This window comes from Ischnura elegans, chromosome 2 (assembly GCF_921293095.1).
Source record: "Ischnura elegans chromosome 2, ioIscEleg1.1, whole genome shotgun sequence".
NCBI lineage: Eukaryota > Metazoa > Arthropoda > Insecta > Odonata > Coenagrionidae > Ischnura > Ischnura elegans.
Window position 1 is genome coordinate 21,975,072 of NC_060247.1, and position 72,089 is coordinate 22,047,160.

Genomic DNA, 72,089 nt, shown 5'->3' on the forward strand with positions numbered 1-72,089 from the left:
TCCAAACGTCTCGCGTCAGTACCTTACTTGAATTTTTGTAATTTACGAGTTGTTGATGTTATTTAATTACTCTGGATTTACAAGTATCTTCTGCTACCAATTGCAGTGAATGACTTCGTATTTCAATATTTAGTAAGTATATGAGAAAAAATACTGTTATTTTTTGGTAGAGATATTTCCATGGTTCCTACCAGCACTAATCCCCTCTACCTTAAAGTTCCCATAATAATTACGTCAAAAGTACTCCCACACACTCAGTCAAGAGTCCTCTGAGGCATCTCACATCCCATCAATGACAAAAAAACTCTAACAGAGCGAAGGATTCGTCAAAAACCCCATTTAACTCACCTTGCTTCCCCTCTCCTATTCCGTTAATGCTTCGTTTCATTTCCCTCACTACCTTTGTAGTATCAAGAGTTCGAGGCAATTAAAGTTGTTAGCTTATTTTTCCTCATTCACTCCCCATTCATAGAGGGTGCTCAAAATGCCTGCCTCCTCCGCACCCAGGAAAAAGGTTGCTAGGGCTCCAAGAGACGTAGTTTGGCAGGGTATAGGGAGGGGGCGCACATTGCCACGTGGATTCAGTCGGAGAGAGAAAACTAGGGGAAGGAGAAGCAGGAAAGAGTGAGGGGCACTCTTTCTGGGGAAGTTTGGCAAGTGAACGAACATCTCCACACCGACGCCGTTTCCCACGGCCTAAACCCACCGATTCCAAATCAACCCCTCTCTCTCTCTCTCTCGCTATGTAGCTCACTGAACCTACGCACTTCAATTCTCCTAAACGCGTCGTTTCCTCGATCCTCTTCCCAACGATACCAATCTCAACACAAACCATCAAGGATAACTTCATTCGAACTGCTATAGAATGTGCCTCGTGTCTTATATACACAAGAGCGTTCAAGGTCCCTACGCAGTAACCAAAAACTAAGGCTAAAATTGAAACCCCAGATACAATGTTATGAAAAATGGGTATGGAAAAACTTATCAAAGGAATAATGATTGAGTATATTTTACTATAATTATGTTACTTCTTTTAATGCGAGCATTAAATTTTGTGGAAATGAAAGCTAAAATCAAAAGACAAACCATGCATAAATATGCCATCGTTATAGTCAGCCAATAGGGCCGATTCTATCATTTCAATCTAGGTAGAATCTGCTCAACTCGAAAAACGCTCTTGTCCACATTTACTCACTTTCTATAGTGGCGTTGTGGTGTGCATGTCTTGTATGCTGCATGCTTATTATTGATCGCACTCATCCAAACATCCTAAACGTGGCTCTCTATATATTATATAGATTTAAATCTACTCTTGAATGAGAAATCCACGAACCAAGTTTACTGACAATGAAGCCGGTAATTGCAGAACCTGATGCCGGAAAGTCAATTTGCATAATTAGTGGAAAATTTTAATGAAAAAGAGATATGGTAATTGAGTAATGTACTACGCGTTTTGACCGTCAGGTCATTATCAAGTTCAATGTCCTCACGGTCAAAACGCGTCGTACATTGTTAAATAAATTTGTGGAAAATTGCTATTTCTCTGTTTCATTTAATCAGGATGCCATTCCATTACATCTAGCCTACCTCAGTTACTTTCATGAGGTAAATTCCTGAATTGCATGAAACTATGCGCAAATGAATCAACTCAAAGAGGCAAGACAGCGTCTTCTCAAATTCTACAATAATTGCTCGCCCAGATGAGAAAAAAATATCTATAGTGAAGATTTCGGGCCCTGGTTAACGCTGAGCAACATAAATTTAGTTATAACAATTAAAAGACCTCACTTAAAAACCCTCAACACCGAATTTCAAATGTTAACTGTAGCACCGAATATGAATTTCGGCGAATTTAGGGTCAGGTATCACATCAATAGCAAGTTGAATTTTTGGTAGGGGTCGGAATTGCATTTTTTTTGCGGATGCACTACATCATTCGGATTTCATTGTGATCATTTTCTACTTTGCTCACTCACGATAACGCATGACGAAAATTCTGTAAAAGTATTATTTCAATTCCACATTTTTTATTACAAAATCTGACCCAGGTTTTGGCAATATAGTGTGATTTTCAAGGCTATCCCAAGGCTTCAAACGTTTTCGTTCCATGGGCTTTCTTTTTAATTCTTAGACCATCGTGAAGTTACGAGAGTCGTTCAATGAGTCCATAGAATTTCAGAGACATAACACTCTTAATATGAAAAATTAATTTTTTTACAGGTCGCAGCACTTTTGACTAGTCAGTTGCTAGAATTTCATCTGTATTTATGCAATAGTTTCATTGCTGTTGTCGATTGTAGTAAACAACTTTCATTTTCCTCGAAAAATGGATAAAAATGAGTTTTGTGCAGTGATAAAACAGTTGTTTTTAAAAGGGTTAACGCCAAGAGAAATTAAAACTGAGCTGTATGAGGTTCATGTCACATCTGCTCTTGTTTTTGCAACTTTTTACAGTTGGGTAAATGAATTTAAACGCGGCCGTACAACCAAAAAATGAACATCGTTCCGGGCACCAAGTGGAAGTGTTTACCGCCGAAATGATTGACAAAATCCACAATATGGTTTTAAGTGACTGACAAATCAAATTACGCGATATAGTTGAGGCCACAGGAATATCGCAACGCACAACCGCTTCAAGCTTGCACGAAAAATTGGACGTGAAAAAATCTCGGCAACATGGCTGTCGCGTTTGCTCGCAGCGGAGAATAAACGAAATCGTGTGGTCAACTCCGAGGTTGGCGCCTTTGGCGCCTTTCCGCCACAATCCCGAGGATTTTCCACGTCAATACATAGCTGTTGATGAAATATGGATTCATCACTACACTACAGTCACAAAAACAGTCGAAACTATGGAATCCTGAAGGTGAACTGGCCCCAAAGATCGCGTAGATGGTGAAATGGGGCGGTCAGGTCATGGCGACGACATTTTCGGATGCATGCGAAATAATTTACATCGATTACTTAGAAAAGAAAAAAGCGATAACAGGATATCATAATGCCTCGTTATTGGACCGGTTGATGGTATAAATTAAGAAAAGCGTATTCATTTGAAAGAGAAAAAAGTTTCATCTTCAGCTAAACGATGCACAGTTGCACACCTACGCAGTTGTATTGGCCAGAATTACGGAAGTAATCGCTCAATTGTTACAAAACGTTCCGTATGCTCTATATTTGACCCTCGATGAACTTTTTTAATTTCCCAACCTCAATAAATCGCTCGGTGGATAAAGGTTTACGTCTAAGGAGTAGGCCATAGCAAAAAAAATTCCTATTTTGAGGAGATTCCGAAATTCTAATTTCTGGACAGCTTAAAATGCTTGGAAAAATAACAACAAAAATTAATAGAGCTGAAAGAAGAAAAAGTTGGACATTATATATAATTAACCCAAAATAAATTGTTTTTATAACTTTTTCTAAAGACTTATCGCACGACCCTTGTAATACCAGATTATGTTGATTGCCACACTGTTGAAACGGACTTTGTTTTCAGGACTATAGCTGCTGCAGTGAAATAGTTGTGGTACTGTTAATCACGCCCGATTACTGTATGTAAAAGTGATATACTTGGTGGTATCTTGTCCTTGCTATCTCCATTTTCGAAGCATTTCGAAGTTAATTATTACTAATTGAAAAATAGTTTCGTTAAAGTTTAAATATCAGTACGTCGAGTGCACACATAATTCATGCAAGATCTAGGATTCTGAATGAAAAAATTACTGCTGATGTCTAATAGCGAAACATATATTTGACTGTATGTAAATGAGTACGTCTTGAACGGCGTGAAAACAGTGCTGTCAATACTTATGCCCTGACTTAAAAATAGCAGCTCAATCCTGCTATTTAATTAATTAAAACCTGCATAAATTTATTACTAAATGAAATCTATAATGTGTGGTAGAATTCCATGTATTCCAATAAATATTTACAGTTGTAAAACGTGTTATACGACTGTCTTCAAATGCCTGATGCGTGATCTTTAGGTAAAGAACTCAGGCATGCAAAGGGCATCAACAAAATGAGGTGATTTCTCAGAGCATTTACAAGAGTAATCATTTTTTTAACACGTCTGACCTATTTGTCGACTTCATTTTTGATATGCACATCGGGATTTTTTTTCATAAAGATAATACCAAATTTTTGTCTCTGAAATGGAATTTCGCAGACTGAAATAATCGTGAAACCTTGCGTTCACCAATTGCACAGAATAGGGAGGTGAAATACTTATGTGGCGGAGATTATAAAAATGAGCGGCAGTTAGCTAAGACACCATTTTGTCAGATTTGCCAAAATATTGTGTTGAAGTATTACCAGTGTTTGTTTTATAATGAATGTACGACAATCCTTCCTCAATGCGACACTTCCCTTACGCTACACCTCTTTCGTATTTTAACTTCCCTTGCTCATGCATCTAAAGGCCGTAGGATTAACCGACGACAAAGCTATTCAACAGCTTTCGCTTTTCGTACAGCGGAGCTTGAGGCAGGGATCGCAGCACACGGATCCCATTCAGTCGCACCTGTATACTTTCCTCCGCGCTTCCCTGAACTGTCTTGCCTCGCCGTGGAGATTTGGAGTGGAAGAATGAGAAACATACTCTTCGGAGAAGTAGGGATTGAACGAAACGGAATGGATGGTTCGGGAAGAAGACGGAATGTCGGAAAAGTCGTTCACACAGAATAAAATTTATCTTATTGAGAGCAAAAATGAAGTCACTGCCTTAAAGGAACACGTCAAAACATATATTATTCCCAACAACCCCTCTCATGTACGCCTTCAACTTGAAATACGTCGCAAGATACTAAAAAAATCAATTTCCAAATTATAAATTCATACGTATAAATGCCAATACGGTGACGCGTTTCAAAACCCGCTCTTGCAGTGGAATTTTATCAGCTTCTGAAATGATCAATTGCGTCACGAGAGTTATAAATGAAACCCCTCTTCGTAGATCAGAGAATAGCGACAATTACGGATCTAATAATTCATATTCATAATATATTCATCGGAATGCTACTTTACACGGTTTTGCCAAACGGTAATATTTGTTCCTACATTATCCGAGAAATATTTCACCCATAACCTAATCCTCAATGAAATTAAAAGGAAATCCACAGATTTCTTTAATGTTTGTACTATCATAGCATAAGCATACTAATTTCTCTTTTACAATTTCTGCATGTCCATTTCAAGCGTAACGGAGAAAATCAACTAAATTCACCAATAACTGGTCCAAATAGAATTGAAATGGAGAGCAAATCGAAGGTTAATCATAAGATATTTCCTGAGGAGATGAATTTTATTTCTATGATAAAATAATATGAGTTATTGGAAATAAACGCCTCTTTAGAAGTTATCGCTATTTTTATTGCTACAAAATGATACCTCAAAATTCCAAACATGAACATTATTAGCTTTTAAAGATATCTCCGCACATTATAAAAGATCCGCAAACAAACTTTTGTCATTAAATTTCAAAGGGCACGGATAATGTTCACAGAGAGTTCGTATAATTGAACGAGTAATAAAGAAAGCCGGTTAACGGAATTAACCTACTACTCTCTTAAGAAGTGTAGCGATTTTTTAGTGCGAGGATAAGATATTCATTTACCCGCGGTCCTAAGAATTGAGGGAATTTATGGGTCAATGCTTCAGACTTCGATCTCAGGAGCTCGCCATCCTTACTGGCCTCCCAAACCTCAATTACGGAATGATATAATAAAATTCGTCATGTAAAGGTTCATGCACAACTAGTTCGGCGCAGCCCTACAGTGCAGCGATAATGGTTTTCAATGAAATCTTTCAAATGTATTCTTTGACGGCAAGTTAAAGAGAACCTTTATACTTCATATGCAAAGAAATGAAATCATTCTTAATTATTTGTATGTATTTCTCTATAAAACAGTCTTAAATTAGTATACTTTTAAAAAATCTTTGATAAAAAGCCATCCACAAAACTTTTTCCTAGCAAATGAATTTCTTTCGAGAACACGAGATAAAGAAATATACCGCCCCTCGTAGAGGAATATAAGAATGTTATACCTCTTAGCTAAAAATATTGATGGAGGAAAAAGTTAAGGATCATTCCAACAGAAACAAGTAAAGATTAAAATAATATACAAAGTGTCTGAGATCAATCATATAATCCAATCTATTCCTAAAACTTATTTCAAAAGTGATTGTTGGATCAAACGGGAGGAATACATCGAAGACTATTTTATGATGTCAAATATGTTGTTGACGTGAGGATAGAAAGTCTATAGTGTAAATAATTTAGACGTATTTGAGTTCGGTGTCTCTGGGTTTGCAAGAGATGTGAGAAAATTGCATTTAAAATAGGTACCCACTTTAATTAATGCCACCTGATATGCTCAAATGAATCTAGAGAGGCCTTACATGCATTGGGTTTGTTCACTAAGACCCAAAATCTTAAATCATTGAAAGAATTCGATGCATGGAAGGGAAAAATCAGTCACGAGGAAACATCGGTCTTACCAATTCAAGCCTAAAATAAGAAGACGCGATAGTTGCCACTCACTTTTTGTAAGCAGGCGACGTTATTATAGCTCCGTTCCATTTACTCGAGCAGTAATAACCATTCCATGGGGGAAGAAATCGCTCATTAGAGTTCCAATAAATGTTTGGCTGCATGTGACCCAAACATAAGACCGATGAGTAGAGAATAAACGGGGAAACTCTAGGTATGTGTACGCTTAGTGTTTATTTTTTTAAATGATCCGATTTAAAAATTCGTGATGCCGAAATGTGCGAAATGGTAAGAAAAATATTTTTTTAAGTTTCAGGTTCATGAGACGTCGGATAGGCGTGCCTGAAGCCCCTATAGGCGCCTATAGGGCCTTAATGAAGTTATTTTGAATTTTGTTGACCCGGATAAAATGTTTTCTTACGTAAGCATAATACTAAAGAGTCCTATGGGCAAATATTTCAACCGTTTTGTCGTATCTTGATTCCTTAATGCCCAAATGCTGCCTCAAATGTGCCTCCCGCACGCCCCTTGCCTCCCTGCCGCCAGGAGCGCCGCGCGTCTCATGACTCGCGGACATTACTTAGTCCCGTGGATCTTCCCTCCTTCTCGTGCTGGCAGAGTGGATGTAGATTGGGTGCTAATGACAAGCCGTGGGACATATCATTCATTAGTCGATGTCGATGATTCATTTGTCGATGCAATTTTATTAAAAGTACACGTTAACCGAAAAGAGGGAGGAAAACTAGGATTTTCACCAGGTAAATACGTTGAAACAACTATGTGAGATCTCGTTTCTAACAATCTAATTTTCATTTCTAACAATCAACGTTGACATTTTGCTGAGTGAACGGTTGAAATATTTGCCCAAAGGGCTCTAAAATATCATGTTTACCTAAGAAAACGTTTTATCTGGGCCGAAAAACTCAGCATCAAAAATAACTACATCAAGGCCCTATAATCGTCTTTAGGCGCCTCAGGCACGTCTATCCGACGTCGCACGAACCTGAAACTTTAAAAAAATCTCACCATTTCCCACATTTTGAGACCACGAATTTTTAAACCGACTCATTTCGAAAAAATAAGCGCCGATCGAATGTACGCTGCGTCATCAAATTCTATAAAAAAGTGTTAAAACCTCCGAAAAATTCAATTTCGTCGAAATTTTCATAGCAAATAAGGTGACAAATTGGAAAACGAAAAAATGTAGGGCCCCTATTTTTCAAACTGTATTACAATCGACAATAAAATATAATTGGTATTTGAACCCACTAACACAAGTACACGAACATTCAAAGACGTATCCGATGACAAAAATTTGCAGTTTCCACAAGGGGTTTCCAAAGGTGAACTATTAAAGCTTGACCACCGCATTCATAGAAAATATTGAGGCATTTGAATAGGTGAGTTGAAAGGTGGTCATACTCGTGCCAGAAAAATTTTCAGCCTACATCATAGTCTATCTTAACCTACAAACGTTAAGAACAGCTTCAGCGGATTTTCGGCAGGACACAACGCACTCATACTGGTGGAACACGAATTGTAGTTTAGTTCATCGATGGAAACAGATATCCAATATGAATTCAAAATTTAAAATATTAAGCCCGAGTTGCAACTCATACCCGAAAAAATGCGAGAGTTAGAAGAAAAGAGTTCAACATGTGCAAAGAGGCAAATGGTTTACTTACATTCTCCTTTAAAGGAAAGAGGAAAATGCATAAGTGCAAATCATGCTTCAGATTACCCGTAATTTCAGCACCTCAAATCTTTATAAACACCTGTAGGTATGATGTTCCAATCCTTTTATATGATGATGATAGCATATATTTTTTTATTAATTGAGTTACCACAATGCTCGCACATTTCATCTCCGTTCTTGAAATGACTCTCAACTAACTACGCATAATTTTCTTCTTGCGTAGCTTCATTAGAAGAAAATCCCTCAATTATTGCAGCTATGCGTTATTCATATCATCTTTCATATGATATACTCACGGAGCTAGAAGAATGTAGACGGGTCACCAAAGTTATGCATTATAAATAAATTAAAAATAAAGGGAAGAAGGAAATACGAGACGTGATAACTCATGTCAACGTCGCGTCGTGTCCGACAACCAAGCAGTCATCAGTCACAAGACAATGAAATTACTCATGAAGAAATAGGAATGCCATCATAGTCCTCTCCGACGTGGGAATAATAATAATCTCCGAAGCTGATGAGTGAATTAATGAAGCAAGGCAATCTGGTTAATTTTTATATTCACCGCAGGAATTCAGAGACCGAGCCGCTGGCGATGAGAAGGCTGGAATGGTTAAGCTGGATAGGCAACGAGGAAAAGGAAAACCAGCTGTTGAGAGAACGAGAAAATTCTTAAGATTAAAAACGTAGATTAAATGAAAAATACATTGGACCAATTTTGTTTTCGCTTCATGGAAATATTTTATATTTATTATGAGTAAATTAATTCGGTAACTTTACTACTTTCGCCCACTTTGTTAAATAATCTTTTACTTACAACGTAGGCATTGTACTTTTTAGTTTTTTATGGTGGAAAAGGAAAAGTTTACAAAGTGGACACCAATTCACAACAATATAGCAATATAACACAGTGAAATGAAGAGAAATATAATTAAGGAAACGAAAATTGGAAGAAGAAAAATGAAATGGTGTTGTGGTCATATTCGTGTGAAAAAGATGAGTGTATATAAGATATTGCTTCTCACACTATTGATGCATTTTCCTGCGAGCAATAAAGGCCTCAAATAAAAATTTGGCACCTATTAAATTAACTCCTGAGTACATCTTAATCCCTCATCTGGGCTAATTTATGGAACACGAACAGCCCCCGCCATGCGCCGACATAGAAGATTTCGGTTGGAATTTGTGGATTTTTAAAGATTTTTAGTTTTTGCCATACCATAACTAAATAAAGTATTTTTTTATTTACCCAAAACTGTCGATATAGTCTTAATGTATTTAAGTAATTACAAATAAAAAAGAGGGAAAAAACAAACATACATACTCCAATGGTAGCCTAATCGTTACGGCCATTTAAATATACTTTAATTTGTAACATTTGAGGCCCTACTGCTCACTTTCCAAAATTCAAGAACACAAAGCTTTTCTTTAATGAAAAAGGTGAAGACCAAAAAGAGTGAAAAAGAAAGAATGACAAGCAGGGGCGGGTAAGGTGCGTCGGGAGCCACATATTTCGGAGATGGAAAGTTAAAAGTGAGTGTGAAATGGACGTGGATGGAAGAGGATTGACACCTGGGATGGGCGCGGGACTCAAGGAGGAGGTGCGGGCCGACCGCCGCAGGCGTTTTCAGAAGAAGCGACGTGGCGCGGCGGCGGCGGCACGGTGGGTGGTTGAGTTGAGGCCATTTGTAACGGTCATCGGTCCCTCCGGCAACCCTATTACCGCGTCCGTAAACCGCGACTTTGAATCTCATCTCGTCCCTATCACCACAGCCATCATACCTTCCCGTCCGCTTCCCTTTGGCCATCCTTCTCTTTGCGCGGTCTCGTCAGTCCCCGCTTCATCGCTTCGGAAGGCCCCGGCTGTACTCACGCCAGACCGCTGGGGAGCGGTCGGGCGGTTTCGAGAGAGTGCAAATGAAAGGTTTTTGAATGGATTCCCCACGACAAAAGAGGCTCGACAACTGGACGAGTCCGAAATTGCTTTCGCCCCCAATCGAGCGGCAATTAAGGAATGTTGACGTGATGAGCAAGAGATTCACTGTGGGAGTGGAGTGGTCGTCTGAGGTGTGTACGCCCGTAGGTGAGAGGATTTAACGCGGGCGTTAGCATGCAGGGAAGCATTGTGTGAAACCACACACAAAGTCTCGACACCAGCGAACGAAATTCATTTCCTGACAATGATAAGTGCCACACAAGGCGGTATTGGAATTAGAAAAAAAACATTGGCTTTATTTCAGCATACTTTGTACCTGTAAGGACTGCAGTGAGAACACCATACTGATGAAATCTCAAAAAAAGATTGAGATGAAGGGAATGCATTTTAATTCCATCATCGCTTCCTTGATGCACTCGTTTCTATTTCAAAACAGGTATTTACATAAAATTTGATGCTTTCCCGGCGAATATATTCGAAAAAGGCTTTTCAGGCTTCCAGCCGGGTGGTCTCCCTCCATTCTGCCGACGTTTCGGAACACGAGTCGGGTTCCATCCTCAGAGCTCTACATTTCCATGCACAAGGTAAAAACTGGTGTTACCAACAGCCTAGAGGAATATGAGTATTTTCAAATTTAGAAAATTTCCAAAAAGTCAGCATGTTAAGTCAAACATTGTGAGCGATAATATAATAAGGCATATCGTTAAAATTTGTTAAAAATTAAATTATAAACGGTAAATCTTCTGTGTAGAGATCTGCAAAACGATGCGTTAAAATAATTTCTAGCAAGTCGTTCAAAGTTGTCATTTTTTTCTGATTTAGGCAGAGCTTGGTAATCTAACAACATCTATGACTTTTTCACTATACTAAAATACCTCGTGTAAAATTAAAATTAAAATAAAATAATGAATTATCCCCCTAGCAGCCAAGAGCATTCTTCAGTTAGGAGCGCTATTAAGAAAGGTCTTCAATCCTTTCTTTTAAGTATTGTGCCTGAAGTATACTTAATTCTTTTACATGGAAAAAGTAGTGAAGTGAGGATTCATTTATTTCCATGTGTCTTATGTAATTATTCACCGCTTTCAGTTAAAATGATCGGCACAGTAGGTGAGGGTTATGAGTGAGTAACAGCTTACATAACAAAATCACTCTCACTTCGTGCTCCGAATAGAAGTTGAGATAAATACTTTAGGAACTCACCCTCGACTTAGAATATGGCGAGTAAATGGTAAATTTCACTCAATACTGGAGAGCATATGGGTAGTTTCCCATTTCCTGGAATATCAGCTATATCATACGCCGATATACTGTATAGATTAGATCTTCGTCGAGAGTGTAGATACTGTAGACCACAAGAGACCCGATGGTCTACAGTGCAGCACTCTATAAAAGGTAATCTTATCCTTCAATGCTCAACATTATTTCACTTTGATTTACTTTTTGAACTTTCCTACTTGAGAATAGCATTCTCAATCGAAAGATATCTTAGATAGAGTCAATTAGGGAGAGATGCCGCACATTATTTCAAATAACTATATTTTGTCCAACATTGTATTTTCGGTTAAAATAGGTAGTAAATATGAACTCTAGTCTTATGAACTTAGTTATGATGAAATGCCACCTTAAATTTAAAAAGTTGAAGAAAGCCGTGAAAAACATATGGCAGGTTGAAAAATTGAGGGAGGTTCAGCATCAACTGGCTTTTAAAGAGGCTGTAGAAAATAAAATAGGGGAGGATACGACCAACAAACCAATGGAAGAGAGTTGGAAAACCATTAGAAGTGGTCTGTAGGCGGCAGCTGAGGAAGTTCTTGGTAAAAGAAGAGTCGTTATGAAAAAACTATGGATCACGCAGGAAGTATTAGATCTCATTGAAGAAAGAAGAAAATACAAGGCTGCGAAAACAGAGGAAGGACAGAATCGTTACAAGAGAATAAGGAACGAAATATGTCGTGAAGCGCGGAAGGCTAGAGAAACGTGGATGAAAAGCATTTGCGAAGACGTGCAAAACAATCTTAAACATGGAAAAGTAGAGGCCGCTTATAGGATATTGAGGAACCACTTTAAGGAAAGGGGCGTAAGATGTAACACCCTTAGGGACAAAAACGGAGAACTATTGATTGAAAACGAAGAAAAAGGGAAGAGATGGAAGGAATATCTGGAAGATTTGTACAAAGGAAGTCGCCTCAGAACGAATGCTATCGAAAACGAGAGGGAAGTGGATGCCGATGACATGGGAGCCCCAATTTTAAGATCGGAATTTGATGCGGCTGTAAAATTAAGGAGAGAAGACGTTGAACCAGCTATACAAAATCATTAGTGAAATGTATACGACAGGTGAGATACCAAAGGATTTCGAGAGGAACATTATAATCCCTATTCCTAAGAAGAAATGAGCGGAGAAGTGCGAAGATTTTAGGACCATAAGCCTTACTACACATGCGTCAAAGATACTGACAAGGATCATCTATAGAAGAATAGAACGAAGAGCAGAAGAGTACTTGGATGAGGACCAATTTGGATTCAGAAAAAAACTAAGGCACAAGGGAAGCAATATTGGCCCTAAGACCCTAATGGAAAAGAACAAGCCAACATTCGTTGCGTTTGTGGACTTAGAGAAAGCATTTCACAACGTGGATTGGAGCACAATGCTTGGAATCCTAAAGGAAATTGGGGTTCTTTATAATGACAGAAGAATCATCCACAGTTTATACAAAAACCAAGTAGCCGTGATAAAATCAGGGCACAGCTGTGAAGAAGCAAGAATTAAGAAAGGAGTGCGGCAAGGCTGTACATTAGGGCGGATCGCAAAAATCGATTTTTTTCAAATCCATCTGGCCCAATGAAAAAAAGTTGTGGGACCGATCAAAAAAAGGCCTGAAAAATTTGAGACCTGTACGTGAACCCCTGACCCTCGCTCAAATGCAATTTAGGGGGGGAGGGTCGAAATACGAAAAATATAATATTTTATGGTCATTCCCTATAGATTTTGCCGAGTTACTGTCCTTTAGGGCAAAAATTTCGTGAATTTTGACGTATCTGCCATCGTTTAGCCACAAAATGCCTAATTTGAGTCCGCGTCCGCGAAGAAAATATTCCAACGCCCACGCAGCGTCGCGGATACCAGAGCCGCAGGCCGATCCCTTCCCCTCCACGCTCACTTCTCCCCCTCCCACGCCTCTAATACAACAAAATTCATCCCGCGCATGCTGCTAGGAGGTCGTTCATCTTTGATAATATAAATCAGAAGATGGTAGAAGGTAAAAAACGATGCGTAGTGAGACGACTTGTCACTTATTTGGCGCCTCGTCGGCTTTAAACATATCGATGTTACCAACTTTTAGAGAAGTGATGAAATATTTTTAGGTCTGCGCACGCAGCAAAAGAGACTACGGTCTATGAAGACGCCTCTCGAGTGGCTATGAAGGTGTGCGAACTATGGTGACGCGCTTCTCTTCCATTATGAATTTGACTAAATGGATTTAGCGGTACCATAGGAAGTGCTAAAACTTACGGAAAATCGTAATAAGCCAAAAGTAGGGTTTTATTGAAGTATAAGACTCAAACAATTTCAAAGGAATATTTTAAACTACGCGATATTTTTCGTGTAAGTGCATGGAGGAGCATAAGGTTCCCCCAATGAAGAACTATTTTGAGAGACAATGTGACGAAAAGAAAGATGATGGTTGCTGGATTGAACCCTAAAGAAACTCGACAACTGAGGAAAAAAGGGAATCATCGGAGAGCGTTGAGTCGACATCGTCAATTTTTGTACGGGAAAATAGTATCAAAAATTTTCTTCATCAATTCATCCGAAGAAAATAAAACTTGCGAGAAATTAGCCGATTTGTATCTCTACTTTCCTCATGAAATGACAATTAAGGACTATAAACTCAAATTGGAACTTCTTCGGGGAAAATGGGTCTGCCAACTGTGATAGAGGTATATGTAAGAACCAAGCAACAGCAATGATCGTTCCCGCAACTTTAGCTGACGCAAAAGTCATAACTTCGTAACATACATTAAAGCTAGTGTACCAGAATTACTTAATTATACAGAAAAAGATGCTAATTACTGTGAATAAGAAAAGAGAGGTGCCATCAAAGGGCCTTATTTTATTGGAATGAAAGACTATACTCTTGTCTGATGAAAAAAGGGAAGAGGACTTGTCAATACAAGTTTAGAGGGGAATGTGTGGTGTTAGTTGAAGAAACAGGGTTCCACTTTTGGAGGTTTGCCTCCCCCGTCGGAGGATTAAAAAAGTTATAAAATCTACGATTATCGATTCCTTTCGTAGTGAAAAGTAGATACACAAAATTAAAAAGGATTTGATTATGATGGTACCAAACGGATACCGCCCAAAAAGGAGGCATCATCGCTTTGATATAAGCATAATTCCAACATCACTTGCAGTGTGGGTAAACTCTTCTCGGGATTTCCATCGGGTTAATTCTTCCATAATGGCCAACATTTCAAGCTCCAACTGGGGGCTCATCCTAAGGGATAAATTTTGTTGAACCCCGGAAAGAGTTTACCCACATCATTCGCCGGGAAAGCATCAAATCGTATTTCATCCCTTACAGTGGTCTATTTACTAATTGCACTTTGTTGACTTAGATTTGCGACATAAGCGTTGGGAGGGTGTTCTAGGGACCCAATTTGCGTTTCTGCAAGGATGCGTTTGGCGACCAATCCGAGATTTTTTTAATTGCTGCATTTAAATATCGACGTAAATGACTACCCGCTGATGATATATTGGAAAGAGACTCCGGTTCCTTCGGCTATATCTGAGCTTAGCGCTGTGGAATTTAAAAATCTATTGATGAAAGTTCAAATTTGAATTTCAATATTCCTTTTGCAATACGTACGGACGAGAGATTCGCGAAAGAATTCACCAAAACTTTGTTGACAGCAGCAAAAGACGAGGAATGACACTAACATAAGAAATACAGACTGGAAAGCAGGTAATTGAGTAATTCTTTCGTGATTGTTCCTCACTGGACGATGTTGATACATCAAATATTAGTAAGACTGACGAAGAAAGACGCCCCTGGTATGAATTTTGGTGCATTTGGGGCGTGGGAGAGGGGAGCGGGGAGAGTACGCCGGCGGCCTTCACCCTTATTCATCCATTTAGTCACAGCTGTCGAACAATTCCGGAATGGAAGTGCATAACCTAAGTTCCTAAACCTTCACAGCCACTCGAGAGGCGTCTTCATAGACCGTAGTCTCTTTTGCTGCGTGCGCAGATCTAAAAATATTTCATCACTTCTCTAAAAGTTGGTAACATCGATATGTTTAACGCCGACGAGGCGCCAAATAAGTGACAAGTCGTCTCACTACGCATCGTTTTTTACCTTCTACCATCTTCTGATTTATATTATCAAAGATGAACGACCTCCTAGCAGCATGCGCGGGATGAATTTTGTTGTATTAGAGGCGTGGGAGGGGGAGAAGTGAGCGTGGAGGGGAAGGGATCGGCCTGCGGCTCTGGTATCCGCGACGCTGCGTGGGCGTTGGAATATTTTCTTCGCGGACGCGGACTCAAATTAGGCATTTTGTGGCTAAACGATGGCAGATACGTCAAAATTCACGAAATTTTTGCCCTAAAGGACAGTAACTCGGCAAAATCTATAGGGAATGACCATAAAATATTATATTTTTCGTATTTCGACCCTCCCCCCCTAAATTGCATTTGAGCGAGGGTCAGGGGTTCACGTACAGGTCTCAAATTTTTCAGGCCTTTTTTTGATCGGTCCCACAACTTTTTTTCATTGGGCCAGATGGATTTGAAAAAAATCGATTTTTGCGATCCGCCCTACTGTACATTGTCACCCGTAATTTTCAACGTTTACATTGAGAAAGCCATTAATGAAATCAAAGAGAAGGCATTGGGAGTGAATATTCATGGAGAAAAAATTAGCATGCTAAGATTTGCCAATGACATAGCCGTTATAGCGGAAACAGAGAAGGATTTGAAAAATATTCTGGTTAATGTGTGTAGGGTAATGAGTAGATATCAACTGAAAATAAGCACGAAGAAAACCAAGATCTTAGTATGCAGCAGAAGAGAAGAAGTCAAGACCAACACTAAAATAGGGAGGCAAAAACTGATAGAGGTGGATGAATTATGTTATTTGGGAAGCAAGATAACTAGTGACGGGAGAAGCAAGAAAGAAATTATCAGCAGAATAGCCCAGGCGAAGAGAGCATTCCACCAAAAGAGAGACCTGCTTACAGCGGGAAACTTAAATATGGAAGTAAAGAAACAATTTATAAGAACCTACATCTGGAGTATGCTCCTATACGGAAGTGAGGCATGGACAATGACCGCAGCGGAGAAAGCAAGGATAGAGGCCTTTGAAATGTGGTGCTACATAAGAATGATGAAAATCAAATGGATCGACCAAGTTAGTTACGAGGAAGTCCTAAGAAGGGTAGGAGAGAAGAGAAGCCTCATGAAAACCTTAATAAGAAGACGGAACAACCTTATAGGCCACATCTTGAGACATGATGGCCTGATGAAGACAATCGTCGAAGGACAAGTGGAAGGCAAGAATGGAAAAGGAAGACCCCGAACAAAATATATGGAACAAGTAAAGAGAGATGTGAAAGAAAAGAAATACGTAGGTGTGAAAAGATTAGCTGATAGGAGAACTGAGTGGAGAGCTGCGTCAAACCAATCCTAGGATTGTTGACCAGTGATGATGAGTCTTGTTTCTGACGTGCACACGAAAACTTATGCCTTCATCATTCTTCTCTTTGCTGTAAGAATTATTTTTGTAAAATATTGCCTCGCGGTGTCTATACCGTGTATTGCGGGTGATCGCCTCATGCAATTAAAACAGACTAAAATTGATTTCTGTAGCTCCAAAAAAAATTGTCGCATTATTGAAGTTTTGAGGAAAATTAAATATGCAAATACTTTTTACATATTTTTCTAATTAATAGTACATGTTTAAGATTCTAATGCAGCTGAAGTGCAGGTTGTAAAACTAGAGCTATGCTTATGTCATTACATTATAGACATATACATGTAAAAACCAAGAACTTTAATTTTTATGGACTATATTCATCAATTTTGTTTTGAAAAACACAAGTTGAGCCTAAGAATTTCGGTTAGCGGAGACTTAATTTAGGAGTTTTTTTTAGAATTCCAAAATTCCAGTTGAAAAATTCACTAAGGCAATTAATTTTAGTTATACCTTGCTTGAGTCAAAACTTGCTGTTACCAACAAACTTAGCAGACTAATGTCCAACATATGCGAGGAAATAATTAAATACTGCACAATATAAAAGAAAATTTTTTGTTTTAGTATACTCACTAAAACAGTTAAAACGTTGCCAAAATCGTGTTATACTTCATTTGAAATCATTTCTCATTCCGTGCAGCGTATATCCCACATGAGAGTAATGCAGCATGTGTACCGAAGTTCAGTGCGGCGTCTCTCCCTTTCTCTACGGATGAGACGCCGTACCTCGTGACTCTATAGCCTTCAAGGCCACTATGGCGTGACTAGACTGAAAAATATTCCGATCAGAACTCACCATTGCTGCAAATCTCAAACAATCGAAATATAGCAGTTGTTCGACGTCCGATACGAATTTAGTGCAAGGCGAGGGAAAAGGTTAATATAAAATACCAGACTTATCTCAGTATTTGCGCTTTAAAACCTGTAAAACCAATGAAAAGCAAACGGGATATCCTCACTTATTCCCCGTTATCTATTTTGCCCCTGCATTGTGCATCTATCCGCACACCGAAACTAGCGGGGGTGCGCAGTCTATCCCGTATGCGACGTCTACCCCCGTAATGCCCTTATGTTCCACTTTGTTTACGTTTAAAGCAAACCTTTAGCTAGTGTTCCTTAAAGGTAAATAAATTGCAGTGAGTCAGAGAATCATTAATAAATAAAAATAAGGCATTTGTCAATTATCTAGGGATATACTGATTGAAGCATGTCGAGGAATATATAAGTAAAATCTAAACGTTAGACCAGTTTTACGGTCTACACGACCAACTCTGGGAAAAATGCCTTTACTCCAGCTCTAGAGTTACTTAAATATTTAGGCAAATTAGTCCCAGGAAAGAGAATATCTTGAAGCAACATGATATGATGGCGCGCTCGTACTGAAAAATGATGTTATAACGATACTCAGGCCCAGCCAACTTTGAGCTGCAGTGTGCACGATGTTTATATTTGAATATGTTGGGGCGCGTGTGTGCGACTGCGTCCTATCCCCCTAGTAAGGGAGCTAAACAAGCTAGTCCCGTACAATTTACCCGACATTACTTCCAAGCCTCGTCCCTTAGTCCTGCCATCCAACCCGCAGACGTCCACCCCACCAGCTTCCACGGGTAACTCAATTAAGGACGTGAAACACCCATGGCAAACCAGCGGGGACATCACAGAGATTCCTAATTATAACAAGGAGCTGGGATGCGATACCAAGCTAAAAATAAAATATCTCCGTCGGTCTATGCTAACCAAGCATGAAAGGTTAACAGGGGAAAAGTACGATCTCAAAGGAGAATTTGACTGATTTTATTCCCGTTCAATTTTGAGCTTAAGTCTTTAGCTGTTTTTCATTTAACCAGTCTCTAGCATAACACAACACAGTTTCTTGTATTTGAGATTTTTGTAGGTTTTTATCTAGTTCGAAACGGATGCCGAATATTAACATGACGGCAAAAATAAACAAAGAACTGAGGAGGAACAGCAGTGTGGATTAATATGGTTCAAAATCTACTGATGTTTATAAAACAAAAGAATGACTAATATTAGCCTGGTTATTAAAATCGACAGAAAAGACTATATCAAAAAGTTTATCTGATTTCGGATTAAAATTTGATAACTTACAAATTGAATTTATCCCCATGACTATCATCTAAAATTAAAACCTATATTAAACGACGGGTGAACTATTATTTTGAAGCATTTAAGTCATATACAACATTTATTAATCATAAACAATTGAAAAAACATTTTCCTTATATCAATAAGCATTTAATACTTACGACATGAATTTCCCCATACAGCTATCATCTAAACTTAAAATTTTATAAAATGACACGTGAACTATTGTTTTGGAGAATTTGAGTTACACACATCATTTTTTTACCATAAACAGTTGAAGAGAATTTTTATTCGTATAAAAGCGCGATGAACCATTAAAAAAAATCCACCATAAAATCCTGAAGAAGTACGAAAGATGCAAAGGAAAATTTAATTAAAGAATTTCTTGCACTTTTTTCTCAAAAGGGGACAGTTACAAAAACAAGAAAGTTGGAGGGGTAGGAAATGAAAGGATATAAAAGAGAGGTGAATTACGGCCGTTGGGAATAGTTCGGAGAAGATGCCGAGGGAAGAGGAGGGGATTTCACTTGAGACGGAATTATGAGCCAAGGTTCGTCCTCCTTGCTCAGATTTTGGCGTAGTCAGCAAGTCTTGCGCGATCATAAGGATTAAGTCTTCCCTAAATTAAGGTATTAGATGATTGGTGGCTGTCATAGTCGAAAGTTCTACGTCTTCAAAAACAAAAATTAAAGCATATGATTGAGAAACCGTACTTTATTCACTCTTATTCCGACTTCAGAAACGCAATGCATGATCAGTGAATATATCCAGGGTTTTATCATTTTTATTCAAGTTAAAATGGTTTTCTGAGTCAAAAATGAAAAAAAAACAAGCTTATATTATTTGCTTCAATTTCCAAAAGGTCACAAAAGACAAATAAACATGGAAAAATATCAAACATCCATTTAAAACTAAATGAAGCTACTTTTTTTGATCCACTCATGACATTTTTAGCTATCCTTGGTTTGTGTGAGGGCTTATATTTTCGATTATAAAAATAACAAAATTATCCTTGGTCGATACAATAGTGTTTTAATGGAAGTTTTGTCTTTCAATGGATCCATAGCTTTTTTATCTTTAATGAAAAAGATTGAAAAAGCAAACACAAAATAAAATGCTTATGGTATTTTCAGTGCAAGTAAAGCGGCTGCTACCAAGTGTAGAAATAGTGTTGACTGGTTGACTACAATACGAAGTTACTTTAAGAGAACGTGAGATAAATAGCGGCGGTCAGAGATACATGTGGCCAGTTTCATTTTCACATAAAATATTGCATTCAGCAACATGCAACTCTAGCATAGAGGCCAGTCACCCCTCAACTCGAGTGCAAAGGAAATAGCTGAGATGGAGAATAAAGAAATAACTGAGAAAATAACCTTTTGACTATATTCATACGGATTTTAAAAAAGGACTTTTTTGCCAAATAAAATAATTATTACATGCTGTTTTAATTTCTAATACGATATTTCATAAATGTTGATAAATTAAATTATGAATACAATAATTATCTTCGATACGGAAACTGTCGCTTTAACAGTACCTTAAAAACATGAAGATAAAATATAGTAAAAAATAAATCAAAATATAATACAAATAGATAAAATACTACGGAATTTAGGAACCGATGACGTATCGAAATATCGGATATGAATCAGATGGTATATCGTGATACTATACGAGTGGATAAAGAGTCTCGGCTTCCGGGCGTTCCCAGTGCGCCGTATTCTGATTCAAGATTTCCGCTGCCCACGATTGTACTACAGATTAAGATTTAAACATGGCGCTAATTCCTGAATGAAATCATCATAATTTGAGCTTATAGTAAAAAAAAAAACCTGCAGACAAGTTGGACTGATCAAAAAAGACGGAAGAACAGAAACGCAGGAAGATCATACACATATCATATCCTCAGGCCAGGGACATGATGGCTTATTACTACAGGGTGTTTCAGTAAATTATATGGTACTCAACTTTAGGTGATACAAAGATATGTATAAATATTTGCCGAAACACTCCAACCAAGCCAATTTTAAAATTTACCATAGAGATCGGAATAAACCCTATAGCGATGACTAATGAACGATATTTTCCTCTTTCTTAAAATCTCCGAGGGTGTATTTCACAAGAGTCTATACAAAATTGAACCTAAATTTCCACATTGGCCAATAAACGCATAGAATTCGGGGAGAAGTAATTTGGTTTACATTTCTAGACTAGAAAAGCGCCTTTTTTTATAAAATTCAAAAGTGGTTAATACCTATGTAATTGACTACTATTTGTCGACCAGATATGAATTAAATCCTCCATTGAAATGTGTGGTAAAACGAATAAGTTTAAGGAGACTCCATTTATTTTTTTCTTAATGTACGGTATCGAGGTTATTTTCAAGGCCAATATAAATATTGAATTAACGATAAGGTAGGAAAAAACAAAGTGCGAATTATTTACTGTCACCAAACAATATCAATTTAAATTAGTTGGGGGAAAACGGTGGGAATACGGGGAAAAATAGGGAAATACGGCGACGGCATTTAATTCCAATAATAACATTTTTCTGTGGTGATAGTGAAAAAATAAGTTTTTCACTATGTTTGAGGTTTGTTAACGCGATACAATTCATTCAGTATCCATTATACTGCTTAATCCTGGCGAATTCACTAACTTTGTGTCTCATTCCCTATTTTCTTAACTTTGATATTGCGAATAACAATAAGCGTGACTTCAGTTGTTATAGAGAGTAAATAAGATAAAATACAATAATTCGATTTGCAAAATCCTACAATACAAAAATTTTCTATTTAATAACTAATTTTAAATTAAAGAACCGACATAAAGAAGCACATTGAAAATAAGCTTGAAAAGTGAACACGCTAATTTGATGGGGCTCCGCGAATACAATAGACCATTTAGCATGAACACATTGATGTAGGGGAGACATTTTTTGGAAAGGAACTATTCATTTTAATATTTTGAATTCATCATATCACCAAGACAATATGGGAATGATTTATGCGGGGTATAATTATCTTGATCAAGGAAGCTATTTAGTGGAAAATAAAAAAGGAAATTCGACGAAGAGTTCGGGATGAAAATTAATGATGAGGGAAGTATTGGCTTTCTGACTGGGCCACAGTTACAGGGATCAGAAAGGCCTCGCGCAAAAATATCCCAAAGAATCTGAAAGAATTCTTTCAGCACACTGGCGATTGATTCGCAGTTCTGCGAGAAACTAAGGACATGGTTAATCTATTTCTGCAACCAATGCTATTCGTAAGTCTCCAATGGGTCTAAAATCACAGCAATAGGGTAGTTTCCTATTATTTTTTATTGCCTTAATCGAAAGATTATTACTCCTGGAGTACGTATTTCACGCTTTTAGATTTTTAAATGACAATATCTATTTTTCGCGATTAAATGAAAAGTGAAAAATTTCAAGCGCGCGAAAACGCGACGCTCAAGTATGAATGCCGGGAAATATCTCCGTACGTTGTATTTCTGGTTCCCCCTCCCGCGCGGTGAGGTGACCTTGAGGCGAGGCTTAGCGCTGATACGTCGCAGGCTGCCAGCGGGTAGCTGAGTACCTTGCTGAATGGTAGCGCTTGGCTTAAAAAAGGTTTATTAATACCTTATCAAACGAAGAAAACTTTCCGACCTTAGCCAGTTTTAGTAGGTGATTATTAAGACATGTTTCCCTGAGCTCTGTGCCTCATGCATGCATTGGTAACCTCAGACGATGTATAACTCCTATCCTCTCGTGTAGAAACTAGGTCCCTGTGACGTCACGTGGAGTGGAATCGCATGGGCGCCAATCTGGCCTTTTTCAAATGAGGATAAAATTTGACCCTTGCCATTCGTCTAAACCGGTATTTCAAAAACCAAATAATTTGTGTATTATGAATACACTAATGGTGGGTAACGAATCGCAATCAATGCCTTTCGTTTTCTTTGATGAAGGAAACTACCCTATTGAATTTCAAATACACACGAGAGACTACGAAGTCTTTGTGAGACTACGCCAATGTTTCCTTGACTTATCGGGTATGTTTTAATAAAATAGTTAAATCACCTTTTTAATTGTATACTAATGTCACAGCACGTACATAAAAGTACACATTACAAGAAAAAATTACTTTCTTGGATCTTTAAAAAAACTATGTTTCCTTTACAATCGTCTTTTCTTGCGTTTTCCTGCGTATAGTGCCTTGGAAAACTGCTCGGGTTTCCCACCTCAGGTTTCGGGAATGCATTTCAACTTACGGCTCTACTCTAAACTTACAAACCATCTAGTGAGAGCAAAATGTCCTTGTGAACGGGCGACTAGAGAGTCTACCGGATAATGTGTGAGCGTGGATAAATGTATGTGGGGGATACGGGAAGAATAATAATAAAAATAGATGTCTTTATTCGGGCGAGGTTGAGACTATTAAGGCCACTCTTCCACCTAAGCCCTCGTTCGCATGGGGGTTCAATGGAGGTTCAAGAACAATGAGGTTCAAGGAACATCAAAGGCACCTCAAACTTTGCCAACCCGAAAAAATGTTTCAAACGGTTTCATCTGCTAAGACATCACTAGAAACATTTAAATCAGCAATCAATTTCAATTTGTTGGAAAAGTATGGCGCGTGGAAAAGGCGATGAAATACAAGTGGAGAACTTCATACGGGTTTCAACGTATTTCGAAGGGAAGGGTACGTTCAAATTTGTTCTTCTCATTTTTTCACGAGTAAATTTTACTTTTATTTGGAACAGCACAATGGACTAGTACACTCAGATCCGAAATCGGGGTTCATTTAAATAATTGGGCACACGCAAGCGAAATATAAATTACTATGATTTAAAAAATCCTCTCCATTCATCCATTCTGACAGAAATTTAAAAGGAAACAACGCGAAAATTACCATCTACTCATTAACATTCGGAAATTTAATTAAAGTTCCAGTTCACTGACGATTTAAAGGGCGCTCATTGAGAAAAGAAATCGCTCACTTTAGTGTAGCGAACCATGCGAGGAAGTGAAGAGCAGCTTAGAAGCGGCGATCCGCTCGGCATGAACACGCAACATGACCAATTAATCCTCGAAAGTGTTAGGGTAGTCATTTTTCCTCCGCGAAAATTCGTAGAATTAGGCGGCAGATTGCACATAAAAAAGAAGGCTCCCACCTCATTTTTTTAAATCCATCACTATCAGCAGTAAAAAATTGCTATTCCGCTTTTTTACTATGATTTTATTATACCAGCTGTATTCCCCTGAAATTGACAAATTCCAGATGCAAATTTTTACTGTGAAACATTCAAAATGGCTGTTACTATAAATGGAATTTACAAGTCTTAATTAAAATTAGTATGAAGTCACGATAATATATTAATAAAAGAATTATATAAGACTTGTAGGGTGATTAATAAGGACGTCTTTTCACGGCTACGTGCATGCTAGGAAATAATTCTAAAGTTTTCTACTCACGGATCTACCTGAGCATGTATACATATTGAACTATCAAAGACACTGAGAAAATATCAAAAACTTAAATTTTCATATAAAATTTTACAACTTTCCAAAGACGCTTTTTTCTCAAGAAAAGATTTAACGGTTATTTTGATAATATTTACCGGCCTCGGTGGCGGCGGGGTAAAGTCCTCACCTGCCAAACCGAAGGTCGCGGGTTCGAGTCCCGCCTGGGTAAGTTACCATTATCCAGGGCGTGGGCGTGTGTGAACGTCCTTCATTGTCAATCGTTAATTCCCAATTGTAAAGGCCGTAAATGTGCTGTTTATGGGGTAATGGAAATAAATAAAAAATAAATAAATATTCATTGTAAAAATTCTTATGTTATAGGTAGTTACTGCACTTATTTTGTAGAAATATTTATGTTAGTTGCTGGTGGCTCAATTTTAGTATTATGACCACGGAGACCGCCCCCTCCAGTTTCTATAGTCAAAATTTTGGGAGTAAATAAATTATTATAATTCAATATATATAAGACATAAAACGATCCGCCCTTCATGGGATGATATTGGAACCGTTGAAAAAGTCGAAGAGGAAACGGTAGCCCATATCGTTCTTGTCCAATACATACGGCCGATTTTTCTATTGCCCAGCAGACCAGGCACCCAGCAAAGGAGGGGGGGTGTGCAAAAGCTTTGGCAGGCAAGGGTGAGGAAAAGCGAAAGCCGAGATATCTGGCATGAGGAAAACCCGTGCAGAAAAAATTATCCTCGATACGGGAGAAAAGGCTGTGGAAGACGGTAAGAGGCATCTTCCGTGAGAACACGAAAAGTTGGCCGTGGATATGAAAAGGAATGAAGGAAACGGAAAGCGAGGAAGAGTCGATGCGAGGAAAGAGGGAGGGAGTGTGTGCCCAAGGAGCTGAGTCGGTGAGACGCCGTGGAAATGAAATCGATTGTCATCCGGTTTCGCTCTAATTTATCTTCTCCGCTCACGAGCCCAGCCAACATACACACACATCCAAACCATTCGACCCCGATTCTCCATTCTACGCATCATCCCCCTTCCCTCGAAGCGGGCTTTTCACGACATTGAGACATACTTGGCATTGAACCCAATCCCTGGAGAACGTACCTACTGCGGACGACTGGAGGGAAAAAATGGCCGGACTCGTATACAAAGAAATACTTTTTCCAAACATCGCATCAATATCTCGAGCGAGAAAGCACAACTCCCAGGCAGTGTAAGGTCGTTCTTTTTTAAAGAACGGAAAATGACCTGATTTGCGGAGGGAGCAATTTTAAGATCGCACAAGTTTCACTACAGGATCATTTCCTTGCCAGAAAAAGAGTGCGTGGCAGAGGTGAAATTAAAACCTTATGAATTAAAGCCGGTTCTGATCTCCAATTACAGATTGCTGTCCTATAATGCCAACGCTCTGTAGCGTAATACGTAACAGAGTTTGTTCTGGAATAATGAATGCAGAAAAGAAAGTTTGATTCTCTTATGCTGAAAATATTTAAATTTCTTAGCCGTAAAGAAATATATGCTAAAGCTTCCTCATGCTGTGAAAAATATCATACTCCCTTTATATCTAATCCAGCACGATAATCATTGGAAAATATTCACGTTAAGGAAAATGACAACACGTTTTGTTGTAATTTATAGCCAACTTTTGTATTATATTACGAACAAATTAGGCTCTGGTTTAATAGAACCAATTAAATGATGCCAAAAAAATTCGCTTAGATATATAGTGCTTGAGCAGGGGTGTAGCCAGGACGATGTGTTGGTGGGGGGGGGGGGGGCACGACCTGGGGATCAGGTGGGTGGAACACCCTCTGGAGAAAATGTGAAAATTTTGACCTCTACAAATCACATTTTATGTATTTATTTATCTATTTTGGCACTTAATATTACACTGTTGAAAGGCCGCCGGCAAGCAATTTTGTTAAATATACTGATGGAGTACTAAAAATATATTTGATTTATAGGTAGATATTTTTCTGCAAAAATTAATTAGTTTTGGGAGGAACATGTTCCCAGTCCCTCCTGACTACGTCACTGTACTTGAGCGTCATGTGATATCTCTCCCGAATAATATTAACTAGGAACGCAAGTGGCCAGTTCGTAAATTTTGTTTTTCAGTTCTCTTCCTTGCCGCGGATTAAAAAAAATATCATCTAATTGTTAGTATATTGCTGGTATAATATATACCTTCCCTGCCTGCATAAAAACATCTGCAATCGTAATCAAATTTTGGCTCCAATTAGCCGGCTTGATTTTCTTTCCTGAATTCCAAACCAAGTCAAATTCACGCGGTAAGATAGAGTCCAGGCGTAGCCTTAGACGGACAGCATCATATGCTACCACACATGGAGAATCAATTGACCGATTTCAATAATTGCGGAGGCTGGAAAATGGACGTCCAATACCTGGCCAGTCGCCAAAATTCAATTTAATCCTGCGGATATTGAGGGCGACTCCCATGAGGCCAAAATTACCTACGCCACCCCCTCCCTCATTTTGGATTCTGACTCCGAGGTCCTCCACGGGATTTCGCAAAGCCATGCTGAGCTCAGATTGCGGGGTTGAAATTCTTTAATTAAATACCCCTTTCCTTAGGGAAGGTCTCCCTGGCTTTACATACAGGTAATAAGATGCAGGCATAACCAATCAACGAAAAATTAGTCACTTTCATGGAATGCATTATTAATGAACACCAAGACGCAAAGTAAACAAATTACAAAGCACCACCGATCTTGCCCATAAGTTTCTATTCCAAACTTTGATATCAAAGATAAAATTCTGATGTTCTTAATATATAATAAAATTTATTTGCAGATGATAATGATTTAAATGTTTTTTCATCATCAGCGTACTGTACAACAAGATAACGAAATTTCAAAAACATTCGATGCCTTATGTGTAAAATCAAATGTAAACTAACTGTAAAATTTTATATGGAATTAGCAAATGATGACAATCTGCGATTTGATTCATGGCTTGGAAGGGAGGGTTAATCATTTTATGGCACTTAATGAAGAATCGTTTGCTCCAAGATTTTTATGAAGAACTGTGAAAAAACTCAGCACCGAAAGACACCCACCGTACAACTTTTTGTTAAGACAAATTCATACAAAAAATAAAAATGATATACATCATAAATGGGTCATCCTGTAGCAGCATTTGATGAAATCAATGGAAATAATTCCCCACGGAAGCGATTCCATGTGCCAATAGGTATGAAATAACAGAATGGGAAATTTAGGTCATCGTTCAAATCAACCATGAAGTCTACTCAGCTCCACGAGGATTCAAATTGAGTGGCCGTAGTAAAATGAGAAAGCAATATGGACAGAACATATGGTGCTGTAAAAATTTGAAATTAGACCATCAGTTGGTATTCATTAATGGAAATTTACTAATGGGTCTAAAATCATCGTACAAAAGAGATTCATTAATTGGACCCCCGTGCTGAAATTTCGGTAGAATTAGGAAACTCCCATTCAATTTAGTATGAGCAAATACAATACCGCCTCCATGAATGATGCAAGCAATCGTTTTACTCAACTGCAAACAAAATGATGGAATAATTTAGCATATTAATTTTCTTTTGGGGGTACAACCCCTTGAACGACGAAATCCAAAGGTTCAGTCGTTCCAACATTTAGTAAACGTCTTCAGTTTTGAATATTCACTCAAAAAAAAAAATTATGTTTCAATTGATTCCTGCCTATATTTACTTGTATCATATACCAGAGCCACGAAATGCAATAGTAGTAAATGAAAAACATTTTCTAAGCAGCTATGCGGATTTCGTCATCGGAAGCTTACCGGTTAAGTTTATGCAATGAGTAATCCTAAATTTATCAGAGCAAAAATATAAATAGCGGTGAAACTTCAATATTTTATGCCCCAGTTTTCTATCTAATTGCCAGGAGCATTTTGTAATTTAAATGCAGCAGTAAACTCATTTCTTCCCGAATTAAGAACACAATGTCAAAGTTGCTAGGAAAAGCTAAGAAAAGCACCGAAAAGATAAAAGAGACAGGGCTAATTTACACAAAAAATGTCCAATTTAACGGCCACAGACGACGACGTTTCAAAACCTGATTCAAGGAACCTAGAAAGTGAGGTATTTTTCAAACCAGCCGCGTGAATGGCGATGAAATTCATAATGATTGCCTTGGAAAATTTTCACTGCACTGAACCCTAGGCATAAGGCTTCCCTGGCCTCAACGCATTCACGCTGATTATACTCCAAGATACTGATACTAATTTTCTAAGTAAATTGTGCCGAGGTTTACTTTTCTATTGACCATTGCGGTCAGTCAATAATGAAAACAACACTGCGAGTTCCAAATTTTCATGCTAATTTTCCGTTTATTCAAAATCTACAAAACCCCACGCAATTTTTTCTATGACAGCCGCCATTGACTTCTGGGTACTGCTAACGCCAATTGCTTCCTACGGATAATTTATCGCTGATTTTTCCAAACATCGGCCTTTACCCACCAAGAGTCACCAAAATAAGGATATCGTCCATGCGGGATCGGAGACAACGCTACCCCCTTCAAAACAAGAAGAAACTGCTACAAAATACTCTTGATTAGCCCTCACCTAACCGTTTTCCTTCATCCCTCGCTCGGTCCCCCAAACATTATTCATCTCCACCTTATATTTTCACCTGTTTCACCCCGTTCCCATTGCATGTATATACGAGGCTGACCCTACTAGGCTCGAAATTGATACATAATATCAAAGCTCTCATTACATTGCTCTCAAAAAATTTAAAAATGTAATTCATGGTAACAGTGCATTCTCCTCTCATTCTTAAGCACATATAAAAACACAAAATGTACAGATTGCAAGGGACGCGTACCATGAAATACATTCTGTCATTCAATTTTACCGAGAAAAGTTCGAGGACATAAAATATACAAAAATGATATCATAAATTTGAAAGAAATATATTAATAATAAAAATAAACTTCCATAACTGATTTATATTATTCCAATGAATCTAATTTCAATCTCCCACGTGTAGGCAGAGTTTTCCGTTAAGGTTTAAAAAATTGGATTTTTCCCGTAGGCAGAGTAATTCCGATTGGATTTCCGCTTCCTTTCTCCAAAGCCATGATGTAATTTTGAACTCTCAAATTTTTTTTCTTGACCAGATAAAGCCCGATTATTATCATCATAGAGTCGTTTAAATTGAGTTTCAAATATTGGAGAAAAATTCAACTGGAGTAGATATCACCTTACCCAGATAAGAGGAAAAATCCATTAGTCATGGTACTTATCATTGAGTAACTAATTACATCACCAAAAAAGTCTCAAGTTACTTGAAAATATTGCTGCAAATATATCATCATCGAAAATGACTTCATTCATTTCATCAGTTGATTTGATGAGAACCTCCGTTAATTAGTATTACTAATTAATAAATAATTACTGATGATAATACTGAGCAACAGGTGGAATGCACACGCACAAAATAACTAAATACATCTTTTTAATGTACCATCTGCCTAATTCACGGTACAAAGTCTGCCAAAAACATTTATACAATTCTTCTACTTGGCATAATGTTAATTCTGATTTTCTGTGACACCTATGTATCATGCAGTATTCCAACAATAAAGAAAACAATCTAAGGACACAATGATATGAGATAATGTAGTTGATAGATGTGCATGAGATATTATCGATGAAACTCTGATTAAATGAAGGGCAGTAATTACCAAAACCAAAGTCAATAAAGTCTAAAATACGTTTCACATGTGAAAATGACACGATTATAACCCACATAATGAAAATACTAGGTTGGCGATTTCGGTGAAAACGCTTCTTCATCAATAAGCATGGAAAAAGAACTCTTCTCGGCTGTCGATGCACTTACTTGGTCCCTCGATTTCCTCGATGGTCATGGAAATTCCATGATACGTGATTCAATGGTAATTTTAGTCGAAAATTTCCCTCAAACGCTCCCCAATTCTGTCCGATCACTGACTCGCTTCACCTTTACACTATCCCGCTAAGGCGTCCTTTACTCGAGGTTCGAATTACCTCCATTTATCCTAAGCATACAGCACCCATCCCCCTGCGAATTTCTGTGCTGCCTCGTCCTTTCAGCACAAGAGATGCCCCCGCCAGTTCATGGAGAGTAATAAGGGTGACTGGAGGGAATTTTACCATGATCAATTTCCCCCTATTGAAAAACGGAACCCTCAATCACGGGGGTGGTGCGTAAAGAGGAGGCAGCGATTAGGAGATTTGTTCCAAGAGCCTAGCAAAGATTCAAGATTCAATCAATGCATAAAAGTTACAGTTTATTTTTTGTAAGGGTGGTATGAATAAAATAATAATCAAAATATAAAAACTAAAATTTATATGACAGCAAGCAAGAAAATTCACGGGACAGAAGCATGATTAGGATTTCATATGGAGATGGCCAAAGAGAAGCTAATACATTTTCAAGGAATTTGGAAAGGAGGGACGTGCATAAGGGTATTCGCTGGATTCTATATACGATCAGAGTCATGTTATCACCGTAGCTAGTTCCGAAATACTGAAATTAGCACTAAGAGTTTTAGCAACCGGAGATGGGTGAGCGCTGTTGGCGATTTAAACGTTAATTTTTTGCCAAAAGGTCATATAACAACTTATTTGGTCTTCATAAATGATAAAAGACATACACAAGATAAGACCCCTGCTAACTTTACAAACATCCACTTCGAAGTAATCTTGAATTATAAGTCTTCAAACTTATTTTGATCAGTATTAAATCATTCCCATTCGTTCCACCTATCTAATTTAGCGAATTTTTAATTTGCTAATTTCCGAAATTAAAAGTATAAGTAACCAAAAGTACTACAATTTCTGCGATGCATGAAAATTATTTTTGGTTTTATGCATGTACCGGAATCTTCGGTATTTTAAAACAATCGATACCGCAATCTCATCCAACGTAACGTGCCGACTTCTTCTTATTATCTTTTTTAGTCGTCATCATCTTCGCTTTACACTTATGATTTTATAATTGGCATTCCTATGCTCCCACTGTGGATGCCCGTTTTACTCCATGTATGTACCACCGCATTTCAAAAAATTTCAACTCCGTAGCCTTTCATTCACCCTACCTTGACCTATTCACAACGACCTTTGTTTTCACATCCATATTGAGAATAATATCCCATTTTCTAGTCCAATCCCCATCCATAATGACTCGTGAATTTTTCCATTTTAGTGTTGTGATAAATATTTCATATTCAATTTTTTTTTCTGATTTAATTCTATTCACCACTACCAAAAATAAATTCTACAAAAATTATTCATGCATAAGTTTTCTAATTTTCATCCATTGCTATAAGCATCTGCGCCGTTTTTTATGTATTCGCAATTGCATTTATACTACTAATTCGAACTGCATTTTGCACTCTATTCGGTTTTGCAACCGGCTAGCTCTAGTATTTCTCCAGGTGTTTTTTGGTTCAAGTCAAATAAATATCATCACATCGTGCGCATAATACGCTATGAAAACTACAGATCACTTCAAACAAATACACCTTCATTTCATCAACTTTGCGAAAGCCTTAAAGGTACCCCATCTTAGCACCACGCTATCTAGGAAACGCTCTTCCTCATCTATCCACTCTTGCCATTCAACCCCAAATACGACGCGTCGGCCCATATCGACCTATCTTCTCCCCTTCTCCAAACATCAGATCCAACCACCATTATTTCATTTCCCTCTCTACTCCTCCTTCCGCCCCTCCTCAAAAATCCCGCAGTACCCAGCTTAGATCACCCATGAAAAGGAAAAGAGGAACGAACCAATTGTCCACCATGCTTCCTAATAAATGGCTAGTCATTCGGCTGGTTTTGGGGGAGTAGTGAGAGAACTTCGAAAGAGATATCAGGAGGTGGGATTGATTAATTGATTGATAGAGGGAGAGGGCAGGGGGAAGAGCCGCAGGGGAGGGAGAAGAGGTCTTTATTCCGTCGCGTAACGCACACACGGGGGCAAAGGGAATGACAGAGATTTAGAGGAAGGGGCGGAATACTTGGAATCCGACGGAGAAGGGGTCGAACTTTCAGCAGGTGAAAAAGATGTGGGAGTCAGGGTGGCCAACTATGCTCGCTTCTAAAGAATAATTCTAAGGCTATAATCCTATACCCAATTATAGATATTTTTTTTAATTATTTGATGTTAAAGCATAGTAAATTAACATAGATATTTTTATCCAAACAATTATTTCAAACATTTAACTAGGCATTGGTTTCCACTGCTACCAACTTCATATTGATTTAATAAATTAAAAATCAATTCTTTACTATTTAATTTAATACTTTGATATTTAAGAACGATCGAATTTCGTGACTCAGCTGAAGACACATGCATAAAATTTTTCCGTCATCAAATATGAAAAGGAAGCATTAATTACATCCATACCATGCCTTAAATTAAAATTCGTTGATATCGATATAATAAAATTCAAACATTTCATCAGATATTGGTTTTGAGTTACCAACTTGATAATGATTAAAACAAATGAAATAACATTTTTTGACCTTGAAAACTACTTAATTTCGTGACTCAGTTGGTAACATGTAAAAATAATTTCTTTGTCAAATATGGAAATATGCATTAATAATACCTATGGTATAGATGTAATTTAACTGTAAAGATGGGATGTAAAGATTTACTTTTAAATCTTCAATAGAATATTTTCCATTCAAATGGTCTTCAAATATTCATGGGATAAATAATCAGTGCTTTCGGCTAACTGTATTTGGAAATTGTGTTATCGAAAGTGTCAAATGAAAATTAATTTACAATGGGAGAAATGGGAAAAAATATATAAGCAAATTCACATTCGGGGAATTGTAAATTTTCACTTACATCTCATCCTAAGGAAAATTGACTGAAGCTGAACCGGTCATAATCGGGCAGTATTTCCATCTATGCCAATATTAATACAATCAAATTTATAGAAATAAACGCGTACGCAGACAGGATTTCAGTGTAACACTACCCCCTCCCCCTTATAGCCAAAATAAAAATTAGTACGAAGTTTTGCAAGAGCTGGTAGATCGTGGGATACATTTTAAAATAATATCATAAGGTTATTTAATATGATATACTTCTACTGGTGATCATATATGTGATGAATACGCCACCTAAGTTCTCAAATGTTCATGATAGGAAGGCCCTCTCGAAAATTCCCACCATACTCTCTAATTACGCAAGCAATAAATAAACTTATTTGACTTTTGAAAAGTTAAATATACTTAAGTTTGAGTTTTTGACTTTTAGTTCAATAATTCTATCGCTTATAGCCATTCACACACAAATACAATGAGCTAGTATTTCTTAAAGGACCGATTTCTATCTTTATCACTTTCAGGAACAAAGTGGCATTGCCTTTTTCTTTACCCTCCCACCCGTAGCCAAAATCAGACTAGGATCGATTTTAAATAATGAGGTTTGGTTACAAAAGAGACCAAATTATAAACAAATAACAGGTAAAAAGTTTAAAATGAAAATCTATTTCAAGATACTTACTTTAATAGGCCCAATGTAGAACTTGAAGTAGTAAATTCAAAAAATGTAGAAAAGGAGACCCGCCTAAACTTCTTATTCGGAGTCTTAAAGATTCCCAGTTTACTTTATAACTTACATTGAAATAATACTATGAAAAACATAGCAATTAATTGTACAGATAGCATTAATTCTTTGTGCATTTTTCGTGATTGAAGATCTCTTTCAAATATCTCTATCACAGTCCCTTTCTCAATACCTATTTAATGAATAAGTAAAGTAGGTTGGCATCCCTGTTAGGAACAGGAGCCACGAACGTTTTCACTAGGAAAGACGGTGGGGATGGATTAATATGTGTGAGAAGGGGCGGAGGAAGCGAGGATATTAACCCGCGAAAGAGATGGTGCAAGTCATGATGGAGAGGGTTGCAGGGGGTTAGCTCGGAAAGCGATTGAAAAGCAAAGGTTGGCGGCGGGGATGGTTGGGGCAATGAAAATAAAAGACCCCTGAAAGGGAATTTTGGGTCGCGGGACCGTAAATTATGACGACCATGGAGAAGCTTGGAAAATTATTGAACAAGAGTTTATGGATAGGGGAAGAGAATAAAATCTAGGGGGGGGGGGGAGGAAAACATTTGTAAGGAGGGGGAAATTAAATCAGGGTATTAAAGTAACTGGATTGGTGCCGTATTCTAAGGCTACTGAGAGAGAAATTTTTTATTATTGCCTAGCATCCAGAATAAAAATTATATCCCATTACCCATTAACTTAACTCACATTAACTTAACTTCACCACATTTTCAGTTATAGAGGATGGATCTGTTCTCCTTTTTTCTCGGTTCCGTTTCTGGTCCGGTTCCCGAGATCGAGTCATGGTCCCGGTTCTCGGTTCCCATTTCGATATCGATAATTTCATTTTCATGGCCTAGTAATCAAAACCTTTATAGATGTTGCTAATTATAATACAGGATGTCTGTTTGACTGTCCGCTATGCATTTCCATACGGCTGCACGAATTGCAACCGAAGTTAGAACATAGGTGCATATCATGCACCCAAATCCCATATGTTTTTTGGTATGCACAGGTACAGACACACATCGCGATTAATGTTGCAGAGCGGGGTATAAGCTGATCCCCTCCGTTTTCTCCATTTCTTGATGTTCAGCGTGCATAAAAATCCAGGTTTCAAGTTTTCCTCTTTTCTGGGCACTATCCTCCCCGAGCAACGTCGGGTGGCCTACAGGTGAATACTATTTCTACTTCAATAATTCCATTTTCATAGCATATTATTCAAGGATTATATAGACGTTTGCTATGCTATAATTAAAACTTTCAAAAACAATGCAAAAAGTTAACTCACATATGATTTTTTCCATAAAATTTCCCTATTTCAATCATGTAAAGAATATAATTCTCAAAGAAAGTTCTCTAAACACGGTTTCTTGTTTCGCTCCCGATTGATTTTGACTACGATTCTGATTCTAGTTCTAAGCTAAGGAATCGGTGAAATTGAATAACTAAAAGACCCTAACCTACACATAGCAAATAATAATACAGAATCACACAAAATAAATGAGCCAATAAAGGAAGTAATCATGAGATCATGCACTATGAAAATTCTCTTCTGCGTACACATAAATTATAAAATACCAATTCAATTTGTATCATAAATCAATACGGTATTGAACCACAAAATTTGAAAGTAATACTAAAAATTGTGCTTTATTTTCAAATTATTTGTAGAATACTGCTTTCTCTCAGCATAAAAAGGACAATTTCAAAACAAAAGCATAATACGTTTCTAGATGCAGGAAATATCTCCGAAGGAGGGCACTAGGAATTACAATTAATAATTGTCTTATTTATTTTCTGAAATTATCATTTCAATGACTATAGAATACAATACACTGAAACGCTATTAGAAACATTTGACACTTCGAAATGAACGCTTTCGCCGCTATTGGTAAGCCAAAGCAAACGTCTTCAGCTTTATTTCATTTCGCTTCTTTTAGATTTCCCAATCTTTTGACCGAGTTCTTGAAGTAAAAATCTGAAAAATTAATGATATGAAAAGCGTTTTCTTTCTTCCAGGGAAGATACCCGCACTATGTAACTGCTTTTAGAAATATCACACAACATTTTTACAGGTATTCCTGAGTAAAACTCAAGAAAACAAAATAAAATATCATTTTCCGATATAATTTAAAGTAGTTTCACAGTACGGGTATTTCTAGTGGTGTCTAGCATGTATACGAAGCAAAATATAACTGGACTGTTGTGATCCGATCTAAATATGCACAAAGGTTGTATATTGTCCAATAAATGTAAAAAATAACAGTAAAGTATTAAGAGAAAATATATTATAGCTCACAATGATTTGACTCCCATGAAAGTCCACCTTGACTAGTATATTATTATGAATCGAAAATTTTCCATAAAAATCTCATTAGTAGGGCAACCACTGAAGATCGTGAACGCTGTTATCCATAAATAAATAAGTGAAAAGCATGATTCGTTCCTAGTATTTCCCTAATAGAAACTTCGATTAAGTCGGAATTGTGCACAAAATCAAGCTTATTCCCTTTAAATTTTAAGGCACGTATTTTCATCTCGCATTAATTTTTTCATCCCCTCTTCCCTTTTATCTGGGTCACTTCGTTATGGTGCGACCCTGAAGGGATGAAGAGGAGGATTTCGTCGCAATGAACCGCTGACCTTCCCTCTTGACCCCTCGCTAATGCGGAGCAACACAGCGCCGACACCGCGAGGAACGTCGACGCGCGAGCCCATAATCACTTGCGAGGACGAAAAAATAATAATGAAAGAGGAGAACGCGGGACACCATTCTTGACTCGGGGAGCTGTCGCAACTTTTCCAAATACACAGTCGTCAAAAAAAATCTCGGGGGAGTTTAATGCAGAAGTTTCCAACAACGGGATTGTTAAAAAAAATAAATATGAAGCCATTGTAGGAATGCTTGGTGCAAGGCCCTGGCTAGGAAAGGTGTCGCATGGTAGGACGACCGTACACCGAGACGGAAACTAAGCGTTAGTGGACGTGTTGGCATGCCACCCCCGTATGGCCTCGCGTGGGCTGGGGCAAGTTGAAGAGTTGCAGCCGCTATGTTCTGAGTTGACAGCGCTGACAGAAATATTTCGCCATTCACAAGTGCATTTTGCGTACGGTGGCCGATAATTACTGCGAACGCAAATTGCTTAGAATGCATGAATTTTAATCCCAAAAAAATGTATATTTGGCACTGAAGCCCTTAACTTTCAATTCCGAACGCCGACCCCGCCGAAATGACCCAAACAGTTAAAACAGACAACATGGAATGAATAGAAGTGATGGCAAATGGATGTAAGAAGCTACACCGTCCCTACGCCTAGTACCAGATTAAAAAAGACATCGCAGAGGTCATAAGTTTCAATTCCATCGTTAGGGTATACCTATCCATCCAATTCAAAGAGTCTAAGGGTCGATGTATAATATTATAATAATTACGATATACATAATTCAAATGACAACCCACCTGGTAGCATTTAATAGTTAATGACTTCGACCTTAAAGACAAGTTCCAACGTGTACAAAGAGGTGCTTGGACGTGCTAACACTTAATACAACTGGAGTCGGGCTTTTGATATTAATGTATGAAATTCACCAATTAATCGTTTGCCTTTAAAACAACTTTTAAAAATGATGCTCATTTATTTTATTTTCTGTTTATAATGTTTTATCTCTTCACGAGGTGTGAAATTCACATTTAAAATTCATGTACTTACATGCTTACAGCTAAACATCAAAAAGCTCCTTGGAGGTAATATAGATGGGACAAACATGAGACTCATAAGTCCGCGTCAAGCCGCTCATGACAAGTTGCACTGGTCGCAAATAGTTACGGCCAACGTTGACAAATCGCGACAAAAGCCAAAAATCCATCTAAATAATGTGCGTCCACACAATGGATCTAAAACGTGGGTATATGGCAAGTGAATTGGTAGCTAACATTTTTAATGACCTAGATTTCCTTTAGAAAATGTAAAGAAACAAAACAACACTAGTGATGAAAGAAAATACACAAGACGGCCTAAAAAATATGAAATATGGAAGGAAGCGAACAGGCTTTTATTTTTCCGTTCATTGCTACAGAGAATTCAAGGTAAAATATTATTCTCGCGAGAAATAAATGAGCTATTTCCGATCATATAATTTCAGTTTACTGATAAAATCATCTGTAGCGCTGAAGTAAAGAAATAGAGAATTTCCTCCTTCTATTGAGAGAAGTTAATGATTCCGTTGAATTTCCCCGCCCCTTCACTCACAAGACCTCAAATATTTTAATGCAGTAAATTTAATGTGATAAGTTGTCACACGAAAAATGGCTGTGACTACTTTTCGAACTATGTCAAGGTCGAGAGTCCAGAAAAAATTCCACGCACGAGACCAATTATGCACGAACGCAAGTAGTAAAAGTAAGCGTGTAATCACATGCGTTTCATTAGCGTGGAGAAAATTATGATGGAGAAGTGTGAAATGGCCGCAACAGCATTCAGCCTAGAGAAAGGTAACAATAACAGTTTACTTTAGGAGTATGAAGTGATGTGGCGGAACGCTATCGACGCCACTAAGTAACCAGGCATCATAAACATCACTCAAAGGGTTCAACACTTGTGTAGCAGAAAAGGTCACGAAGCGCATAAAGGAATAAGAACGAAATAGCCCAGGTTGCGTTAATTTAGGAGGCAGCCACAGACTTTAAAATGCAAAATTAGGCGGCTATAATATTTACATACTACCCCGAAAGCCATTTCAGCAGGCATTATGCCATCAGGACACCAGCTGTTGACGAAAAAATTATCAGAAAAGGATGATGTTGGAGACACTCGAGTACATAGTCCCAACCAGTATTCCCTCAAGCCCGTTATCGCTCGGGGGAAAAAAGGATTCTAAAAACCGTTCGGCAAAATATTTCTTTTATTTTATCTTTTCCTTGATTTCCTTCAATTACCTTTCTTACCCTATTTATTTCCCAATTTTTCCAGATGAAATAATCCTTCTGCTCTTTTTCTAGTACTTTTTTCATTTCAGTAAGTTTTGGGATGATTTCATACTTTTTATAGTTAAATTTGAAAAATCCAGTCAGTTACGTTGGCATATGCAACTTTGCAGATTTATTTAACATAAGCAGGTCGTTAACAGGGTTATGAAGTGGATACATTGAATAATTTCAGTGATTTTTATGGGATTAACATAATTTATTTAAACATCATTTCCTCGCACTTATGTGACTTGGACACTTCTATTCGTAAGGAGAGATGATTGGGACACAATATGTCTCTCGAAGTAATCAAAGTTAAGCTCCCAATAGCATTAATTCTATCATGCATAGAATGTATGTACAGCTTTGATGATGAATTATGAATAATATTACTTCTTCAGTAAGTTTCCTTTGCCTACCGATTTGAAAACTGAAAGGTAACCCTTCTTCTGAATTTATGAGGCAGAGGTACAGAGAATTTTACGAATGAAAACACATCGTATTTTCTTACAGGAACAAGCCAGTCTGACGTTTCCACCACTCTCAGAGCGTATGTTATATTTTAGTATAGTATGCTCAGACGGTTAATATGACATTCCCATTGAACCACCTGTCATAGTTTTTGCAGAAATGAAGCTAGGTATACCAAAAATAAATTAATATGTTTTAAAAACTATTGAATATAATCTGCCGGTACCAGGGTCGGAATCAGGATTTTGTTCTGGGGGGCACGAGGATACCCCGTAATACAAAACGAACGCAACGATAACGGGAACGTATTAAAAATCTTGCATATTTTTTGAGAGTCTGGGGGGGGGGCTCGTGCCCCCGTCCCCCCCCCCCCCTAGATCCGCCTTTGGCCGGTACTGAAATTTGTAAATTTTCTTCATTGCTCAAGCAATACCATTGCTTGCTTCAGCTTGCAGCAATAGAAAACTCTCCAAGGGTTAAAAATTATATTTTAATTAAAAGCAATTGTATTTTTTTATCTATATTAATTTTATATTTTTTTTTTTTTTAGATCACGAGATGTGGGTCAATCTCTTCCTTGTATAATTCAAACTTTATGTTTCACGACCCCTTATTATATATATTTTTTTTTTTAGATCACGAGATGTGGGTCAACCCACATCTCGTGATCTAAAAAAAAAAAATATATATATAATAAGGGGTCGTGAAACATAAAGTTTGAATTATATTAATTTTCATTTTTCTAGTAATCCGTAATCTATTCCTGATAACAACACCTTTACATAGAAGAAAATTTTTATTTATCCACGCTAATATTGCTTTCGGTTCTTTTGGAATAAAAATGGCTCTTCCATTCATGAAGTAGTGCTCATATAACTCCCCCGTAAATCTGCTTGCAATCGCAATACTTTCCAGGGAAATGCACGTCTGCCCTTCCTATTTATTACTGCATGTCCACCCCTCACTCTTGGTCACATCCTAAAAGGCATAAAAAAGTAATAATTCCTAAATTTATCCACGCAGCTTGATGCGTTCCACGTCCGGCTTTCAACCCTCCTCGTATCGCCCACTACGATTAATTATTGCCCTTCACTTAAAACTTCAGCAACAGCTGGTGAAAGCAAAGGTCAACAATGGCGTAAGTTGATCTCTAAAATTTGGGTCTATGTTTCATGAACCAAGAGAGAAGTTCTCGGGCCAAGCGAGAATGAATTTACAAGCATTGATCACCCTTGCATCACACATTGGGAAGAGGAGCGAAGAAAGGAGTGCGATTGTAAATAAATGTTTACCCATTGCTATTCCGTATGCCAGACTTACTTTTTCAGCCGGATTCAGATTAGTGGAGAAAAGATTTTTTCATGAAATTTATAATTTTTTTACCACACCGAGTTCGATATAAATTGCGTTACGAGGATTAGATGCACACCCAGATATTCTATGCGACAGCGATTATTTTGAGCGATGGTCTTCGCAGAAAAAAATACAAACAAGCATCTTTACACTGGGTGGCAAAATTAAAGGAAATTCTAAATGCGTAAAAAGGGTAGTTCCTGGCTATAGCTTAACCTTGACATCACAATAATCACAATAGGTAATGCCGAATAATGACTATAAATGATAATATTGATAATAAATTAACAAACTTAAATAAAATATGCATCATTGATGGCATTTATAGAGTAGAATATGCAGAAATTCTCGAAAGTGTCCACTGTGGACAGGCTGGACGTAGGATGGACATGGACAAGCTTCGATTTGCCAAAATCGAATCACTCATGATGGTCACATATTCTTCTAGCAACCTTGTCAGTAGCACGTTTAGTACAGCTTATAAACTTAAAATCTACCATACCGTTACTATTCAAAATGTTGTCAAGATTTTTTTAGCATAATTAGTAAACTATATAACAATGCATGTAGACTCTTGATCTACCAAAAAAGCTTGATCTGTGTTTTAAAATATGGTAAAAAAAATAGTCGCAAGCAAATATCCCCGCGTACTTATCCATTAAAATAAGGATGGTAATGATAAATTTAGTATACTATTTGCAAGCTAGAATAACAATAGGTTAAATTTAATTGAGTTGTAAAATGAAAATAACGTTACATTAATGAGCCATATCCCAATCATCCCTACGCTGTATGAGTGAAATAGCCATTAATTTTTCATGTATATAACAAGAATAATTCTGATAGATTCACTTCTTTCTAGCACAAAACGACTTCTTAATTTATTCAAAAAGCCAGAGGTAGTAATATTTTTGCGACTACGACTTGTATGATGGAGTGATTATCATATAGATTTGAATGAAAATGCTAAGTTAACCTTACTCAATATAACTTATGACAGAATAATTTCCACAAAAATTGGGAACATGGCTTTGATTACCGAACAATCTAATGAACAGAATTTCCACGAATGCCTGTTTGCACAGAATCTCTCTCTCTCTCACAGAATGTTTCACTTCATATTCTTCCCGAGGGCAAAAATTGACGAAACAAACGGACAAGCTCCATTCGGTAATCCCATTTTACATAATGAAACACCCTCTATTCCGAGTATGAAGAAAGAATAAACCCAAGAGGATAAAAATAAAATCGAGAACGAAATCCATTATCAATCCAAGCTATCTCTCCTGCCAACGTAGCCACATTAATTGCATATTAAAAAAAGCATCATCTCCACCTCCAAGGTAAAGTTAGCGAGTCTATTTGAACCTTCTGAGGGGTCGCTCAGATTCTAATTCAAATTATAATGTCGAATACATCTGGTAGAAGGGAGGGAGGGGATACGGGCTAGAACATTAAATACGGCACAAAATGGACTGCCCACGCTTTCCGGCCTCTAGATTAACTCGTCTCCGCTTGCTTTGTAAAACTCTTCCTCTTCCCGCTCGAGAGGAACTCTTGCTTCGCAAAACCCGCTTTGGCGTGATGCGCCCCGAAATTCCGAAAGCATTTACCCACGTATACATACAAGGAGAGAGAGAGAGGGCCTTTCCTAGTTGACTCCTGACCTCCGCTTTAAAGTCCCGTCCCTTTACCCTCCGCCCGCCCTCGGACAACGAAGTCAGTTAAGCCAACCACGGCCCATCCCCCCAACCTCTCCCCGTTCCTAGCATGAGACAAAAGTGAGGAAACTGTCCTATTCGCGTATTAATGAGCCACGGTCCGCGAAAATTCGACGGACTGCAAAGATTCAACCGTCGTCGCTGCGTCTTCTCCCCCGCTCCAATTCCCACCCCAATCCCCTTTTCCCACTTAAGCATTCCCATTACGAGGGCATCCGCGTCCGACGACGACATAACGTCGTCCTGCGCCCTAACTCCTGCGAGCCCCCCCTTCCCGCGGTCTGCGCTCCTAATATATGTATCCTACCTTCTTCTTTCCTCTCTCTCTCTCTCTCTCTCCGTCTCTGCCGTGAATTCGTTATGCGAGTTATGTCCCGGCTGATTCCCGCAGATGACGCAATTATCTATCCGGAATGTGGACGCATGCTGGGAGGGAATCTCTCTGAAAAGAAACGCAGAGAGAGAGAGCGAGCGGGTATCCTTGACGGATTGCACGCTGATTAATCTCCTAGAGGCTCCAATTCCGGTAACTGGCTTAAATATATTCACGACCGCGTCAGGATCTCAGTGAGACGATAACTATGGGGTGAATGACATTGGACCGGAAACGAATTTGAGCACTGAAATAAAAATTAATAGACTCGAATTATTATACCGAGAGTTGGCCGAGTAGGCTAATGAGAGAAGCATTAGGCCTCAGATCAAAGGATTAAAATCCGAGGGAGGCATTTCCTCACTCCAAACTATAATGCTCGCAGTGCAAAGTGGCCTAAGGAAAGAAACAGCCATGGTTTTCACTAAATGGTTAGCAGGACGGTTCCCTTCCTGAGGAGGGCAAAGGAAAAAAGGCAAGAAAGCTGGCGAAATCAACACATTAGGTAAGATAGAAAGGGCAGAATATACAAAGCCGTGGTGAGACCAGTCCTAACACACGTAGAGGAGACGAGATTAGATTCTTCTATAACCAAAAGGTTACATGAAAACACGGTGATGAAAGTTCTGCAGAGGATTGCTGACAGAATATAATTAGATAAAGAAAGGAGAGAGAAGGAGACAAGAAGAAAGTGTGGCGTGGAAAAGAAGAGATAGTTAACAAAGGTAGAGGTGAAAGGTTAACTTGGATGCGGGATGAGGAAAATGTTAGGAAAAAAATAGATAAAGGCCGTAAAGCAAAGGTAAGAGAAGGATCTTCGCCAAAAATGAAGCCAAAAACTGCTTTTTGAGCCAATGTGAAACATGTACAAATTCAAAGTACTTAGTATAGGTACACCGCTCATCCGAGCAATTTCACTCACTATTAAAAATCAACTGAACTGCTGATTTGTAGTGTTGAGTGAAACACATGCACACATTGTGTATAGTTAAAGAAATAGGAAACAACAAGAATTTTATATTATATTAACACTCACGTGACATATTTACGATTCCCCTACCAACTTTTATACAAAATCATGAGTAGCCCGCGTGATTTCAACAAAAAACGTAAGAAGTTTAAAATAAACTATAATTCGTTTTTTATTCGAAACAGAAACGGGAAGCAAGATAAGAAGTATATGAATAGCTTGAATATCATATTATGACTTCGTTTCAGAGATAAAATACAGGGGCCCATGAAGATGTTTCAAATTCGTTATTGCCGCATTTTTTTATAATTTCGAACAATAATTCCTATCCAGGTTGTCATGATAAACAAGTATCATTATCACATTAATAACATTCCGCTGTATCGGAATTGTGGTAGGAAACCACAAAATTTAGAGTGAAAACATGCTAGTTGACATCTCATCAACGCTCTTTGACGATGGTTCTCCACTATAAATACGCCCGCTACCTTTGCTTATTTGTATATTAATTACATACTTTTTTATTAATTCCTGTAATGTAAATTAATTTTTAGTGTAACATTTTTCCCTGAAATGATTTCAATAAGATTTCCTTGGTGGTTTCAACAGCTAAAGAAATTTCAGGAAATATTTGACTGTTTTTACCAAGATAGCTGAGTTATCAAGACAATTATCATGAAGAAAGTATTTGAGGCCCACTTCAAAGACTGCAAAGCCAACTTAAATATCTATTAAAATATGGGTTTATAGTGTCTTAATTTTACAAATATTTTGAGTCTTGAGCCCTTGAAACCTACCCGCTATGGAAAATTAAAATAATGCAATATTTAAGTTCAGGGAGCACGACGTGGGTTTCATCTCCAATTGACTTCACCGCGATTGTATCCGTAATTATACAGAAATCTTGAGCAGAGGGAAAGGATTGTAAATGGCGAGAGTGAGATGAGGACAATGTGGGAGGGTGGTAGGGTCAGAGAAAATTCAGTCCAGAAAGAGAAAAGAAGGGTTGAATAGTCGAATTAAAATTAGAATAAATCTTCTTCCTATGTACATCAACTCTTCTTATTAAGAGTATACCACGTGTGATTGGATGCCAAATAGCAAAGGTAACTTTTTCCGGCATTAGGAGTTAGCAAGAAAATCATGCAAGAGTATGCTAATTCGTCAGGTAATTATCACAAAAAGTGAAGCAATCGCGGCGTCAATTCAGGTGCGTTAATAAGCAATTTTTATTTGCCTGATGGTCAATCGACAGAATTAAAATCGCAACTCATCGGCCGAAAAGCAACGTAAATGGTAATTTTGATTCATACACCCAAAATTCGCAATTACCAAAAAAACCTTCGATTGTGCGGAAGCATTTTTGTCCTCAGCCTCCCGAGCCTTGTTTTTTTGGGATTCCAAATTCTGTCCACAGTGCGCATTAAATCTGGACAAATCCCGTGTTAATTTTCTCCACCTCCTCCTCTCATACATCTGTGGCCTTTGAGGCTGGACATCCTCCCTTCACAACCCTTTCCACATTCTCCTGTGCGTCCCCCGACTCCTGCCCGGACTGCCCCCGAGCAAACTCTGCTCCCGACACACTGAGCCCGTCCCCTCCTGCTTTTTCGGCTCCACAACCTAGCACGAAATCGCCTCGCCTCTCTCTCCACCCTTCCCAGCTCCCCATCACTTTCTGAATTCCCCGCCCCGAATCCCAGGGGGTCAGAAAACTGCGGCTCTTCGGGTTAAAAAAAGTGTATGCCAGGGAGGTGAAATTTTAAGTGAAAACAAAGCTATCGTTGCTCAGTAAAAATACTTGCGATATGTATGAGTACGAATGACATATTCCGTGCACATAACTTTTAAATGAGAAACACTCATTACTAGGAGAAATCTATGAAATAAATAAATACATTATTTGTTTAAAAATTTCTAATTATATATAATCAGTGTGGCCACTAAGATGAAATATTTGGCACAGCATATTTTAATATATTTCATTTTCCATTTATTTTTGTTATTTTGAAACTTTACAGCTTTTGTGATATTGCTACTTTTAACTTGAGAAGGTAAAATTTGATTTTTTACATATTTTTTCCCATTGAGATACATGAGTCTGTGATTTAAAAACGGGATTTCTTCCCATTTAGGTAGGTACCTCATTACAGGATATAATGAATTAAAACCAGCATTATCAAATGAATTCTTGCATATATTTATATTAAATTATTTTATTACTTACAGGTATATTACAGGTATTACTTACCTGTATATAATCAACGGCATCTCTGATATGTTCGAAGGATATTATTAGCTTAATTTAATTTACTAGCCAATAGATTTTTAATAATAAATACAGTATTTTTTATTTACAATTGAGTGTCCCTAACATAAAATGATAGATTTTCATAAAATTACAGCCAAACAGAGCAAGTTAATCTATTAAACTTAACAGTGGATTGTTAAAATTTAAAAGTGAGAGCAGTCCTCACATAGTGGATACACTGGAGCATACGAATTCCATTTCCTCCTCGTTAAACCGAATGTGGTCAGCGGTGTTCGGCTCAACGGGCTTGTATAGCAAGTAGCCTTGAGGTTAATTTTTTAAATAAAAACATTTTTTCTCAATACAAACACAAGCTACTTGTATCATTACGAATGACTTGTTTTCTGGACTAAATGTTCCAAAGAAAAATCATTTACATGAGAGACATTCCATGGCATTTGCCTCACATGTGTTCGAAATGCTTTGCCTCCACTATTCTAATCCCTCAAGGATTTATTCCAGCTTTTCAGTTATGACCGCAACTCATATTTATAAGAGATTATAGGACTATATTAAAACGGTGAATGACCTTAAAATCACAGTTGTACATCACTAAAGTACTAGATTTTATTGCATTTAAGTCATACCTAGTAGTAATAATGTCTCCTAACCAAACGACCACACGAGTATAATAAATTAAGTCTTCCTTCTGTTCACCAACTCCCAACTGGTGAGCTCACGGTGGCATCTTTATTTAGAGAATAGTCCGATAATAAGGTGACTCTATTAGTAGAAACAAAACTATCGAGGCTCAACTAAAATGCAGGTCAGTTGTAGGAATAATTATGACTGCTTTATTGGCCTTTGTGCTCCCTTACAACAAAGGATAACATTGATATCATCATAACCACATGCTGTAATTATCACTCGTTTATATTCTCGTGTTAAAATTTTGTTACTTTAAAATAACGGCAACCCGTGCCCCAAGGGCCCTAAGTACTTAGGACCCTTAATTGAGTTTTTTGGAGTCGAAAAAGTGCTATTTCTATGTAAAACGTAAATGTAAAGGCCTTTAGGACCAATTTTCTGTTTGTTTTTTCCTATCTCTAAGCATTTAGGGGATATCGTCCGTCGTAATGCAGTCCCCCCCAGGGCGCCTCCCCGCAACGCGGCGCCGGCCGCTGAGGTACGGCCCGCACCACTTACTACAGACTTACCCTCAATCCCCTCCCCTCCCTCGGCAAAGGCTTTGCTCGCACTGGCAAGATCTAGCCTCTGAAGAAATGTGCTTACCTTAGAAAGAATTTTGTTGCCATAACAATACTTCCAATCCAAGAGACCAATTTATTTTCACTCTGTCCATGAATTTCGGTACATTAACCAAAATAAAATACATTGTCATTGTATTTCTAATTTTTCACTGACATCCCATGTTTGGCCATTAATTTGCCTCTCCGCACGTAAGGGTTGTATTGCGATGAAAAGTCACACTTAGTAATAAATTTTGAAAGCCCTCTTCCTTCAACGTGGCTGCCTAAAAATCTTGAATTAGTTTCACCCCTCTCGCTGCGCTATCATTTTCCACTTAATGACCCCGAATAATTTGCAAATCGTTCTTGTATGTTCATCCCATTCTCGCATGTGCTCATCAAAAAATGCAATGCATATTTACAATGCATTAAATAGCTTTCTCGAATTAGTAGTGACAAAATTTGGTATGGATACCTTAGTCATGTCTTTATGTTTGTAGAATGCCTTCTTTGGCGGATCATATTTTCCTTTACATGACCACACACGGCGTATCACGTTTTTCTTTTCACACCTAGAAATGGAGCCGTCAAAAAATGACAGGCCTACCAACTCCTCACTCATGTACCACAAGTGGTTTGAAAACCTCCTTTGTGTTGCTTTCGCTATATCCAGGCTAACACTTTCGTAATTAACAAGTCTTTTTATGAACTGCGGGTCACTGTTGGAAGCTAATGCAGCACAAGGAGCGGAGAACCACATCTTTTCCTTCCTTCTTGAATATATATGGAAATCTATTCCACCTAACTGCATTTCGTTCTCCTCTTTATGTGCGTAAGAACTTAATTTCTTCAGCCCAAGCACATTTATTCGTGAGGTTAACTGCACTTATATGAAATTTTTACACTCAACGGATGCATGATATAAATATTAAGGAATGATGCTGAATGAAGGATGCTCATTCAGTGTTCAAATAACGGTAGTTTCAGAAAAAAAATCACCACTTCAAATATTCAAGAAGTATTACTAATACATACATTTAGTATTGTATCGAATCTAAATATAATGAAAGGAATCCTTGGCATGACAATTATAACTCTCAAAGAGGTATATTCACTACATTACTTCGTGTCCAGTTTGGCATATCGGTAAAATAATTTTATCATAAGTTAAAGTTACATAAACATATCACCACTCATAATTGCCAAAAATTATTAATTATATGTATAGTAATTAAATAACACTGTGTCGAGTCTAAATATGTATGAAAATAATACTTGGTATGACAATAATAATTCTCAAAGAGGTTTATTCACAGCATTACTTCGTATCAAGCTAGGTATCACGGTAAAATCATTAAATTTTAGGAGAAAATTTGCATCAGGATTATATTATAAACGAATTGCATTAATATTTCCAGGACTCCAGAAATTTTATTTTGGTCGTTGCTGGGGACGTGTCCGCCTCTTCCGTCTCAAAACTTTGCTCACCCCCAGCCAAAGCAGAATGCTCCGGCTGGCTTCCCCACACTCCGCATGCTTTCCCCGGGGGCCTCATCTGCTTCCGGAGACCTCGCTTGCTTTAGACACGGGCGGGCACAGGACAATCCTGTTACTCCCACAAACCCTTCCTCTCCCTCCACCGCCTCCCCTGTGTACGATGTCGCAGATAACCTTTCCAACCCCTTCTCCAAAGCACCCCACACTCCGTCCCCCAGCTCTTTATTCCTCCCCAAATTTGTCGTCTTGCGCTTTTACACAACAAAAAAAACGCCTTTCTTTGTCTCGTCCCATCATCACCACTTGTTCCTGTATCCCCCATCCTCCATCTGAATTTGTTTAATCTCCCACGGTGACCATTAATTCCCCCCACCCCTTCTATCTAACTACCCTACATGTCCACTGCTTTCTTGCTATTGCCGCGGGAGAGATTCCTCTTAACAGGCCTCTTTAATGCTTCTCCCGAATGCGGCGTGTCCCAACCCGAAGATAGCGGGTTCCTGATCCCCCCTAAATAAGAATGGTTTACCCGCAATACATTCCCCACCCCTAGCTCCCTCATGCTGTCGCGCAAGAAGACCTCAACTTCCCAATAGGAACCTTAAAAATCTTTACGTCTCCCTTTCCTTTGCGGCCCGTGTGCCTCTTTCTTCTGCTTCCTTAATTTTTCCATGACCCACTTCGAGAGCGTCATCCGAACGGACCTCTTTCTTTATCTCGTGTCAGCATTTGTCCGGGAACTTTACGGCGGAACTTTTTTAATGAACGCCCACATTACGAGTTCCAACACAAGAGCTGCCGTACGGCCCGGCGAAACGACTTCTGGCCTTCCTTACGATTCATTTCAACGTCCAACACAGAGGAGGTGGCTATGTAGTTCTCTCCTAACATTTTCCTAGTGTTTACTTATCGTGATTCTACTCAGATTAAACTCACTCATCGAATTACGGCTTCCCAACAGCTTCTGTAATTGCATCTTATGTTTCTTACGACCGCGTTTCCTCCACCACTATAGAAATAAAAAATAAAGTAATAAATAAATAGGGTGTAAGTTCCTACAAAGTATGCTCCGTACTATTTCACCTGAACTAAAGATTACATTAGCTGCCTTAAATAGAGGGATTTCATATGAATAAGTTCAGGAAGTCCTATATATTTACTAGTTTATGAAAATATTACGAAATCACACAAAATTATCAATTTGTGCTTGTGGGTTTACTGCAGACAACCATATTTTTTAAGAAATCTTCTATTTTTGATTTTTTATTCAACATTCAATGAATGGAAATATACCAATATTCCAGCATTAATATGACATCAAAATGAGAAAAGTATTATCAGAGGACAAAATTACGCGACATTTTTAGATTTTCTTTCTGAAGACTAAATACTGTCATTACCGAACGGCATTTTTTGTAAAGGAGCAAAAGCAAACAAACTCTCCGCTAAAATTAACTTTTACTTCTACACAGAATAACAGAAACGCATAATACGGATATCTTCTATTCGATAACTACACTAGTGGAAGATACTTAGAACTGTTGTGGCAAAAAAAAATGGCAACAAACTGTTATAAGGTATGCCATAAGTTAAACCTCCACCATTGCAATCAAATTTAGACTACATTTTATTTTCTGCGTACCTCTCTGATTATCAAAAATTGCATCAATTAACAGGATAGACCAAATGAGACAGACCATCGCCACATAAGAAAGTACGTTTGGACCAACTAACGAATTTCCCTTTGTTTCTGCTTGAAAGTCAGTGATTACCACAAAATGACTATTAATCCCAACAATTATGCCATTGGTTGATTTTAATTCTAATAGAAATTGTGTTCATGAGTGATAAGATCTCAATAGAAAGTTAAAGGACACCCATTCGAAGATCATTCCTTCAGAAATGTATATTCAAATTTTATATAAATAATAAAAAATTTTGATTTTTTGCAGGGAGAATTGTAGGCTTCAAAGCTAAAAATATTCCCCCCCTTCAATCTAAGCATAACGGCATTCAAAGAAAATGGGAATTTTATGAGCATAAAATCTCGCTGTTTTATGAAAATGGAAAAATAATATCACGCCATCAGGAATTACATTACAGCTGGTTAGTCGATCAAAATTCTATTTACACAATGGTCAGGTTACAAATGCACGACGTTCCAAGATTATGTAAGAAGCATTACGAGGGTAGCTGTAGCATGAAAATAATTGGAACTCCATCTTCATTTCGCTTAATAGAAATTCATTGCTGCAATCGGTAATACCTCCTGCAAGTCCAAGGTATTTCATTCGCAAAAACAAGAAAATTCAAATGCAACAGTTTTTAAGATGGGGTTAGCATTAATGATCAACATGCTAAGCACGGTAGGTACATCCAGAAGCCAATTTATGCACACAAAAAAAGGACTGCATAAAGTGGCGTTTCATCCACCCTTCACTCTCCATTGAGGTGAAGTATCCTTGAGCTGAATAACCTCATATATAACCAGACCCTTAAGCGAGGTCTTCGACAAATCCTTAAGTGCTTTCTGTATTGACTTTTAATCACTCGATTCTCCGTAGATTAAAGTCGCCCGCAAAAAGAAAGATATTTAGTATACCTACACCCAGCTTCCACCAACCCCCGGCTGCTAAAATTCCTTCTAGAGAGTTCTTAAGAAGATCAATAGCCAAGTTTAATTGGATGGGCAGCCTGCCCAGTTACATGGCCGGCCGTAACTGCCGTTTCTACAAGAGGCGTCGGCTTTATCGCGCCCTCCCGCGGTCGCTCCCTTTACGAGAGATCCAAGTGCTTCCCTCACCCTCCCTCTCCACTCATCCCTTTCACCCCCGGACCATGATGGGGGCACGCTACCACGGCGGAAAGGGTAACGCTCGAAAAATCATAGCAGCGATTGACCCACCATTTATGCATGAATGTATGCATGAAACCTTAGCTACGCTGTATTTACAAGCATGTTAAATGTGCAATATAAAATATACTACCTAATGCTATATAATTTGAGTTGTAGCGGTGAAGCTCATCATTTAAAAATTATATGCATTTCAAATAATGCATCTTTTTTTTCTTCTTAAATGAATTAATGTATGCTTTTTACATTCGACGACGATATATGTTTATATTCGCAGCTATTACCGGATTTTTTCATTTTCGGGGTTGAAAATGCAATTCAATTTTTTGTAAAGCCGGGGCGAAAATTGCTTTTAATTGTTACTTTTAAGTCTATTTTTCCTCAACTTCGACATAAAAATGAGCAAATCCGAGTATGATTAAATGAGTATCCGCTGCACAAATTCATTCTTACCTAAGAATCTGGAGAAAACTTAAACTGCGTCACACCCAAGCTTAAGTAACTACCTACATGAAAACTCGTGATGGTTTGTAACGGCGTATTCCACCTAAGAAGTGGGCCCCCTTAACCTGCGCCACCACTTTGCTGACTAGCCACACCAAGGTGCTTATTTCAATACCTACCATTAGTCGTAGCCTTGACCTCATTGTTTAATGTTAATTCCGTGTCTTGGAGAAATTATATCCAAGACCATGAATCAACATTAGCAGCAGCTAACTCAAGTTAGTGGCTAAATTAGCGACTCTCTTCGATGATTTTATTTTCCATTCATAGTTAGGTAGTTGCTAAAAGTAGTTAGCAGTTAACGACTAGAGAACAGCAGTAAACAGCCCAGTGGATCCTATTGCGTGCAAATTGGGTATGTAGCAGTAGCAACTGTTTCCACTACCATCACTTGGTGAAACGGTGTTAATCTGTACCCTCGTCATACAGCTATATGATGGTTGTAGGAAAGGATCATTTCTCATGAAAAATTGACTATGAATGACCTGTGACCCGCCTCCACTTCCCTATCCCCCATTTTCAATCTTGGCACTCAATGGATATTCTCGTTCATCAACACCACCCCCTGAAAAATCACCTTACCACCGCATCCGTTGACCTATGAGCTGTTCTACATTTACCCTCTTTCATTTAGCTCCCGCCCCTTGTAAATTTGGAAAAATGTGACACCGACTCTGAAAAACTTTGGAGTGGACCTTGAGAATGACTTAGCAAGTGTTGGAACCGGTTCGATTGAATGAAAGTTGTGTAGGAAATTACTGTCTTTGCTACACCAATCATCACTACAAAATTCTACATAGTGATACAGCAATCACTGAATCATCAAAAACAATCCGTTTCAGGTATAATCTGCAGAGACGTCAACTTTAAAAATGCCATTGCCTTCGTAAAAAGCTTTCCTTCCAAATGAGGATGGTGGTATTTGCACTCCATTCAATCCCCAATTTTCAATTATTAATCAGAGAAATAAGGCAATTAAATGATTCTTAATTCTGTAACCCGTTATAAATGATTGAAGTCTACGCTTGAGCCGATATATTCTACCATGCTTCACCCAACAATAGGGGCTAAGATTGTCAAATGACGAGTTCAAACCTTGAGCGCGTTCGAATACCGGCGGCGGCTGAGATAATTCAAAGGCTGTCAGTTCCCTTTTTGGATACCTTTTGGAGGGAACTTCAAGAGCAGCACATCATCCGTTGGATGAGACGCTAAGACGTAGTTCCCTTCTTCCTTCCTTTAAGTAGATGGTAAAGCCGACGTTAGGTTTCTCTCCACCCTTCCATGGGTCGCAAAATTCCCTATGCTGTCGATTGTCTCCGCCAGATATCTACTTATCCTGCAAAATTATTTTCACAAATAAAAGTATTTCCAGTTCCATAATAACCCTATTTTTCGCACTTTACTAAATAGCCTCCTTTTTCGAACAATTTTACATTTTTCATGAACGCGCATATCAGAGTAAGGTAGAAAAAAGCACATCGGGCTGCGCACACATGAGGGAGGGGATGAGAGGACATGAAGTGCATCATCGAGACGAGCGGTGCGAAGGCATCAACCGTTAAAATTGCGACTCGGAGGAGTGTCGAGGCTAGACCGATTCCCAGGGTACTTAAAGGAATTCCTGCAGGGAATCCCTTTCCCCCACTCACGTCAGGACTGCAGGGGGGATGGAGAAAGAGAGGGCGTGAGTGGGAACTGCAATTCACGGCAGTCTGCAAGTGGGCCTCCGATGATGCGTCTTCCCTCTCTCCCACTCACACACCCGACGGAACCCGTAGTGTTGCGCTTTCCCGAGGGGAAACCCCTTACTTATGGAAACAAAGCAACATCGCCGACCTTGTAAACCCGCCGCCACGACTCTTTTCCGCATCAATCCCGCTCGATAACTTACAGTATCAAGGAACTATTTCCTATATTTATTGTTATTGTTATTATTATTACTATTGTTATTATTAATATTATTATTCCAACCAACCACAAAGGGAAAGTATCCTTATACAGAGACTATGAGGGTTCTAGGTGAACCCTCTTAGGGATACAACACACCGGGGCCGGGACCCAAGGCCGTGGCTTATACGTCCGATCACCCGGGGAAGGGCTGGAGAGGTAGGAAAAAGGATAGAGGAGCCGCCGCGATGGGAGCCCGCCGACGCCTCTCGGAAGGGATAGGAGCGGAAGGGAGGGGACGAGGGTAAAACACCCCAACGCTCTAGAAGCGAAGGGGGCCCTACTATTAGCGAAACCAAGCATACATATGCAATTAATTTTCTACCAATCCTAGTGGATTTTCCTATGAGGAAGAAAAATCCATCGATCGAATTGGTGAATATCCTTATACAATGGCATAGTAAATGCAGAAGATATTATTTCTTGATTGAATTTTTCGCGGCTAATGATGATCAAAGAGTGACACACGGGTGTATCCCGCTTGATATATCGGATTTTGCCCCGACGTTTTGTGACCCAATGCTGGACACTTCTTCAAGGGAATGGTGATAATGTTTGGCGCCGATGACTTTTATTTCAGCTCTTGAAATAAAAAGTCAGCAGCGCCAAACACCACAACCACTCCCATGAAAAAGTGACCAGCAGTCAATCACAAAACGTCGGGGCAAAATCCGATATATCACGCGACATACGTCATATATGTCACTGTTTAATCAAGATTTTTTTGTATAAAGTAGTTTTAGGTGCTAAGAAGATGATCGAGTTGATTGTTTCAACATGAAAAAACCTATGAAACTCGTAGCTTAGATTCAAATTCTCGTTATTTACAAACTTAAATATGACGATCATTTTTCATGACAAATCCTCACTGTAAGATTACATTTGTGTGTAGATATGTCACACACTACTAAGGCTGCATGCAGTTTGACCATATTCTCTCTTATTTTTTCCCGAAGGTTAGATGCGAAAGGCTGAGTAGTTTTTTATCTAAATGTATTTTAATTGTGGCCAAGTACAGGCATGTGCCAGATAATGTTGCTTTGAGGGGAATGTATCAAGTAAAATTAATCAGAGAACTTAGAGCCTTGTCAGCATTTTCCTGTACCTAAAACAAAAGTTTCATTGCAATTAATTTGTGAAACAACAGACGTTATGCACAGCCACGTGTACTTGTGCAAAGTATTCGCACCTTGTGTAAAATTTTAAATGAAAAAGTCATTTGGCTTTACGGGGACTCGATTCAAGATCTTTCATTTATACCAGACAGTTATGCTACCATTTACATCACGAAGACATCTTCCTTCAAGGGTAAATTTCACACTAGTTTTACCGAACAACCCATTAACTAACTATATCCACAATACGGCATAAGAGATATTATATTCATTGAAAATTCTTCCATTTGGTATGAGTAAAAGTTTAACTAGGGAGAAAAGGAAGAGGTACAAGATCCTAATGTCAATATTTCCGTTTACCTCGGGTGTAATGATGGAAGATACCGAGCTCAAATCTCGAGAGAAAGAGCCTTAGCATCCCTAGAAAAACAAATCTTTGAAGCGGGAAGAAGCCTGAAGTTCAGTCAGGGTTCAGCATCTATCCATTTAATTTGAGACTCATGACAACTGAACATTATACAACTCATTATTTTCAGAAATAATAATTACGTATTGTTTTCAACCGAAATGCCATAGTTAATGCTAAGATAAGTTTATTGGATTTTTGAACAATATTACAATAAAGCCGTCTATGGGTAGAAAAACGGTATGAGTTAGATAAAATAAATTCATTTATTTATTTATTATCCAATTCCTCGTAAACAGCACATGACGGCCTCTTACAACGAGGGTTTCCAATATTAACAAAGTACAACACAAACATCCATGCCCTGGATAGGGATCACCTACCCAGGCGGGATTCGAACCCACGACCTACGGTTTGGAAGGCGAGGACTTTACCCCGCCACCACCGAGGCCGGCCGGTGGATCAAATGACCACCAACCGTCCTTCTAGGTGGGGTGAAACTCCCGTCCTCCTTGTGTTAATTTAAAAATATGAAATTCACATCTTTATTTGTTATTAATTCCCTCCTCTGCTTTGAATTGAAAGGTATACTCCTCGTCGGATCCTTCAAATAGAAATTCAAAAAGTGGAAATAGAAAAGGTTATGCAACATAATTATCCATCAACGACTAATAAATTCGCATTTTACACAGCCATCAACGTTCTTGCTAATTAATATTTACGACACGGATCAATTTACATTCAATTGACATGTCAGTTTAGAGATAGAACATGGCATACGGTAAAAAGGAAAAGTCATCGAAAAAATGGTCTCGATTATGCAACCACGCATTGCACTACAGCAATGCTATTCAGTGACGTCGGACGACGATCGTCGTCAACTTTGAAATTGCAATTTTCCATTTAAAAAAATTTCGCAACTTCCAATGAATAATCTATACATAATGAGACCAAAACCATCTAAAACCAAAGAATTAAAATTCAGCCACCGGCAAAACTTTCAAACATTACCGCCGCGTTGAAAGTGAAAAAATTCGTCGGGTTTAATTACAGTGCATCAAATATACAATTTAATCTAGAAGAAAATGCTGACGAAAAATTTTGACTGGGATCTGCCCTAATTAACTACCAGAAATTTTCGTGCATATTACTGAATTTTTAAACACGCAATGCATTGGAAAAACAGACAAAATAATACTGTTGAAGCGGGGTGTTGTGTCATCATTTAATGCATGTATAGGATGTTTCACAGGGGGCATGTAATTACACATCTAAGAACTGGATTTTTTTTCCTCAATGTAGTGTGCATTTCATTGTATCAAGTCAGCAAATGTGTACCCTTTACATAATTAAATACACATTAAGGCTTTTAGCTGTTTCCAACAATTGATAAAAAGAAAGTGATGAAGAACTGAGAGAAATTAGATCTAGAGATTACTGCGGCTGGATTTTGGGTGGTTCCTCAGGATCCCTGCGGATCTTTCAAGGTAGCAAAAGTATCTTGCAATGGTACACATATTTTTTCTTTACTCATTCTTCTAAACAAAGATGATAACTTCGAGTGCCAGTATTCATCTGATACTATAGATTTATTTATTAATGTATTCGATCCCTTTAACTTTCTTAACCTTTACTGAAGTTTTATTATATGAAATCCCCCTTAGGATTCTTTAATAGACAAGCTCTAAGACAAACATGCGGACACCTCTGATGATTCAGGAAAGGAAGATTGATAAAAGGGGAAGGAGATAGAGAAGCATAGGGTTCATCGCCAGTATGGGGAGTAGTATGTCCTCTTCGTAACACGAGAAACGAATGCTGTTTGAAATAGGGGCTAGTTTCGATGACGGCGAAATGGATATCATATTTAATGCAAATCTACGGTAATTGGCAGAGAACCTAAGATAGTTACAACATTTTTTATTACTTATTTAATTTTTTTCATTTCTCAATCCCATATTGTGTTCTGTTAGTGATATTAACTTAATGTATTTTTCTGATGATACCTTTCTTTAACTTTGACCTAGCATTGAAATACTCTTTGCAACTATTTCAGGTAATTTATCCTTTAGGAAATTACTGAGCTGTATTTGTAAATGCTCCCTTATAAAAGTTTTGAATTATGAAATTATGTTTGCAATCATTTTTCTGTCTTATCTAACTTCGTTTTTGTTGACTTCCCATAAAATTATGTTTGATCGTGTAACACTCCTTTATAGCCATTTTCGTCATTGCTCATGCTATTTGAAACTCATTCAGTACTGACATTTCATATAATTTTCTCATTTTTTCATAAGGAGGTGTTTTTCTCCTTTTATGTTAATTTTCAGCTATTTAAATTAAGTAAACTGATTCTAAGTTTCTTCCTATTCTTTTTTATGCAGGAGTTAATGACGAACTTCAATCAAGATATATTTTATGCTACACTTACTTGCTAGCTAACTTATGTTATTCATGAAAAGAATGTATTAGTTCCCAATAAATATTATTTTAGCCTTTTTACGTTTGCCTTTAATTTATATAAATCCACCTAAGGTAACCCTACTGTCCTATGGCCTTGGTGAGCCTTACCTCCCAAATATCAAACCAATGAAACTACCCTCATAATCCACAGAATCAGTAATTTGGTGAAAACCAGTTCCCTAAAAGGAATTATGGTATTAACATTGTACTTTTACTCAGAAAGGCGTTTTGAGCCGATATTAATGGACTTGAAAATGAATGAAATGAGATGAGTTTTTTGTAGTGATTTGAATTTGGCGGTTGGCGGCCGACGCTGATGCCATCTGTACTTGTCGTAATCAAAACTCTTCCCTAGCAATGACGTTTTCCGTCTAGTTTGAAGCCCATGACACGGACTATTTTGGTATCACGCCCTGGTGCATTCAAGCATGTGTTCTTACAATCGCCCCTCTACATGACTCAATTATTCCATTATTACTCAATTATAAATGCACAAACGCACGTCAAATTGTGTAAGTGCATGCCCCGTGTTAAATGGGCTCTAAGAGGGGTCGGCAAGGATGGACAGCGGTACCCCACCGCGGCATGTTTTCCCCACGAACCGTACGAATGCATTAACCCCAATCCGAATGCCGCGTTTGGAGACTTAGGACTTGGGCGAGGAAGTATTCAAACATACCCACGTGGGCTCAAGATGAATGCGCATGAATATTGAGCGCTCCTCGCTTGAATCGATGATGCAACGGACTTATAAATATTTGAGTGTGCGAGATGCCCGCACCGAAATCTAAGAATCGAGAATTCCGATGGTGATCCAATTGATGCAATCAATTATACCACACCAACATTCTGTATTTTTGAATACTATTCCACAAACGTTCCTTTCAATTCATTACTAAATCAAGAGCTTACACAAGAGATTTTCATACCATAAAAAAATTAAATGTTCGCGTAAACATGGTGGCCTCTGGCGTCGATACGACGTTGAAATAAAGTTCCAACGATGATGAGTACACTAAAGTATTTTTTTCACAAATTGGAAATATTCCATAACTAGTTGATTCTCAACAGGGACGAAAAAACCGAGGCATGACATAGTTATTGTATCACCCAGAAAATATTCAAGCCATTCCCTTTTATTTTCAAATTACTGACCGATGATGACCTTTTATAGGATTTATATTCTATAATTCAAATTGGTATACCTATTGCTTCTTTACGAATCTTAAGTTAGTTCTTTTTCTAAGATTTAAAACTCAATATTAAAGGGCAAAAACTGGACGAAAAACGCCAAAAATATAGCTCAAATCACTTTGCCCCTCAACGCACTCGACCTCTCCCTCTCAGAACAAAATTATGTGTCAAAATTGAGTCCTGTACACAATACATTTAAACATGCGTAATTAATTTACCATAAGTCCGCATTAAATTAGTTAATTTTACATTCTACTGCTAATTTTCAATTTTTTCAATGAGAAAAAAGGAAATTCTGGCACTTAATCAAGACTTTACCGTGTGAGTAAAAAGTAGTAAATGCCTCTTTTAAAATACCCTTTGAATTATTAATGATGGATGTAATATTTTCTATCCCTGCATGACACATAGTCCTCTCGCACGTAGTGACATAGTCGTGAGAAGATTGTTTCAGTGTGTCCTACATTTCATGCGCTACTAACCATTGCCACCGAAATCAGTTCCGTAATAATCTGCTGAAAAAAATGATGATGTCCACTCCTCCTAAGGTTAAGAGTCATAGCTTCGTTTGGTTACTGAAAACTAATTCAACCCACAGTCTCCATTCAAGAATCTAATGACTGATTAATATCCCCAGATGTTTACTCAAGTCTAATCAATCAAACCTAACTATTTTTGCTCCAAATACTTCTCAAAAACCCTATTTTTCCTACGTTCACAGGAATGTAATGATTATTTTGTCAGGCCCACTTAACCCCTTATAACCCAATGTTGCTTCTAAGCACCATCAAAAATGGATATATTTTCTGCTCTTTTCAGGAAATATCTAAAATACTCATTATTTTGCTGTGTAAATTGTAAATTACAAAATATTTAGCTGCCAAAACAATTATGGTTGAGTGTAAAATTTTCAAGTTTTCAAAAAGAAAAATCTTGAAATTTGATTTCTCCCAGACGAAGCTTTGGGTTAGAAAGGGTTAAGAGTATTCACTTGGAGGAATTTACTTTGGTAAAGATATTACTTTTCTTGCATCCGTGAGCACAATGTTTCCACTATAGGCACTACATGCAAACTAAAATATTTCTGCCAACGAACAAACGCCTCTTCCCCTCTCACAAAGCCAATGCCGTTGTTGTTAATTAAATACCTTATTCTTAGCATTAAAAGAAAAATTATAATTTCATCCCTAATATCGAGGAAAATATCGTGCATGATAATCGAAAGAAAGAATAAGAAACATCATTCATTCGTCTTTCTAACAGTTAAATTTGCTATCCAATACCTCAATTTCAAGTACTTTAAATGAACAAGAAACCTTCCAATTGATCCCTATGCTTTACTTATCAGGAAGCCTTTTTTGGCCCCTAGACTTTTTTTTAATAAACACGGCATTTTTTTCAGGGATTCAGCCATCAAGACGATTAACTAGAGCGTAATAAGTTGGAAATAGGCCAACTAGTAGTCGCCGTACATTTTGAACGCCCAAGAATTTTCCTTTGAACGTTTCGCTTTACAAATATATTGATCTCGACGTAATGCCTAACCAAATTTATCCATCAAATTTTTTTCCAGGGCTAAAGAATAGCAAGCAAAATTCAAATTTCACGAATTGCAATGGGTAATTCAGAATAAAATAAATAGGTTCTGTGAAATTACATCGATGATAAATCATCATAATTACAGTCAGCCTTGCAGTCAGCGTAACAAAACAACTTATTTTCTCACTGAGATAGCTGGCTTACTCAAAATATAAATGAGTAGATATGATAATGCATATGAAAAAGAAAATACTTCACGCGCCGTGATTGCAGAGAATTAAAATAACAATTAATGATTAAATATTGATATTATATAAACAATCTACGCGTGAATGCATTTTTGGGTAGCATTGCGCTTATTATTCTTGAACAAGTATAATTTGTGGCGTCATTTGGTCACATTATGAGAAATAACAAGCAAATAGTAACAATTGCCTGATTAGCCAGTCAATTTTCTAAAGTAAATTACCCTTTTTATTTCTTGTTCGGCATTTTTTCTGCACTGGACGTTCGTCTATTATTCCATTATAACGCAGCCACTCGGGAAAGTTTGGAATTTTTACATGGGAATGAATACACGGGAGAGCACATCTCCTCGCATATCCTCTTTTATTTCATCACAAGAGTTTCATTTGTTTTCGCAGCTAAAAATGGCCGGCTGTTCGGAGCAACTTGATTAGCAAAACCCTAAAATTCAAATCAACGCCTTGCACCAAGCGCAATGCTCCCTGACTTCCTCCATTCATTCAAATTTTTTCTCGTCGTCGGAAACAAGGATTCCGAGCTCAATGAGCGGGAACGAATGAAATTTCTCCGCAATATACTGGATGAATAAAAAGAGAGCACAAACGACGCGCCAACCATTGTTAACGAACACCTGTTTCCCTGACGATCACTACGACTGCATTCAACCAGCCGCCAGCGCCACCACTAATCACCAGGGCTCGTCTCCTGTTCGGCCGATTACCTCACATCCCACGCGCTGGATAATACGACCACCGTGCATAACGAGACCAAAGCCAAGAGACCACTCCCTCGACATACAGAGCTGCATCCAAAACCAATAACAAAGAAACATTGAACCGCGTTGCTCATATGCATTCTAACTTGACTGAAATAATGGATTGCACAGGCACCTCATTTTTATAACAATAGTGTAACGAAACCGAATGCATTGCATTGGAATAAAATATTAATTTTCTTCTTTCGTGCAGTGTGAGCCTATATCAATCAAATACGAAAATTATCTCCGCAAAAATGTTGCGATATATTCCCCATAAATTAAAATAGAGCTTTCCTGGTTTCCATTGATGGGACACCTAAAAATGAAATTCGAACAATGAAGTGAAAATTTTTCAAAGCCGCAACGAATTACAAAGACCATCTTGGTTATTTTTTAGCGCTATTGTCTTTCAGTAATAGGCATGAAAGTCCATATTAAGCTATTTACAAAACTTCTAATAAAAAAATAAGTAAGTTGAATTTTTTGGCAATGACCGGGATTTATAAGGTCACTGCTATTATGAATTAATTTCGGAGAGAAATAACAACTAAATGAATTATTTTTCGGGTCTTAAATAACGTAGAGGGCTAAAGTAAAACCATGGAGAATGCAAACAATTTTCACATGTAACATGGTTTTCGCTAAGGCCAGGTGGCGGAGAAAGTAAAATTCAAGATTAAGTTAAGCAACGACTTCAGAAGGAATTATCTGATCCAAACTATAAAAAATTAAGAGAAGATGATGTTAGTTAAATTTCCATAATGCAAAATTACAGAAAAAGGTGTGTTCACATAATAGCTGCATATTAATAAATACTATTTTCAAGATTTAAACTCTTGCGCGTGTAATTATAAATTTATCGTTGCATTTATTGCATATAAGTAGGTACGTTTCTATAGAACGCTTCACTAACCAGTTAACGAACCGCAAAATTACTCGTAGTTTGGATGTTTTTAAAACATAAGCAATTTTCACTTAAACATAAGAAACAGATCCGAGTTTCCCCATAAATTATTCTTGACGTGCATATAAACGAGAACAAAATTTTTAATATATTTTCATAGATAAAATAAACATCCAATCAGCCATTTAATAGGGCTGTAGCTCAAGTCTATAAGATTTGTACGACAGCAGAAAACGCAGAGCTCCAATTAACAGGACGATTCGTCAATACGATACGATTCTTAGCTGTTTAGATACATCTCTGATTAATATACTCGTATTTAGCGATGAAACCTTCCTTACCAAAACCGATGAGGTGGTTAATGCGGACTTTTCTTAATAACACGCACGGATAATGATACAATACCAACTCATATTTTTTTATTTCGATGATATTTTCATACGAGGCCCGTCCACAAATCAACCGATTGGCGGTATCAATAGAACAATCTTGAATACATAACTTAAGTGCATACACGATATTTTGATTTTCGTTTAAAATTTCCTTTGATATTTTTATCGTTTCGTGAAGCCATATCATGAATATCCTGCTCAGTTAAATTTGCCGTCATTATTTGCAACTGATCTTAGGGAGCACTCTATTGTCATTAAAACCCCTCATTCCATTCTTGTTTTAATTTGTTTTCAAATCCCTTTCAACATTCACATGTTGAAGATAACTGGCAATAGGTAACACTCTGAATAAACGTACGTAATTTATTTAACTTCCAACATTTTCAAAGCCTTCACTGGTAATTCTGCAGAGGCATCACAAATTGGCTCAAAAACCGCATTATCTTGCAAGGAAAGGTCGTTTCCACAAAATGGAACCTCCAAAACAGCTGTAAAATGCAATAAAATATACTATTCTTCATAGGTGGGTTGAGGTTTTGAACGGTCTATCGACGGTAGCTTTGAAACCTTCTCACAAAACTGTAATACCTTCAGAAGAAGGCTGGATAGAACTGAATTGCAAGGAACCTGTCATCCAGCACCTATTTACTACTTTATAACCCTATGAATCCCAACATTTATTCAGTCATAAGGCCAATTCCTCACCAAATTCTTAAGGCAATAAATTTTCTATCAATTTGGAACCCTTATGCTTTCTCGCGGTTTAATAACGGAAGTGGGTACAACCGGATTGAATTACGGATGAAAGCACTGAATTATACTCGAAAAACTAAATTACTTTAGGAGAACACGAATGAGCATGCAGAGATATTTGATTAGTTTAGAAAATGAGGCATATTATTCAGCACTGCGTAACGTCTTTCTTGCCAAACGGCAAATTTCAGAATGATTCTTTAAGGCAATTCACAAATACATAAGACCTCAGCAAACGTATAAAGCGATAAATTCATCATACATTTTTGGGGGACCACGTCCTCACGGTTTGCCACCGGGATTGGGTACAATCGTAATGGAATAACCGGTTTTGTACACTTATTATTACGTCCCCACGGGAAACAACCACATATAAATGATGAACGGCTTTAGTTTCGGCTCGTACGACCTATCCATGCACGTAGGGCGGGAAGGTTGGATGGGACACGCAAGAGCGGTATTAATCTCATCTCACAATGCAAAAGGAACACGTCGGCACGGAAATGTCGGCAAGCATCCTTAATAATGAAGCCAACAATAAAGGTAGCACGGGCGACACTTCCGTTCCTTCACAATTGCGTGTAAACTCGCACCGCTGACGTCCAAAGTGAATTTGCACTGAGTGAAAGAGAGAGAGAGAGAGCACTTTTGCACTCGAATGACGGCGCGCGGTGAAAGAGCGAAGATACAAATTCTCCCCATGACGCCCGCTGACAAAAGCGCCCATTTCGGGAAACGAAACGATGAGGACGAATGTATATATGTACGTATATATTAGCAACAGAGAAGAGACAAATGATATACACAAAGCGGAGAGACAAAAGCAGTGACTTTCCTATGGAGTAATGCTCAAAGCGTTCGAGGAATATCCTTCGCGATATTTTTTATTACGGCCGGGATCCTTCTTCCCCGGAAGAGGAGGAGAAGAGAGGTATTCTCTATCCGCTTTAACCCCATTCAAAACCTTGTCTTCTCCACTACCTCATCATCCCCACCAACTCCAAAATTGAGCTTTATCCCTTGACGACGCTTCTCAAGGACTCCGTTATGTAAATAGAAAGCGGTGGCATCTCCAAGGCTTAGCTCTAGTTTCGGCAGAATTGCCTCATTCAGCAATTTTTCAGAGTTGTCAACAGTGATTTAGTTTGAAAAATCCGTCCCCTTTCATACTTCTCGACCTCTTCGTGGAGAAAAAAACCACGGGTTCAACAAATTCGAAGACAAGTTGATGACATCACGAACTCCTGCCGAGCGGGTCACCGCTTCTCTGCAACTGTTCAAACTTGCACAACCAAACTTGACCCTTGGCAAGGTTGGTATTTTTTAATGCTATGGGGAGTGACTCCCTCCGTCGATAAGAGGTTCTTTCGGAACGAGAAAAGGAAGTGAATTTAATGACGTCACTAAATGATGAAAATTCTAGTGGTAGCGTTTCATTGTATTTATAACTTATCAGGGATTGAAGAAGACTTTTCTTTCAGGGCTACTTGTCCTTCTCTTACATATACCGAATTCTCCTATACCTATTCTTCATGTTTCCATAATAAAACGGAATACGAACTTTCCATGCTACCTCACTCATTATTCCCAAAAAAATCATCCGGTACAATTTCACCACTCAGAAGTTTTTATAAATGTCAAAGTTGTTGTAAATTCACTATCAGACATTAATTATGAACAAATGAGGATACTTTTGTAAAATCATTATTTCAGACTTGAATTTAAGATATCCCTTATTTTCCAAAAGAAAAAGCCATTGCAATTTTTATCATATTCTATTTTTTATATAATAATCTGACGAGGTCGTTTTCACATTTCAAAATAGAATTGTATAAGCGTGGAAAGCCTATGGATAATAAATAAAAGGAAATGCTTGCAATAGTTACATAACGAGTGCTTGTGTGTGGCTAACTAAGAGGAACCAGCTGAACATCATGACATGAAAGTAAGAACTCGATGGTTCACACAATTTTTTTCAGCCTTCCCAGGTTCTGAATAACGAAATACGTCTTCGAACGAATGGATAAGAGAACCCCGTCTATACGGATATATAATTCATAAAAAAACGTTTTATGACTCCACTTGAGGAGTTTTCTTTTGCGTGTGATGTAGAATAACTAAAAAAAGTAGAAAACGGTGTCAAAAATAAGTTTCCGAGGAGCAAGCGAGTAATAGCCATCATTTTATAAACAATATTAGGATTGAGATGAAGTTATTGAAATGGATTCCGCTAGTAAAAGTGTCCAAAAGTGAAACAGAGCTTCAAATAAATTTTATGAACAACCACAAACCTTTGTTTCATTCAACGAGTCACTTGCAATGGGCATGTTAATGGTGATTCCTGGTTCCAGTTCGGACCATGACTTCGTCCCACTCGTCCCACGCGGAATTTTCACACCCTCATGATTATATAAATATATCTTAATTCACAGATGGTGGAATCGGTCCTAACAATAACAATAACTCAACAGTGAGATTTCTAGGAGGACAAAACTGAGTGATTTTCAAAGTAAATGCTTTTAAGTTCTCCCATCGAACAGAGGGAGTCCCGATTTCACTCATGCCGAGAATCAGCAATAAAATGGATGGATAATAAATAAAATGGAAAATTTATCAATTGGAGGACTTCCGAAGTATTCTATGAATAATCAACAATTTTGAATAAAATTAGGTATTTCTTTCATGGCGCGCCGCCGCGGCGGCTCCTCCAAAACTCGGCATTTCATTACAAGTCAATCAGCTACTTAGTTATATGGTTTGAAAATAATCCATGCACTTTGATCCTGCACAGCGTAAATACCTAAACCTGCGCGAATACATGTCATCATACCGTAAGTCCCTTTGTAAACCCAAAAATTCGTCATGGCATTCGTTTACCCCTTCCACCAGAGCGAGTTCATTAAACGAGTGTGCACGACTTCAAAGACGTAAATCATCGCTGGTACCTAATAACACTCTTCGCAGTATCCGCAACAGCATAAATAGTCTCTTCCAAAAATAAAATAGTTTCGCTCCTGCAACGAGAATTTGTTCCGACATTCGTACGTGCATCCATCAGTGCGAGCATATTCCCCTTGTAAGCATTCCTTCAAAGACGTAATATAAGCATTATTTTCACTTGATGGAATTTCTTGGTACAACCTCTCTAACATTAGTAGTGGTATTTACCTCGAACCGACGCAGTTTAAAATAGTTCACATCTTGTCACTATAATTCGTTTTGGCAACCGTTCATGCCTCCAGAACTGCAGGTGTATTCTTCTTGCGCACTTAACTTTAAATACGCAATATCATCATTTTATTCAAACACATTTTTCGGTCCATTACGAGTGAACAAGGAGCGTTAAAGAGCTTATATACGAATTAGGGTGATAGCCACTATAGACTAGGAAGCTAGACGGATAGGGTGCTTTCATTGCTCCAGCATATATTTCAGTGCCATGAAGAGCATCAATTAGAACCGCAATATATTTCTAGATCCTAGAAAGGTTATTTCACGTAACGTTTAGGTTTGAGAATTCGCTTTTTTCCGAAAAATAAAATCCTTTCATAAATGCTAAGTCGGACTTAGGCATTCAAATATTTCACAACGTGCACTATTTTTTTCCTCCTCCCACAGATATGCGGTACTAACGTGGTATACCTTTCGTCACATATTTTTTTATAAATTTTAGGCCGTGGTCAAATCACCCAATCAAGGCACATCTTATCGATACCAAATTGTACAACGACCTGGACTATGATCCGCCGTGGTCCTCCTTCCAATGCCCTACCAGCCCAACCTAATTCCTCCCCCCCCCCATTTCCTGACCCCCGGACACGTAAATGTGTGCGCCCCTATTGAGTGAGGCAGGGAAGCCACTACCGTAGAACAGGAATGAAAGGGTGCAGAGATCACTAAGGTGGGTGGGCGGGGAAAGGGGTGCTGGAGGGATACGAAGAGGCAAAAGGGTAAAGGGACTCAAGTACATTGAGTGAGGGGGTGGAATGAAGGATGGGACCACCGCAAAAAGCGTCTACCCTGCCCCGCCCCAGCAACAACCCCTTCTCCCTGGCACCCCTCTCCCTCTCGCCTTTGAGATCGCATCTTGCGTCAACAATTCCCTATCTCCATTCTCCCACTGCTAAGGAGCCTTTTCCTCAACCTTGCCAAAAACGTCGATTCTATTCACGTCACCGATGGCCCCCTTACTTTCGCAAGGGTTAAACTAGTTGCCGCGAATACCATCCCACGCTTAAGCTAAGAAATCAGTGCCTTCGTGCTCCCTCAAGGAGAGAAGGGATTTCCAATGGAGTACATCATAAGCCTGAGGGGTGCTGTTAATTTCACGTATGTTTTAAATTAAGAAGATAATTGTTTATTTAAAGAAAAATGTATTGTTTCTGCTCAAAGTTAAATGAAGGAATACTTCGATAGCATTGTCCACTAATTGGTAGTTAATGACAACTTCACAAAACAAAGGCTATCCTTAACACCTGTATATATTAAAGCATAAGGAACTAATTTAAAAAAACTGGAAAATAATGTTATCAGTGGACCTTATTTCATCTCTATATATTTCTTAAATGGCTCAGACAAACAGATTATACTAACAAGGGGAGACCACGAAAGTTGCTCCGCCTTTTTCGATGCCGTATTTTTTATGGCCTTCGGAATGGTGAACACATCCCTGAACTAGTAGTGGTTTCGTTGAATGGGCCTTAGTTTGGCTGTAATTAATTAATTTTCATGCGGTACTTTTCACAATCCCGATATAGTTCCATGATATCACTAACATAGCAAGTTGATCGGGTGGGGCAGTGGTTAGCGTATACGGCTGCCACCCGGGAGACCAGGGTTCAAGGCGTCGTAATGACTTTTTATTTTCTTGCCTCCATTGTGATCATACGGCGTCAACTTTTTTATTAATTTTAATTGCGACAAGCATAGACATGAGACTATTTTTTTATCACCATAATGGCGTTAGGTATTTAAGCAGTGTTGAAGTGTTTAAGAAGTTGATCAGTATAAGCTATGAAAAAATAAACAATTTGGCGCACACCAACCCCATGCTAGTGTAGTCGTCGTACCTCCGTGTTTGAAATGACACTAAGGCCCATTCAACGGAACCACTACTAGTTCAGGGATGTGTTCACCATTCCGAAGGCCATAAAAAATACGGCATTGAAAAAGGCGGAGCAACTTTCGTGGTCTCCCCTTGTAAGGAAAAAACATTATTTTTAATATTATATTGAATTCTCTCACACTATCGCTGTAAATCCGATTTAGCAAAAGTACTCGATATGGCTTCTAAGTAACAATGAAATTACGCTACAGCGAATATTGAAAAGATGCGCATATGACATCACCATGAGAATATGTCGTCGAAGTCTGGAATAATTAAAAACTACTTACCTCAGAATCAATTTCGCTGACCACCATATGGTGGGATGTTCACTCAAAGTACAGGAAAAGATTAAAATGGGATCGAGGAACAATATCTCCTTGGCATATGGGATTGATGAAAAAAAAGTGAACTCAGCACTGAAAAGACAAAAGTGGTGTGAACTATTAGAAGAATCCAGTGCAAATAAATTATACGAAAACATACGTGGAGTCTTTGATAAGATATATGATGCATCAAGAAGGGTTAAAGGACAGAGGGTTTACTTAGGTAGGAAACCAGATAATAATTGGATAACAGATGACATAATTCAGAAAATGCAGGAAAGAGATAAAGCATATAGAAGGTGGAAGAGTAATAGGATAAACAATGGCTACCACCAAGTATACAAAAGACTTAGAAATAAGTGTGTAAATGAAATTTGTCATGCCAAAAAATGTACAACCATAACCTAATTAGTAATGCCAAAGATGGAAGGCAACTTTGGAAGAATATTAACATTATCAGGGGTAAACAAGTCAATAAAAATAATGATGACATGATAATAAAACACCTTTGTAAGGATAAAGACATTAGTAGTGTATGTAATGAATTTGTATCTAATTATACACATGGCATAAATAATTTAAAAATTTAATGTTCAAATAAGCTATGGAAGTCATATCCAGAGTCAATGATAAATAGTATGCATCTACCAGAACCTACCAATTCTGATATTGCTAATATTATTACAATCGTAATTTTCCCCCTATTCCTCGCCCCACCTGATGACTATTCTTTGTTATTATTTGTAATTACTGTTGAATTTTTTTTTGTTTTTGTTGGTTACGTTGCTTAATGTTATGTAATTATTTCTCCTGTTATTGTAGTCCTCTGTAATTGGCCTCGTGCTGTTTTAGGACTAAATAAATAAATAAATAAATAAATAAATAAATAAAAGTTAAAAAACAAGGCCTGTGGAGAAGATAAAATTAGAATTAAGGATATCAAAAGTCAAAAGGCTTTAATACCAGTCTTGACCGCTTTTGTAAAAAATAGTGTTAATGAAGGTATTGTTCCACAAGGTATGAAATTAGCCTTAATTAGACCAATACATAAGGATGGCACTTTTACTGACATGAATAATTATAGACCTATATCAATCTTGTCAGCTCTCAGCAAAGTCCTTGAAAAATATGTAGCTGCTCATTTAACTAACTTTATCTCTAAATACAGTCTTATAAATAAAAATCAGTATGGTTTTCAGAAACATAAGGGTACAAGAGAAGCTCTAGAAACTTTTGCTGACATTGTGAACTCTTGTCTAAACAAGAACAAGTATGTAATTGTTTCTTTCATAGCAGTCAAGATTAATAATGTGCAGAGTAATATCATGATTACTCAATATGGAGTACCTCAGGGATCAATACTGGGACCTATATTGTTTAACATTTATGTGAATGGAATATTTAAAGCCATTAAGTACGAAAAATTTTTACTTTATGCAGATGATGTGATTCTAATAACAAACCATAAAGATCACACTCAGGCAGTAAAGTACATGCAAGGAGATCTGCAAAACATAGCTGTATGGTCTCACGATCATGACCTAACAATAAACCCTAATAAAACAAAAGTAATGCAAATTATTAATAAAGGATTTAAGATTACTCCCATTAAACTCTATATGCATGACCATAAATGTCTACATAAAAAGGGCCTTTCTAGCACTTGTAACTGCACTCCTCTGGAACAAGTTACCCATTACAAATACTTAGGTATAACCATTGATCAGTATTTGAAATTTGATAGACACATAGTTAAAATGAACAGTAAACTAAGGAAAATTAATTATCAGATGTATCAAATTAATACCCTAGTCCCAACAAAAACAAAGATTATGATATATCACGCACTGGTTGAATCAATACTACGCTACGGAATTACCATTTGGGGAAGTATTGCACAATACTATCAGGACACTCTGTTAAAAAGTCAAAAAAAAATTCTCAAATTAATTCACGCAGGGATTGAATCGACAACAAATCATAAGAATGCAGGAATATCCCTCAAGGGTTCTCCTGAGCATAATAAATCTTTGTATGAAGAACTCGGTATACTAAAGGTTACTGACCTGTACATTTATGTGTTAGTAATTAATAATTATTTCAACAATACATTAAAGATTCACAAAGATTACAACCACTCCATGGAAAGGAGAAATCTTACTCATTACTATGTACCGAAATATAATAACAACTATGGTAAAGGTGTAATGAATACTAAAATCCCAATGGCAATAAACGAGTTACCAGATAACTTGAAGATAATAAAACTATTAGGGAATTAAAAAGTAAACTAAAAAAGCACCTACTGGAGAGATCGTAAAACTGATGTCTTATTATTTCTTAGATATGTTTTTGAGTGTCATAATGTAATACTACTATGTGGCTAGAGAATTTATGAATACTTTAATGCTCATATGTATGTTGGGGTATATGTATATTGTCTGTGTGTAAAAACTTAATAAATGCTTTGTAAGAGTAAAGATAATAATGGAACCTGCTGATAAGCTTAATGCTTAGCGGGACCATTAAAATGCAAAAAATAATGTAGCTTTCATTCAAATGTAAATATTTAGCGAACCTAAATGTTTTATTGGAATATATACTTAACTGAATTGAATTATATAATGACAATATCTTTTTTTTAGATAATATTTTATATATTGTAACATTTTAAAAATTTTGTAATATGCTATGT